Source organism: Thamnophis sirtalis, unplaced genomic scaffold (assembly GCF_051295495.1).
Source record: "Thamnophis sirtalis isolate CommonGarterSnake01/CBP01778 unplaced genomic scaffold, rThaSir2_p1.2 scaffold_6, whole genome shotgun sequence".
NCBI classification, from domain to species: domain Eukaryota; kingdom Metazoa; phylum Chordata; class Lepidosauria; order Squamata; family Natricidae; genus Thamnophis; species Thamnophis sirtalis.
In genome coordinates, this window is record NW_028261386.1 from 130654008 (window position 1) to 130720955 (window position 66948).

The following is a 66948-nucleotide window of genomic DNA, read 5'->3' on the forward strand; positions in this document are numbered from 1 at the left end:
CCCTTTCAACATTTTATCCTCACTTGATCCTGAGAAGCTGAGTGATAATGATCAGCCCAGAGCATCTTGTGAGCTTCACGAGAGCATCAGCACTTTAGCCCACTGCATTAACTCATTGCAACACATTCGTTATTATAATGATCCATTCTTCTTCCAAATTGCTCAGAATAATTTCTAGAATCAGCCAACCTGACTTCATTTCAATGCTAGAAGTAAGTATATTTTGCTGCTTATGGAATGGAAAGATGTACAAGTTCCATTTCCCACATGTGTCTTGCAGCAAAGAAGGCATGTACTATCCACCATGTATGCCAAATCATATACGGTTAGTTTTCCCTCTTCCACACCTCCTAATTATACACAGTCTGAAATCACGTTTAAATTTGGGGAAGGATTGTATCTCAGCACTAGAAATTTGGACTTACATGCAGAACATTCAGTGTCTGGTCTCTAGCATGTTCTGAGAAACTGCCACTCTATGTACATCATTCTGATTAGAGAGTAGATTTTTTTTCAATTAAGTTTTTTTTATTTTTCCATTTTCATAACATACAACCACATGTATACTATTATATAGCCAACAATATATTGTATTATTAAATGTTTACATCAATTCACCTTACCATCGGCTTCCAAAAACAATTATTGGCTCTTCTGCTCTCCATACATCATATTTGTATCTTATCTATCACTTTCTCCTCCCTCTCTCCTCCCCCTCCCTACCTCCTTACTTCCCTCTGTCATCCTTCTCTACTTCTCCTTCCTCTCCCCTTCTCCTCTCTCCCCTTTCCACTCTTCCTTTCTCTCCTCCTCTTCCCCCCACTGCCCTCTCATGATTAAAGAGTAAATTGTCCATGCATAAGGAACTTTCTAAAAATGAATTTGTGCCTCACACTCAAAATCTGTAAGAAGCAGGATGCCGCGTTCTATAGAGGAATGGTGGAAATCATTCCAAAATTTTGCTTTGAGTTTTGAGATGTGATGCAAAGAACTGATTTGAAATTGGTTGTACTTGAGGATCTCCTTCCTACAGTATGGTGTATCACTGGAACTTTTCATTTTTATTAGCTTCACATCTTTTGAAAATTCCCATCTAATTTTCTAGAAAGGACTCTGTGAGAAGAGTGATAGTAAAACTAGTATAAGTTCTCCTCTTCTATGTTTGCATAACAATTGGTAATGTTTTAGTAATTATTTATAAGCATTTTAAAATGTTTTTTTCCTCTAGAACAGTGGTTCCCAAACTTGGCAACTTTAAGACTTGTGGACTTCAACTCCCAGAGTTCTCCAGCCAGAAGAGCTAGCTGGAGAATTCTGGGAGTTGAAGTCCACAAGTCTTAAAGTCGCCAAGTTTGGGAAACACAGCTCTAGGGGACAAAAAATGCAGACTTAAAAAAAAGCATTACGCATTTCTGGAAAAATTTTGAGATTATCAAAAAGAATCTCAAAATCTTATCCAGCCTGGTCTATTTTGACAGACCTGCAACTGATCCAATTGTTACTTTCAAAAATATCTGTCATTGTTGTTACAGTCCATCAAATCAATTCTGACCCTTGGTGACTACAGAAACAAGTCTGTGCAATTTTTTCCTGGCCACATTTTTAAAAATAATATTTGTATTAAAAATTTCAATTACAAAGATTAAAAAAAAACCTAATACAAACTAAGAAGTATGAAAGAATGAAAAGCCAGAAAGTGCAGAAGATAAAATAAAAAAATAGAAAAGAAATAAAACGAATGAATGTAGTAAAGCAAAAGAAAAGAAATATATAAAGAAATAACTTCCTCCTTCATCCCAGCAAGTACAAACATAATAAATAATTTATGACCTTCTATGGAAATGCAACGCTACCGTACCATTACCGCATCTCTTCTCTATAAACAATTTGTGAAAGCCTCTTCATTCAATCCTAGTTAGCATAAGTCCATTAAGGGGTCTCAGAAATAGCGGTGGGTGTGGGTGGTGTGTGCATGGGCACATACACACCAGTGGTGGGATTCACATTTTTTACTACTGGTTCTGTGGGTGTGGCTTGGTGGGCGTGGTGTGACTTGGTGGGCGTGGCAGGGGAAGGTTACTGCAAAATCCCCATTTCCTCCTGGGGGTGGGGCCAGTCAGAGGTGGTATTTACCTGTTCTCCGAACTACTCAAAATTTCCACTGGACCAGTTGTCCAGAATTGGTCAGAACCTGCTGAATGCCACCTCTCTCTCTCTCTCTCTCTCTCTCTCTCTCTCTCTCTCTCTCTCTCTCTCTCTCCCTCCCTCCCTCCCTCCCTCCCTCCCTCCCTCTCTCTCTCTCACACACACACATAAACAAAACCAACGTTGTATTCCTTCCCTTCACTTTGAACACAATACCTTATCACTTACTCTGAAAATAGAAGGGAAAAAAATTATTCTTCCCATATCTCTTCTCTTTTCTATAAACACATCTTTAAAGTCTCATCATTCAGTCCCGGTCAACAACAGTCCATTAAGGGTTACCAGAAACAATAATGTACACATTTTAACCTCAATCAAATAAATCAACTTTATATTTCTTCCCTTTAGTTTGAATAATTTGGACCTTTAAGTAGAATTCCAAAACTTGACTTCTTTTCATTTTCTGCTTCTCTCCCATTTCTTCTACTTCTCCAAGAAAGTCCTAGGAAACTTCAAAAAGGAACTATTTTATAAGACAAAAATAAGATTATCAAAGTCACTCTTCTGATTTGTTATTTGTATATCTCTTTTAATTATTAAGACTAAGTACAGACTTAATAGTCTAAAATGGGCATATAATTAATGCAGTTGTGTGGTATTATAAATACAAATATTCAGTCAAGGGAATCTCACATATATAATATGATAACTCTTACCCTTTAATAATTTTATAAAACCAGTGTCAAATCAGTGTCTGTTACCTTTCTATTTGTGTGATGAATATGTTGAACAATCAAATTTCTTTTCTTTTCTTTGAAGGAGAATTCTTTCAGGTACTCTCTCTTACTTTAGTACCTGTATATTGGTGGTTAAGTGCGCTAGCCAACTCTGCAAAGTTATTGTGGAATTTTATGTTTTTCTCCTTAAAAGATTTTTGATAGTAAAAGAAGAAACTGAAGTGTAATAAATCAGGAGAAGCAACTGGAAAACAAGGAAAGCGTACTCTCAATCTGGGAAAGATTTAAACCTCTTCTAGTCATTCTCAGCTCTTCTTGTCCCTAAAAGTGTTTTTTCCATCAGAGAAGAAACTCTAAAAATGGAGCATGAGATGCCTTAAAGATGATTTCAATTAAGAAAACAGGAGAAAGAGAGATGGAGGAGGGGGATCTAGGACAATTCGCCATGCCCAAGTGTCATGGCCAAGTTGCCCTGGCCAGATTGCTGCCACCCTGGCCAGGTTGCTACTTCTGACTCACCTCAGCAGACTAGATGCAGGACAAGTCACCCCAGCCAAATGGGCATGGGAACAACTTGCCAGTGTGGGACAATTTGAGGATGAAGATGGGAAGGGTAAAGGCACTTCCTTCCCCCACCACCTGAAGAAACATGAACCCTGGCTGATAGGACATGGGAGTGGGGACTACTCATAGGGAAGGGAATAGTACTCTACACAGGATTCCCCTCCACATGGGATTAATTTTTATTCTGGTGGGGGGGGGTGCCTCTTTCCCTCCCCACTTCATCCTCAAATCATCGCACAGTGGCAATTCCCCTCCCTGAATGTTGTCCCCATCCCCGTGTTTCATTGGCTGGAGCTAATGTTTCTTCTGCTGAAGGTGAAAATGCTTCTTCCCTTCCCTACTTTGTCCACAAATTGTCCCATGGCTGTGAGTTGTCCAGTTGGCCAAGGTTGAGTTGAGTAGTTTATTTATATGCCGCCCTTTTCCCTGGGGGGACTCAGGGCGGCTTACAATTCGAAAGGAGGGGAAAACAAACAGATTGACACATAAGACAGTACATCATTAAAAGCACAACATTCATACAGTTCGGGTGGGTTACGGGCTTTAACCCCAGGCCTGATGGGATAGCCAGGTTTTAAGGGCTGTGCAGAAGGTCTGGAGGGTGGTGAGGGTACGAATCTCCACAGGGAGATCGTTCCATAGGGTCGGAGCTGCCACCGAGAAGGCTCTCCTCCACGTGGTTGCCAGTCGACATTGACCGGCAGATGGAACTCGGAGGAGGCCTAATCTATGGGATCTAATTGGTCGAGTGGAGGTAATTGGCAGTAGACGGTCTCTCAAGTACCAGTTGGTGACTTGTCCTGGGTCCAACTGGTCAGGGTAAGTCAGTGGCAGTGACCTGGCCAGGGAGAGATGGCAGTGGTACCCCATCAGGGTGACCCAGCCACGGCAACCTAAACAAGGTGACTACTGAAAGATAAAGCCAGAAAATAAAGTTTCATTGAAAACTGTTTTATTTCATTTTCATTTTATACAATCACTTATATACTGTGCAATTAAGAAAGCAATAAACCAACTCATCTTCTATTCCACCATGGAAAACCAACATAACACTTCAATCCTCCATACACCCTTTCTTCTCCCCCTCCAACTTTCATTTCTCCCCTCCAGCATCCCCCTCTTCTACTTCCCCTCCCCCTCAGACATTCCTTTCTCCCCTTCCCTCCATCTCACCCTCCTTACATTCCCCTCTCACTCCCTCTTTACTCCTCCCTCTTCTTTCCCTCTACTCCTCACTTCGGTGTATTTCTACTATTCATTAATCTATTTGATTTGTATTTTACACTAAAATTGAAAGAAAAGAAAAAAAAAGGAAAATAAAAGGAAAAGAGGAAAAAAAGAAAAAAGAGCAGCAGTATACAAGTGCGTTCTTATTGTTTTGGAAATTGAAACTATATTTCAAGAAAATAAAGTTTCAACAATACAACACCTGTAAATGTAGCTGGCATTCCTGTGGCATTAATACTTCCTTAATTTTTTTTTCCCAGGTACGATCCTCGCTTCAGCACTTGGATACATCTGGCCAATATGAATCAAAGGCGCACTCATTTTAGTCTGAATGTGTTCAATGGCCTCCTTTTCGCAGTCGGGGGTCGCAATTCCGAAGGGTGTCTCTCTTCGGTTGAGTGTTATGTCCCTACGATTAACCAGTGGCAGCTGAAGTCTCCACTGGAGATGCCCAGGTGCTGCCATGCTAGTGCAGTAGTAGATGGCAGGATCTTGGTCACGGGAGGCTACATCAATAATGCTTACTCCCATTCGGTTTGCATGTATGACCCTGCTGGTGACAACTGGCAAGACAAGGCCAGCCTTAGCACCCCGAGAGGATGGCACTGTGCCATTACCCTAGGGGAAAAAGTCTACGTCATGGGAGGATCCCAACTGGGAGGGCGAGGGGAAAGAGTTGATGTGCTTCCCGTTGAGTGCTATAGTCCATATTCTGGCCAGTGGAATTATGTCGCTCCTCTTCCAACTGGCGTCAGCACTGCTGGTGCTTCTACTCTTAATGGAAAAATCTACTTAGCGGGAGGCTGGAATGAAATAGAAAAGAAATACAAGAAATGTATTCAGTGTTACAACCCCAACCTTAATGAATGGACCGATGAAGATGAGCTACCTGAAGCCACTGTAGGAGTGTCATGCTGCACCATTGCCATGCCGAACACTAAAACCAGGGAATCGAGATCTAGCTCGGTATCTTCAGTACCAGTTAGTATATAAGTTCTTTTTTTTTTTAAATTAACCCCCCCTATGGATTTTGAAAAAGCTATACTAAATTTTTAAAACATTTCTTTCCCACTACTGGGTTGTAACCCCTTTTAAGAAGTGTCCCTATCAGAAGGGATTGGGGAGAGAAATATGAAACACTATCGGCATGTATTTCAGTTTTATAAAATGAAAAGTGGCCAATTTTCGTGGAATTGAAAACACATGGTATGACCAAAGAAATTTAAACCTAATGTATTTTCTGCACTACAAATGTGCACTATATAAGACAAAGGCCTCTGATCCATTGATCGTAAGAGCAGTGGTGGGTTTCAAAAAAATTTGGAACCTCTTCTGTAGGTGTGGCCTGCTTTCCGGGTCCACCGGTGGAACCTCTTCTAACCGGTTCGGTAGATTTGACAAACCGGTTCTACCGAACCGGTGCGAACCGGTAGGAACCCACCTCTGCATAACAGCTCCTGTGAGACCTCTTGCTCAGTTTCGGCAACCGATTTGGAAAAACTTGTTTCCAAGCAGATAGCTTGGCTGATCAGAAGGCACCGTTCAGCTAAGTTTCTCTCCATAGAGGTAAAGCTAAAAGATGAAGCAATATATCAGAACTGCAAATGGAAGACTAATATTTCTAAAATCCATGGGCATCTGTAGTTGGGGGCAAATGACATCATACTCATCATAATATCATAGGGCAACGGACATGCATTATATAATTTGCATCAAAGATACAAAGATAGGCCAATTACAGAATTCACATTATTTGCATGTTGACATCAGTGATGTCATCCTGACGTCTTACAGGCATCTCTGTTGGAATCCTCTACAACCTTCTGTGAATGAAACAGAATAATGAGACTTATCTGGAAGCAATTAGTATTTTAAATAAGGATTTATTCCCAGAATGCAGTGTTTTGCTTTAAAATATTGTTTACTGAATAAATCATAATTGGCTGAGCCACACAGTAAGCTAAATCATTGCTTTAAAAGCTTAATAGCTCAATTCCCATGACATGCTAAATCAGAGGCAAATCACATATAGCGAGTTATATGAATCCACCTATAATCTATAAGAAGGCATGATGATAGATCAACTCCATAAAGATGAGAAATATAGATATAAGCAAAATCTAAAATTATGCCATATTTCTGCAGTGCCTGGGACCTTGTCAACATTTCAGTAAAATGTTTACATGGAACAATAAATTTTACCCTGTGGTTAGGCTTATGAAACTTTCGTTATGTTGAGTCAAGGTCTGCAAAAGGTCAGATCAGTGGTGGGATTCAGCCAGTTCGCACCTATTCGGGAGAACCGGTTCTTAACTTTCTAAGAGGTTCAGAGAACTGGTTGTTGGAAGAAATCGCATTTTGGGTTTTTTCCGCTTTACAGGGCTAATCCTGTAAGGAAGGCGGGAAGGAAACATTCTGGTGTTGTTTCTAGCTTAATCTTTATTGCCGTGCTTACAGAAACCGCCTCTCCGGTTAACCCTGATTACATTGTAACAGCTAAGGCGAAGCGTCCATCGACCTGAGTGACGTTGAGTTGGCCACGCCCACACGGTCACATGACCACCGAGCCCCACCTACCCAGATGGTCATTAGGACAGAGAACCGGTTTTTAAATTATTTGAATCCCACCACTGGGTCAGATCACATGTCATCTGAATTTGGAAGGGAGGTAATTTAGCTAACAGAAAGCAAGAATAGATGCACAATGCAGCTGCTTCAACCCGGGACTTCACAGTTTCTGCATGTTGTGTGGAATAAAATAAAGATGCCAGAGAAAAGATGGTGACTTAGCTTTCTTTCACCCTATATAAATGAGTCCAATCCATCGCTTTAAATAAATTAACACAACACACATGCACACACACACACACACACACACACACACACACACACCAGGAAATGTCAGACAGGCAGTTCACAGTTAAGATGGCGGGGATATTTCATCAAGGTTTCTTCATGATACTCAATGTCATCTGGCATAGCATATGTATGATTAGCCCCAGGTGGTTAGAAAGTTACAGTAAAGAAATAGTACATCAGGTCCCATACATTGCACTAAACCATTATGTATATAGTCCTGTCTTATCAAGTACTACAAATCCAGCCAACTGTGCTTTATTCAATAAACCATATATTCCAAAATATATCAGCCATATCTATTAGCCATCTATGCAACACACAGTGTGTGTGAGGACTGTCGTGTAAGCAAGTGCCTCAAGAAGTCTTTCCCTCCACTTTGTTACTTATATATCTTGTACTCCCAGCCCAATTCTCTTCATCTATAACTCTCCAGAAAATAGTCTGAGGATACATTAAAAGGAATGAGTTGCCTCCCACCATTTTACAAAGAAAAGGCCTTTAGCTCATGAAAGGCCATTAAATGTGCCCTATCCAAAATTTAGCAATAGCAATAGCAGTTAGACTTATATACCGCTTCATAGGGCTTTCAGCCCTCTCTAAGCGGTTTACAGAGTCAGCATATTGCCCCCACAGTCTGGGTCCTCATTTCACCCACCTCGGAAGGATGGAAGGCTGAGTCAACCTTGAGCCAGGGAGATTAGAACCGCTGAACTGCAGATAACAGTCAGCTGAAGTGGCCTGCAGTACTGCACCCTAACCACTGCGCCACCTCGGCTCGATTTCTGTTGACCTTAATATTTCTGAATTGTATTCTGATGCCTCTTTTTTTAAAAAAGCAACATTTGGCTTAAGGGAGCTTCTTTTTAAACAAGCCTACATAAAGTTGCAGTTTTGACTGAGTTTAATGGTCTTTACTTCCAGGTAGGTGTGCACTTAACTTTGTCTTGATCATACCATGTAAGCTTTTTAAGATGTCAAACAATTGATTCGTACTTGATCCATAACAAAAAAAAAGTGTTTATATATTGTTTTTTAATCATTATCCTCCCTATCATAGTCTAACGTAGTGGTTCTCAATCTGTGGTCCACGGACCTCGGGGGGGGGGGGGCATGATGTTGTCACAGGGGTCCATGGAGGGTTGGAGAAATTTTATGATTTAAATCTTGAGTTAAGTCTTGGGGGTACGTGGCCATGGTCTGTGGCCCCAAAAGGTATTTCTTCTGGTGAAGAAAAGGTTGAGAATCACGGTCTAATATATTTCTCTAATGATTTACCACAAGTAAGCTGAAATTTGGGAAATTATTTGGTCCAATAAGTTAATAGCATTGTTTAGAACAGTGTTTCTCAACCTTGACAACTTGAAGTCCCCAGAACTTCAAGTTATCAAGGTTGAGAAACACTGGTTTAGAATATCTGACAGGGATCCAAAATCTTCGTGTTAATTTACCAATGCTTTCACTTGAATTGCTGACATAACTTAGTATGAAAGAAGAAGAATGAAGATACAACTAAATTAGACTGAAAGGTGGGCTGTTACTGTTGTTGTTTGATACTTGAATGGCCCTGTCAGTGTGTGTCTGTCAAAGTTTAAACCAACAATGTAAAAATAGGAACAATTTCTATTTCTTTACGAGCTGCAAAAGCAAAATAGCCTAATTTGTTTGGGACTTTATTTATATTGGTGGGCAGGGACTGGGTGGGAAGTAGCAAAGTATACCAGAAGCTCATATACATCTGGGTATGCACAAATGTTATCAGTCCTAAGTAAAGCAAAAAGCCCAGGTGTTGCTAGACTACACACTTTATCTGAACTGATTCCAGCAAGTTACCACTTACCGAAGCAATAATCCCAAAATTAGCTGGTATCTTCTATGGCCCTACCATTCCCTACCAGTTTTTTCAAATTCTAATTAGAGCTGGGGAACACCATATCTTGTGAATAATTGCAATGGCACCTGTCTAGAACTCTCAAGTGATGTACTGCCGATTGACACTACATTATTCAAAGCACCTCCTCTAATATTGCATTGCTTTATGTATCACTTCTGGAACAAGTTCTCAACCAGTGTTTCTCAACCTTGGCAACTTGAAGATGTCCGGACTTCAACTCCCAGAATTCCCCAGCCAGCATTTGCTGGCTGGGGAATTCTGGGAGTTGAAGTCCGGACATCTTCAAGTTGCCAAGGTTGAGAAACACTGTTCTCAACACTTATTACTAGCTCATCTGTGCTACTGCCAGAAACCTGACATATAGAAACTGGGCAAGTTAAGCTTTTCAAGGCATGAAGAATAAGGTTGTCTGTTTAAAGCAGGGTTGCAGGTCAGATGTGTCAACCACTGGTCACGCCGACCCCCTTTAGTGAAGGAGAAAAAAGTTGTGATGCGTCATGTGATAACGACGTGATGATGCGAGTTTGACACCCCTGGTTTAAAGGCAGGGAATGAAAGGGGCTTCTGTCTGTTAGTTTGTACATAATAGGAAGCAGCTAACCAGCATACAGAATATAGTAGGCCTTACACCAGGAATAGATCATATGCTGACTTTAGCTCGCATTTTTTGCTTCCAGTGATAAAAGTGTTCAGGACTGTAACTGCAATTACGTAAATTGCTCATCCCTGTCTTAATAACAGAGAAGCTTCAAAATATTGAAAGAAGGTAATAAATTCTGAACATAAACATGATTTACAAGACAGTGTAATAATATTCACATGGTTACATCCCTCAAGTCTTGAATGAACAAAGAAAAATAAATGTCAGGTAAAGGTACATATTATGTGATAACAGAAAGAGAAAAAAAAATAATTGTTACTCGAAATTGAAAATTATGCCAATAAACTTACTGAGTATTCCCTGATTTGTACTGTATTGGATTGCGGGAAAAGGCTTATATATTTGTTAATGAGAATGTGAATGAGAAAAATACAGTATTGTGTGTAATATTTTCTGGTAATCATCTATTCCACCACATTTACGCAACCAAGTAATTATAACTACCTGTATTAAATATTTCTCTATTTTTTAAGGCACAAAATCTAGCTTAAAGAAGTATGCTTATTAAAAATAAACAGAAAAAAATCTGGAACACAGAATGCAAAAGCTTAAAAGAACTCATTATTTTTTTATAGAATGGAGTATAAATTCAGTATAAGATTCCTGCTTTCTGCTGTATGAAGTAGAGCTGTGGGAATATTTGATGCAGTGATTTGATTCAGAGATTCAGAGGAATCTATGAGCTGAATTGGGTTTTTTTGAATTGAAGCAAACATTTAGTTCAGTCCAAGCAAATCGGGAATCTTTTAATCAATTAATACTAATTTGGATGGTTTTCTATTTTTATTATATATTTTGAAAGACTATAAGAAAGGCTATATACATATACATATACATATACATATACATATACATATACATATACATATACATATACATATACATATACATATACATATACATATACATATACATATACATATACATATACATATACATTTACATATACATATACATATACATATACATATACATATACATATACATATACATATATGTTGTGACTCAGCAGACATCTTCTGTGAGTCTTTTCAGGATGCAAGATTAACACTGCAGCTGGGGCTTGTTAGGAACGTGTTCTGGGGATAAAAGGACGGATGGTGCCACGCCCTGGTTGCAGGAGTCAACGTTCCTTGGTTCGTTCAACATTGATTGATCATCGGTCGTGGTTTATGTAAGATACACTTGGATAAGTGCTTTGTTTTTCTGTAACCCTGATTCGTAGAGACTTTGGAAGAAGTGCTTTGCTTTCGCTTTGTTCAACTTGTGTTGCCGTAAGAAAGATTTGTTTTTAATTCCATTATCTTCAGGCAGAGACTGTAATTAGGTTTATTTTGGGCTCAAAGCCAGTCTGAGCTGAGAACTGATAAAGAGAGTTCCTTTTAAGTTGTTTGCCTGTCGTCTGTTTAACGAGCCGAGAAGGGGGGACAGAACAGATATACATATACATATACATATACATATACATATACATATACATATACATATACATATACATATACATATACATATACATATACATATACATATACATATACATATACATATACATATACATATACATATACATATACATATACATATACATATAATATACATATACATATACATATACATATACATATACATATACATATACATATACATATACATATACATATACATATACATATACATATACATATACATATTCGTAGATTTTCACAGGTGTAGAAATGCTGGTCTTGTTGTATTCGGGTCTTTTCTCGTGTAAGACTGAGATTGTCTTGGCAATGTTTCAGCGAGGTCTCACTATATACATACATACATACATACATACACACACACACACACACACAAACATATACACACATACATACACACACACACAAACATATACACACATACATACATACATTCATACATTCATACATATATATAAGCAATATATTAAAATACTGAAAGTAGATTTTGTTCAATGGCATCCTTTCATATGAAAGTAATGATAAATCACTCCTACACAGATAGTTCTTGACTTATGACCATAATTGAGCCCAATATTTTTGTTGCTAAGACAGACTGTTGTTAAGTGAGTTTTGCCCCATTTTACGACTTTTCTTGCTGCAATTGTTAAGTGAATCCCTGCAGTTCTTAAATTAGTAACACGGTTGTTAAATGAATCTGGTTTCCCCATTGACTCAGTAGGTCGCAAATGGTGATCTCATGACTATGACCAAACACTGCAACAGTCACAACAATCAGTTGCCAAACATCTGAATTTTTATCCCATGACCATGGGGATGCCATAATGGTTTGTGGAAAATGGTCATAAGTCACTTTTTTTCACAGTGGTTGCAACTTTGAACGGTCACTAAATGAATTATTGTAAGTTGGGGACTACCTGTATTTTACCAAAAAAAATACATGAATAGCCAAGATAAAGTGATTGATGATATAGTGTTAGATGATGTGTGATGATGATGATTCCTCATGTGGAATGGCACTTAACAAGCTATAGAGGAAGAATAGAGGATCTTTTAGAGTGTTGACATTTATGATCTACCAGATTACCTGGCAAATTTTTTGGAGAGTCTAGTTGCTGATGTTGCCATGCAGGGAGAGAAAACCAGAAGCTGTAAAAACAGAATCACAAAGGAACAAAGAATGTCAACTCAACACAGCGAGAAATAAATTGTTGGGTTGCACATAGTCTTCCCAGACAATCTTTTAATATTTGTTGTTACCTAACTTCATGCTCCAGCTACTGATGTAGAAAAAGAAGTAATTGATGGACTTCTTGGTCAAATTTAACCTGAAATAGCAATAGCAATAGCAGTTAGACTTATATACCGCTTCATAGGGCTTTCAGCCCTCTCTAAGCGGTTTACAGAGTCAGCATATCGCCCCCACAGTCTGGGTCCTCATTTCACCCACCTCGGAAGGATGGAAGGCTGAGTCAACCTTGAGCCGGTGAGATTAGAACCCGCTGAACTGCAGATAGCAGTCAGCTGAAGTGGCCTGCAGTACCGCACCCCTAACCACTGCGCCACCTCGGCTCTTTGTCAGAACGTGCAAATAAGATGTGCTGTTTATGGTGAGAGACTGGAATGCCAAAGCTGGAAATATCAAGCAGGAAAATGTAATTGGACGGTGTAGCCAAGTTTTTTCCACTTGCTACTTTTTGCTAATCCAACGATTTCTTCATTGCTACCAACGAAGATGTTAGACCACAAGGTAATAGTTTACCTGGACCCATCTTAGGAAAGAAGTCTTTCTCCGTGGCAAATATTAACTGGGATTATATAACCTTTTCCTGCATTGTCAATACAAATTTTCCTATTCTAAAAATCAGGATGCACTAAGATGTCATTATGTAAAGGAGCACCAGATGTCAATAATGAGATTAGAGCAGCCTATTGTGGCCCTCGCCGATTTTGTTCCAGTGGTGTGGCAGGGAATGTTCCGTCACTATCAAATCGAACAAAAGAAAGTTAATCTTCTGTGTGATATTAGACTATCACTGTGGTTATAATTAGAGCCTTTCATAGACATACAGCGGTGAAAATTTCTGTAGAAAGCAGAGAAGCTAGACAAAAAATTCAGGAACGACACATAAAAAGTATTTTTTAAAATGAATGTTAGGTGTAGGTTTGTGCCAGGAGGATGAAAAGAAGAAAAAAAAAGAACCATAGGATTTTAATTGCTTTCATCAAAATGACAAAATTTCCAAGCATTGTAATATATATTCAGACTCCAATGGGCACGTATAGAACCCAGTAATAGCAATAGCAATAGCAGTTAGACTTATATGCCGCTTCTTAGGGCTTTCAGCCCTCTCTAAGTGGTTTACAGAGTCAGCATATCGCCCCCAACAACAATCCGGGTCCTCATTTTACCCACCTCGGAAGGATGGAAGGCTGAGTCAACCCTGAGCCGGTGGGATTTGAACCACCAAAGTGCAGAACTGCAGTCAGCTGAAGTAGCCTGCAGTGCTGCATTTAACCACTGCGCCACGTCGGTAAGACTGACCCTCCTTCCTCTTTACACACAGAGGCCACTGAAATGGCTCTGCAAGTTGCAATAGTACAGGTGGTCCTCGGCTTACGACCACAATTGAGCTCAAAATTTATGTTGTTAAGTGAGACATTTGTTAAGTGAGCTTTGCCCCATTTTACAGTCTTTCTTGCCACAGTCGTTAAATGAAACACTGCTGTGGTTTAGTAACGTGGTTGTTGAGTGGATCCGGTTTTTCCCCATTGAGTTGCTTGTCAGAAGCTCACACAATTTCTTCGTAGCAGTTCATTTCTCTTCCACCCAAATCTCTCTCAGATGCCTTTACAACAGTGGTGGGTTTCAAAAATCGTTCGAACCTACTCTGTGGGTGTGGCCTCCTTTGTGGGAGTGGCTTGCCGCCCATGTGACTGGATGGGAGTGGCTTGCTGCCCATGTGACCGGATATGAAGATGCTGATGACACTTGTCAGAACCACCTTAAATTACCCCACACACAGCACTGGCATGCATAAGAATAGGATGTCAACTTGTTTTTTAAAAGGCATCTTTGGTTTGCGTTAAAACAACTTCAACACACGCAATGTTGTGATTGCACCACAAACGCAGTAGTCATCCTTACCTTCCACAGAGGCCCTGAGTTTTATAAATAGGAGCATGATAGTGTAGAATAATCATATCCAAGGACCAGTGGTGGGTTTCAAAAAAATTTGGAACCTCTTCTGTAGGTGTGGCCTGCTTTCCGGGTCCACTGGTGGAACCTCTTCTAACCGGTTCGGTAGATTTGATGAACCGGTTCTACCAAATAGGTGCAAACTGGTAGGAACCCATCTCTGCTGGAATAGGAGTAGTTTTGATTCAAGATTTATATCTACAAATCCTTGAAGCCATTAAACCTTATTTCATATTTTAATAACTAATTAAGTATGCTTATTTGCTTTCACCCTCAAGCCATGATAAAAGCATTTCATCATATTTGCATGTATTTCGGTCAAACCCATTAAGGACTAAATTTTCTTGATTTTTTTTCCCATGATAATTAAGTTTTATTGAAAACATTTTGTATTAAACTATGTTTTAAGCAAGAGGTTTGAATATTTTCCCCAAGTTTAATAAGGGGATCAATCAAGCACTTTCCAAATCTCCTCCAATACTCTCTTGGGGATAGGTTTGGGGAAACCTAATTTAAACCTACGTATTTGTCCTGCCATTATGATCTTGGAATTAGCAGGAGAGAAATTTATAGGGAAAAATATTCCCTATAAATAACCCTCATATTATTTCTCCATAGCATCCTACAAGGTGAGGACTTTTTTGCTTGCATGCGAGTCTCTCAGTTGCCACCAATTTTTGGTAAGTAAGTTAAAATGAAAATTAGTACCTTCAAAGATGAAAAAGGCGGATAGGAGGATAGAAAAAGAAGAATCAACCTCTAGATAAGATTTAAGAAAAATATGCCTTTTATTCTGAGCCCAAGTGTTCTTTGCACTGATTTCCTCTAACCTGCCTGTCATAGTGCCTCCACTCCACTCCACCGGATTCTTGGTTCAGAGGAAAGAAATACATTAAGATTTTCCTATATACAGCTATAACATAGCCTGTAATTTGATTCTAAACTGCATGTTCAAAAATATGCTAGGCACATTCTCAGACAGTGAACAAATGCAAACAATTTCAAATAATAGGGCAATTATTTCTGTCTTCAAAACTTTCCTAAAGGCATTTGCAATCAGAAGCACAGCACAAGTAAAAGATTAATCCTTAATAACCGTGAACAAAAGTTGCTGCATACCATTTTAGGAAAATTACATACGCATGTACAATTTCCGTGGGGAAATATCAGAAGTGTTTCCTCTCTCAACATTGTTACCTGTCAAGATTCCTGTAGGAAGTGATCCCCATTATCACCTCCAAGCTCTAAGAAATTTTTTTAAAATCTCAACAATCCTGTTTGAGTTGCATAGAAAGTGTCAGGATTGCCAGTCGCAAGGCAACGTCTATTATTTCCGTTTTGCAATTGTTTTTTGCTTCGTCATACTCAATTGGCGCAGGATCATAATTTAATGACTCTGTGTTGCACAATCAAGAGAAAAGATGCCAATCTTTCTCTTCTCAGTGACATATGAGGCAAGAAATATCATGTATTGTTCTGCACAGCATATTTTCTCTGTTCTATTTGAGTTAAGCCATTTTTGCCTAAAGCCATCCAATAGAGCCCAGTTTCAAAGCTCGTGATCGTTTTATGCGGACCTTTCTAAAATAGTTCTGCAAAAGAGAAGCCACTACCAAGAAGTCTCTTAATGTCAGGAGCTGCTTCACTTAGTAACCAAGAAAGAAACCGCTCAACTCCATTTTGCAGAATTAAGAGTACTTTTACTGATTATAAGTAAATAGAAGCTAAGCAAAGCTGGATCTGAGCAAAAGCGCGCAAAAGCATTTGATAGCAATACATGCCCCATTCCCCTCCCCTTGGTAATCCCAGTCCATAGTCCAATCCCATATCTCCACAACTGTCAGGTGGGAGACATCTTCAAAAATCATCATCAGTTGGCCTTGGCGGGAGACTCCCCTCCTTTCCATGCGCAAACGAATGGTGAGACTAATTAACAGTCCTCCTGTACAGAATATTTCCCTCTCCCAAATACCATGCCCTCCCTCCCCGTTTCAATGGCAGCTGAAAAGCAAGCAGCAAAATAGAGGCTGACACTTAATATTGGAGGGGGACCCCATCAGAGGTACAATGCCAGATTTTCAATGACTATGATAGGGAACAGGGTTTTCCTGGTTCCACCACAAAACCGTGTTCGACTAAACCGCGCTCGACTAAACCGCGTAGCTGACGTCATCAACAGGGCGACAACAGCGCAGAGACAGAAGCACGCTGTAAACGCTAAACCTAAAATTAACCCCTAAACCTAAACCTAACCCTCCTAAACCTAACCCTAAACCTAACCCTAAACCTAACCCTTAACCTAACCCTAAACCTAAACCTAACCCTAACCCTTAACCTAACCCTAACCCTAAACCTAAACCTAAACCTAACCCTAACCCTTAACCTAACCCTAACCCTAAACCTAAACCTAAACCTAACCCTAACCCTTAACCTAACCCTTAACCTAACCCTAAACCTAACCCTAAACCTAACCCTTACCTTAAGTTAAATCGGCTTGCTTTCAAAGCGCTATTTAAAGCGCCCTTCTTTCTCCGCGCTGGCTGTTGTCGCCCTGTTGATGACATCAGCGACGCGGTTTAATCGGGCGCGGCTTAGTCGAGGGCGGTTTTGACGGGTCACGGGTTTTCCTTATTCACATGCACTGTTTTCTCCGGAGTCCTTCGGGATTGGGCGGCATAGAAATCAAATAAACTCAACTCAACTCCTTACAAAGTGTCTAATTAGCATCAGTATTGAGACTACTGCCTCAGAATTATATAGTCTTTTATTTACTGATTAGATTGCCAATATTAAGGCGAAAATGCCAATACATAGGTATCTAGTATACTAGATGTAGAATTTGATATTTGGAAAATTTAAAAGAGAGAGAGAGAGACCGCCTGCTGCCAATTACCTCCCACAGACCCATTAGATCTCACAGGGTTGGCCTCCTCCGGGTGCCATCTACCAGCCAATGCCACTTGGCTATTACCCGGGGGAGGGCCTTCTCTGTGGCAGCTCCGGCCCTCTGGAATGAACTCCCCGCAGGGATTCGGACCCTCACCTCTCTCCAGGCCTTCCGAAAAGCCGTCAAAACCTGGCTTTGCCGGCAGGCCTGGGGTTGATGAGTTCCCCTCCCCTCTCGACATGTATGGTTGTGCGACTGTTGCCTACTTTTATTATTTGTATTTTGTCTTTTATGTTCCCCCTTTTTTTCCCCTTTGAATTGTTCGCCGCCCTGAGTCCTCCCGGAGAAGGGCGGCATACAAATAATAAAATACAAATACAAATACAAAAAGAAAACAGGTTTGACAGAAGTCACGGTGAGTAGGCATTGTACAGTATAATTATTAGTGAACATGAATGAACTTTCAGGAACTGAGAAACAGTTACCGATAGTCGTGGCGAAATGATGCACAAAGGTCACACAACGTAAAAAAATGACAAACAACCAAAAAGGCCACAATGAGTTAGAAATCATAAGCGATTAAATAACCACCACTGGTATTTTACTGCATAACTCACAGTAAATAGCATTTCTGCTTCTGTTCTTGTTGAATAATATACTAGCACATTAGTTAACATATTCACATTTAAACAGAATTATTTTTACAGATTTATCCATAACATTAATTTGTTGTGGCCATGCAACATAATGAACCACACATTAGCCATTCATATTATAACCCGATGTGTTCAGTGAATCCAGGCTGCACAGCTATACTTCATAGTGTTGTAATAACCTCAAAAATGGGATTTGATTTTGATTTGATTTTATTATATTTATATGCCGCTCTTTTCCCCCAAAAGGGGACTCAGGGCGGCTCACAATTCAAATCAGGGAAGGGGGGTACAGACAGAAAATAAAAGACGAAACATAACAATACATAATTTAAAAACACACAACAGTCATACCATTCGAGACGGGGGCAACAGCTCTTTAGCCCCAGGCCTGTCAGAACAGCCAGGTTTTAAGGGCTTTGCGGAAGGCCTGGAGGGTGGTGAGGGTTCGAATCTCCACGGGGAGTTCGTTCCAGAGGGTCGGAGCAGCCACAGAGAAGGCTCTTCTCCGGGTAGTCGCCAGTCGGCACTGGCCGGCGGATGGAATTCGGATAAGTAAACTATGTTCAGTTATGTTTCACACGCAAACCTAGAGAATGTAGTTACGGCCCATATCATAAATCCAAGTATTCTACCCATGAATCTATATATATACATTGATTTTAAATAAAATGTTTAGCTATTCCGAGTATTCATTAGCCACGTGAAAGTAATCAGTTACCTTCTACCTACATTCTTAATATCACCTTTGGTCTTACATTTAAATAAGTTGTTCTTTCAACTAAACAAACTCAAACTGTCCTGAAATGACTATCAAGTGGCGTTGCCTAGAAGGTAATATCATTGAGAATATAAACTATTTAACCCAAACCTAAGATTTCAATCGTGGGACATGAAATATAAGTTAGCATTGGATTTCAAAAAGAAATAAACTTTTTTTATATATTTGTCAATAGTGAAGTTTATTGTTGTGCAAGCCAGTTATATTCATTTTAAATCAAAATGTCTGCCAATTCAAATATATACATGTGCGTACACACACACACACACACACACACACACACACACAGAGAGGAATTATCCTTGGTCATTATTAAGAGAAAAATTAAAAATATGTTTCAGAAATAGACGTGAATACATATTGGGTATAAACTTACATTAGCTAATTAGATCTTCTTGTGGATAAATTCTGTTCACTCTTATATACCTTTATTGTAAAAATAAAGATTTTTTAAAAACACATAAAACATTGTAGTATAGAAATAAACTATAACTGCCAAAATGGATAGATATGAACATTAGATATGAATAATACAAATATTTAGCAGGCTAATACTTCTTCAGTCTGAAACAGTTGCTTATATCTAAGTTATATCTACAGAAAATAAACATTTAATTACAGTACTATGTTTTTCATTGGATGTTAGCAGAATTTCTGACAATCTGAGATCTTTCAGTATTTGGTATTAAACAGTGATTTTTTTTCATGAGTTTCAATGGGCAATACAGATTTCTCCCTAGCAGTACATATGGTAATGCAGTTGTTTTAACCACTGAGCATATTTGTAATTTTTAGAAGGCATGAGGCAGACTACCATAACTTCAGAGTATAGGCTTCAGGGGTGGGTTTCTCGCCCCGTTCCAACCGGTTCGGTTGGAACGGGGCCAGCGGCGTCCTCGTGCATGCGCGCAGTGCACACATGCGTACTAGCGTCTGTGCGATGCTCCAGCTGCTCCTGGAGGATCGCGCAGGCGCTGTATGCGTCCTGCGCATGCGTGGAAGCGCAGAACACGTCACAACCGGGTAAGAACGCGGGCGGGTGGGCCCTTCGCCGTTCCTGGAAGTTACTTACTTCTGGGTTCGCCGACCAACCGGTTCGCGGGGACTGCCGTGAACCGGTTGAAACCCACCCCTGATAGGCTTTATACAAAATGACTACCACACAGAGGGTTACTATTTGCAAAGTAAACATGCTATCTTCCCATACAACAAATCTAGTATTTATCTTCCACTTCAACAATTGATTTAAATGAAAAATCCATACGACTTTCATATCATAACTAGAACTGGAAAGGAGAAGAAATCAAGAAAACATTAGTGTTGGAGGTAACACTTCACCTCTGAGGGAGTAAAATAAAAGTTTTGATAGGTAGTGTACATTCTGAGCCACTTATATATAATGGGCTTTTCAGGATCCCATCATGAAATACTACTCCAAGATGTATAAAGCAGTATACATGTTCAATCTTGTTCTCTTCAATTATTCAGCTTTGTTGTTTTTGTTTGGCAAAAACCATGATTTCAGATTTCTGGTAACTGAGTCAGAGGTGGGTTCCTACTGGTTCAGACGGGTTTGGCCGAATAAGTCATAACACAACCGGACACGTGACTGTACCGGTTCTATCCTGGGTGCTATCCTGGGGGAAAGCAAAAGAGCCTCCTTTTGGGGGAAAACAGCCCATCTCTGGGACCTCTCTGGGACTGGCATGCTCATACGGTTTAAAGGGAGAAAAAAATTACAATTTTTCAATGTAGATTATTTGGCCCATGTGCAGAACCGAAAATAAAGGTCGCAGCGCCCGGGATAGAACCGGTACAGTCATGTGTCTGGCTTAGTTACTACCTATTCAGCTGAACCAGTCCGAACCAGTAGGAACCCACCTCTGCTGTGCAAGCTTCAGTAGGGCTGGGGGAAGGAAAGAATGAGTGCTTCTGGAGGCTGAGGGAAGGCAAAAGGCCCCAATTTTTGCAAAAAAATGACCTGTTTTCCGCCCATTTTTCACAAAAATGGGAGCCTTTTTGCCTTCCCCAGCCCTGCTGAAGCCTGCAGAGTGTTCCTGGGGAAAACACACACACACACACCGCCAAAACTTTTTGCCACCATTTCAGTGGGCATGGCTTGGTAAGGGGGGGTCATGTGACTTAAGTGTGCGTGAATGATGTCAAGTTGGCCCTGCCCACTCAAATTTATTTTTGTTACTAGTGGTTGCTCAGAATGGTGTGGCATATAATTAATAATAAATAAATAGAAGTAGAATTTATATATGAACTCTACAGTCCGTATGGTAGCCAGAGAAAGCAATGCACAAGCTGTTTTATGGTAGCACTCCCCACAAACTGTAACCTCATTTAGAACTGTAGTATTATTCTAGTCATGTGAATACCAGACATGTCAGAGAGAATTGCTAACCTAAATACAAGGGAGCTTATCAGCATTAACAGTTCCCAGCGACTACTATTCTAAAATCCAAATCACAGAAAGATCCTCACCGGGAAGGGAAAAGCAGTGCTGGCAAGCTAACAAAAAGCCTGTTATGTAATGAATTTAGCAGACAATCAAAGGCGCAAACAGTGCAAATCCCAGCCTTCAATATGCTCCCTGTATATCAGATGACAGTGAAAACATGCGTTGGGCCCATTTCCTTTTGTTCTTAGATTACTTGTAGCTCACAAGCTGTTGCACTATTCTAGACCACTGAAAGATTAAATTGGCCAAGCGCCATGCCCAGAGAACCTGACTCTTCAAAATTAATCATTTCCTGAAACAGAGAACCCCCCATCTTAGCTGTGAGTACAGAGAGAATATTATCTCTTTCTAAGAGACTAAAAAAATAAAATAAGAGACAGAATATGATGGCCAGAAACATGATGTTAGTTTACTTCCGAATTCAATTTCTCATTGATGGGATATGACAAAAAATTATAATCAAAGTAGCTGGGTTTTCATCGACACAAGGACTGGATTTGTTCTTGATACTAAACCATTAAGGGGTGTGTTTGTCTTTTGGTTTGGAATGTTCCATGAAACTAGGCATGTGGTTTAATAGATTAAATAAACTACAACTTGACAAAATATGTGAATTCAGTCAATGGGTTGAGTTGTACAGCATGTGCTTTTGCTACAGGTTTTATCCGGTTCACCGACAAATGCGCGCACGGCAAAAGCACGCCGACAAAACTGCGGCGAGAAAACCGCGATGTCGAAATCGCACCCACAACAGCATGCCAACAACAGCGCGCCGACAAAAGTGCGCCTTCAACAAACAATGCAAAAACAACGTAATAACCCTAACCCTAACCCTGAACCTAACCCTAACCCTAACCCTAACCCTAACCCTAACCCTAACCCTAACCCTAACCCTGAACCTAACCCTAACCCTAACCCTGAACCTAACCCTAACCCTAACCCTAACCCTAACCCTGAACCTAACCCTAACCCTAACCCTAACCCTTAACCTAACCCTTAACCTAACCCTAACCCTAACCCTCAACCTAACCCTAACCCTAACCCTAACCCTAACCCTAACCCTAACCCTAACCCTGAACCTAACCCTAACCCTAACCCTAACCCTGAACCTAACCCTAACCCTAACCCTAACCCTAACCCTAACCCTGAACCTAACCCTTAACCTAACCCTAACCCTAATCCTAACCCTGAACCTAACCCTAACCCTAACCCTTAACCTAACCCTTAACCTAACCCTAACCCTAACCCTAACCCTGAACCTAACCCTAACCCTAACCCTAACCCTAACCCTAACCCTAACCCTGAACCTAACCCTGACCCTGACCCTGACCCTGACCCTGACCCTAACCCTAACCCTAACCCTAACCCTAACCCTAACCCTAACCCTAACCCTAACCCTAACTCTTACCTTAACATCCAACTGCAGTTTAAAAGACATTAAAATACCCAAACCCAGAATGCAATTCGTATTACTGCCGAACAACTCATTTTCCAGCCTTGCCTAAGGCCATCCGCTGCCCACTTAGGATTCCCGTCAACTGTCTTAAACGACTCAAAAAAAAAAAAATTCTTCCCACTAAAGAGCATCCTCCAAATTTTAGGGTCGACCATGCAAAAATCTGTTTAAATGCAAGTTTGTCTAAAAACATGAGGGGAAACTGAATTACAGGGTTAAGAAACCATTCCAACTAGCAATAGCAATAGCAATAGCAGTAGACTTATATACCGCTTCATAGGCCTTTCAGGCCTCTCTAAGCGGTTTACAGAGAGTCAGCATATTGCCCCCAACAATCTGGGTCCTCATTTTACCCACCTCGGAAGGATGGAAGGCTGAGTCAACCCTGAGCCGGTGAGATTTGAACCGCTGAACTGCTGATCTAGCAGTAGCCTGCAGTGCTGCATTTAACCACTGCGCCACCTTGGCCCCTCTTTTGTTCAGGATAAGAGAATACAGGTAAATTGTTCAGGACCAAAGAGCCACGTACTTTAACATGCCCATAGGTTGTTAAAACAGAAGTAAATTAAATAATTAACCATTTACTTTAAATGGTATCCTAAAAAATACGCTGTCAGAAGCAAATTGTCTCAGTGTTTAAAACAGCGAGTTTGACTCCTGAGTATAGGCAAGTATCTTTCACAATCTGTTTTTATATTAGAATTTAAATTAGGCGGGTTTTTTTTTGAAGGGGGAGGGAAATTGAGGTCGAGTAGGCATAGTATTAAACAATATCACCAGCTGGTTGTTTTGAGATATTGTGATGACATGCATGTCTTGACATATGTTAGCAAGTAACAGATCAAAGCACCGCTCCATTCTACAGCTGAGGAGTCATATTTCTTCAGTCAAGATCTGTTGTAATATAGTTCCTTGTGTAGGTGTGTGTCCCCCATGGCCCAGTTCATACCAGGGCATGCAGAGCCACGCTGAACCACACAGGAGAAAACAAACTCCTAAAACTCCATAACATTCTGATAGTTCATAACATAACATCCTGAGATGTGCCCTACCAATGACGCCCAGGATTTGACCATATATAGACAGAACTTCCCTGAGCAGTAGATTAGAAATTGTAGTTTTACAGGCTGTCTTTAAATCACATGCTGATTACTGATTTGCTCCTCCTGCCTTTGTCCTATCTCAATAAAAGGGGCTCTCAGACCCCCAATCTGGGTCGCTCCATCCCGAGAAAGATTGTGTCCTGTCTTGTCTCCACATTGGCCTCATGGACGACCCACGCCATCGAAATGACATCACAAAGATCAAATGGATTTTTTTGTCCCAGTAAAAATCCTGATCATGAACTATTTTATATATTTAGGAATAAGTTCACCCCACTTTAAATACCAACATTTGATTGCCACTTGTACTGCAATTCACTACTAGTGATGGGGAAACTTTAGGAACACAGGAAAAGCCCACATAGCTTCCTCCAAAATCTCACCGTATCTCCACATCACTCTTTGTTGATTATCTAACAGTATGTCTGATCTCCAGTTTAATCAGGAGAATATGAACTCCTGTGGAGCTATAGAAGCAGCAAGCAACTCTACCATAAGATACTTGGTGTAAATGTGCACCTGCACCTATGCCTTATGCAAACATGAAATGATATTCCCTTCACCCAAGTAGTAAGTAAACTATTTGTTTACAAGCTCCGCATAGACCTGCTGTTTGGCAATCAACCATTATTTTTAATGCATCTGGTTGCATTGCACACAGAAGCGCACTAGCAATTTGCAAGAGTATGAATTTATTCTTGTACAGCATCCTTTATAGTTTAAATTTTTATGTGTTGGTATTCTCAGGTAATGTTGAAGGATTTTTGTGTATTGTCTGTTTTGTAGCATATATTTCCCCGTCCTTTTGCCAGCAATTTGTTGTTTACTTGGATGCATTATTTATTTTGGATCCTCTTAAGGAAATTATTTGAAAAAGACTGTCACAATTTAAACAATTCCTTCACACACACACACACACACACACACACACACACACACACACAAAGAGGATACAAAGAGGATTTCGAGAATACAGGTAATTGGAATTTCCAAGTTCCTAGTTACCATCATTCACAATCTGATCTAGGAGTCAGATCTTGTTCATAATTATACAAAGGGTCATGAAGGTAAAGGGGGGGGGGGGGGCAGAACTACTTTTCCCTGGTTTTGCTTTTTTATTTGAGAAAAAAAGGGGAGATCCTCTCCAAATGGTCTTGTCAAGAGACTTTTTACATTTAAGGGAGGTGGGGGGAAAAGAATATAAAATGAAATCTTTAGAAAGGCTTTATAATGTGGCACCTTTATTGCATATGGCTGTAAAATGTAGCCTCAACTTTTGGGGGTGGGGTTGAATCTAGCCTTACGTAGACTGGGGTCTGTTTGGAACTAAAATCAATCCCTTTGGATTACCTATGTGGATAAATTGGCTGAAGTTAATTTCCTCCCTACCACGAAACAGTTAAGCCTGCCCTGAGAATTGCAAACATACCAGTTTCTAAGTCAACTTGATGTGTGTGTGTGTGTGTGTGTGTGTGTGTGTGTGTGTGTGTGTGTGTGTGTGTGTGTTGTATTTGTGCTGATAAATAACACTAAGCATAGATAGATAGATAGATAGATAGATAGATAGATAGATAGATAGATAGATAGATAGATAGACAGATATAGAGATAGAGATAGAGATAGAGATAGAGATAGAGATAGAGATAGAGATAGAGATAGAGATAGAGATAGAGATAGAGATAGAGATAGAGATAGAGATAGAGATAGAGATAGAGATGATAGAGATAGAGATAGAGATAGAGATAGATAGATAGAGATATAGATAGATATATATAGATATATATATAGAGAGAGAGAAATATAGATATAGAGATAGAGATATAGGTAGGTAGGTAGGTAGGTAGGTAGGTAGGTAGGTAGGTAGGTAGGTAGATAGATAGATAGATGATAGATAGATAGATAGATAGATAGATAGATAGATAGATAGATAGATAGATAGATAGATAGAGATAGAGGTAGGTAGGTAGGTAGGTAGGTAGGTAGGTAGGTAAGTAGATAGATAGATAGATAGATAGATAGATAGATAGATAGATGATAGATAGATAGATAGATAGATAGATAGATAGATAGATAGATAGATAGATATAGATATAGGTATAGGTAGAGATAGACCTAGACATAGAGATTTAGAAATAGATATAGAGATAGATAGATAGATATACATATAGATATAGATATTGTCCATCCATGGGGTTCTTCCCAAGGACCTGGGATTGGCAGATATGAATTTTTTATTATGACTTGTTGCAGTCACCTAAATGTTTATAGTAGGTTTGGCATCTTTGTCCAAATATGTGGATTTCAAATTTTTTTAGAACCTCTTCTGTAGGTGGTAGCCTGCTTTGTGGGAGTGGCTTGCCAGCCATGTGACCAGGTGGGAGTGACTTGCCGGCCATGTGACTGGGTGGGCGTGGCCAACTTGTAAAATGTAGTGAAACTCACTTAACAACGCTCTTGTTTATCAACCAAAATGTTGGCTCAGAAAGTCTGGCATTTGAAACACGCGAGTCTTAAAGCTGTCAAGTTACAAGACCCTTGCACCCCTAACCCTTTAGGGAAAAAAAACCCAGGGGTATTCAAAGTTGACAGCTTTAAGACTTGTGGACTTCAACTCCCAGAATTCCTCCTCTCGTTCTTCATCTTGATGATGTGCGGACGGGCGGGGGGGGGAGGGAGCTGGAACCGGTTCTAAACGGCACTGTAGATTTGTGGAACCTCTTCTATAGAAGAGCTTAGAACTGGCAGGAACCCATCCCTGGATCCTTCCCAAAGACCTGGGATAGGCAGATATGAATTTATTTTTATTATTATGGCTTGTTGCAGCCACCTAGATGTTTATAGTAGGTTTGGCATCTTTGTCCACACATGGGATCCTTCCCAAGGACCTGGGATAGGCAGGTGTGGATGTTTGATGTTTACAGGATGTACCAAGTAAAACCGCCTTTTGCAATTGACGGGTGGGGAATTTGTGGATGCAGGCGGTGCACCAGTTGCTTTGGGATCGCTCCCAAGCCGCCACTGCCTTTCTTTCCCCACACAGCCGCTTCTGTTTCCATTCGCAGAGCTCCAGCGCTGATGCTAATTCTCCACGGTCCACATTCGGAAAGAACAATGGTGCTTATGGACCAGTGTTTCTCAACCTTGGCCACTTGGAAGATGTCCGGACTTCAACTCCCAGAATTCCCCAGCCAGCGAATGCTGGCTGGGGAATTCTGGGAGTTGAAGTCCAGACATCTTCAAGTTGCTAAGGTTGAGAAACACTGTTATGGACCGTCTTTGAAATTGGCCAGCGGAGCGTGTTATGTGTGTGTATGGAGCAAAAAACCCGAGAACAGGTAACCTCAACCTCCCAACGCCGGTGATAAAGAAGAAGGACGCAAACAGGGGAAGGAGGGAGAGGAGCGAGAGCCAGAAAGTGCTGAGTCACCGCATGACGCGACGTCAGTCCCGATCGCCTCCTTCCTTTCCCCCCCACACCCGGCCCCACGGCGCGCGCGAGAGCCAGAAAAACCGACCGTGCGCGTGCGCGCGTGCGCGAGCAAGACAGAGAGCGCTCCCCTAGTCTCCGCCCTCGGGGGTCACGTGCCACGCGGTTCCTCTGCCCTGAGGTGTGGGGGGGGGGGAGGAGACGGTCAGAACCATCGCGGCGGAGAGAGGGCGGCTGCCGGCGCTTTCTTTAAAAAAAAAAAAAAAAAAAAGTAGCCGAGCGTGCGAGAAGCCGAGGCGGCGGAAGAGTCTCCTCATCATCCCTCGTTTAAAGCGGGGAAAGCGGCGGGAGCGCCTTTTTTTCTTTTCCTCCTCTCCCTTTCCTCAGCCACTTCTCCCCCCCACCCTTACGCTTAGTGGATTCTCCCCTTGCCGTCTTTCCCGCCGCCTGAAGTAAGGTGTTTTTTTTGGCGGGGGGGGGAGGAGGGTTGTTTCTGAGGGGAGGGAAGCGGGCGGCGGCGGCGGCGGCCTCTCCGCGGGGTTGTCACGGCAGCGGGCTGCCTCTCTTCGCGCCTCCTCCTCTCCTTCTCCTCCTCCTCCTTCCTCCTGGTCCCCCGCTCGGGCAGAGCCATGGGGCTCCTGTCGCAGGGCTCCCCGCTCAGCTGGGAGAAGACGCAGCGGCACGCGGAGCACGTGCGCCGGCACGGCATCCAGCAGTTCCTGCACATCTACCGGGCCGTCGGAGAGAGGCACAAGGACGTGCTCAAGTGGGGAGACGAGGTGAGCCGGCCGGGCCTTAAAAAAAAAAAAACCCGACAGCCCAAAGAGTTAAGGGGGAAATTGGGGTGAGGGGGGGGGGACGGGGACCCTTCGGTAGATGGGAGGAGGAGGAAGGGGGATCCCTTCGGCTGCGCTTGGGGAAAGTCTCCTGATTGAGAGATAGGCCGACATCCCCCCCCCCCCCGTCTTCTCAGGTAGAAGAAGGTCGGTGCTGGAAGAAAGGAATGGAGGTGACTGGGGAGGGTGTGTGTGTGTGGAGAAGCGATCAGTTTATTTAAATCGGGATTTCCTTAAATTTCCTTAGGTGCGAAGGCTTAGAAATAGCAGTTAAGACTTATATACCGCTTCATAGGGCTTTCAGCCCTCTCTAAGCGGTTTACAGAGTCAGCATATTGCCCCCAACAATCCGATAGATAGATAAATAGATAGGTAGGTAGGTAGGTAGAGGGATAGAGAGAGAAATAGAAAGAGAGAGAAATACAGTAGATAGGGAGAGAGAGAGTAGGTAGGTAGGTAGGTAGATGATAGATAGATAGATAGATAGATAGATAGATAGATAGATAGATAGATAGATAGATAGATAGATAGATAGATAGCAATAGCAGTTAGACTTATATAGCGCTTCATAGGGCTTTCAGCCCTCTCTAAGCGGTTTACAGAGTCAGCATATCGCCCCCAACAATCTGATAGATGATAGGTAGGTAGGTAGGTAGGTAGGTAGGTAGGTAGGTAGGTAGGTAGGGGGATAGAGAGAGAAATAGAAAGAGAGAGAAATACAGTAGATAGGGAGAGAGAGAGTAGGTAGGTAGGTAGGTAGATAGATAGATAGATAGATAGATAGATGATAGATAGATAGATAGATAGATAGATAGATAGATAGATAGCAATAGCAATTAGGCTTATATACCGCTTCATAGGGCTTTCAGTCCTCTCTAAGCGGTTTTACAGAGTCAGCATATATCGCCCCCAACAACAATCCGGGTCCTCATTTCACCCACCTCGGAAGGATGGAAGGCTGAGTCAACCCTGAGCCGGTGAGATTTGAACTGCTGAACTAGCAGTCAGCTGAAGTGGCCTGCAGTACTGCACCCTAACCACTGCGCCACCATGAAGTCCCTTCCCTGTCGCTCAACCTACCTGAGGCTGGGTTCACAAGCCAGCATTTTCCCCCCCTCCTCCCACTCTCCTTTCTGTACCATTAACTGGAATATGTATGTATATGTATATATACACACATGTGTAGATACGTACATATACATACAGACCACCAAGCCACGTCCACCCAGATGGTCATTGGGGGGAGAGAACCGGTTGTTAAATTACTTGAATCCTACAGAGCAGTGGTGGGATTCAAGTAATTTAACAACCGGTTCTCTCCCCCCAATGACCATCTGGGTGGACGTGGCTCGGTGGTCATGTGATTGGATTGGCATGGCCAACTCAACATCACTCAGGTCGATGGACGCTTCGCCTTAGCTGTGACAATGGTAATAAGGGATAAGCGGAGAGGCAGTTTCTGTAAGCAGGTCAATAAAGATGAGGCTAGAAACAACACCAGAATGTTTCCTTCCTGCCTTCCTTACAGGATTAGCCCTGTAAAGTGGAAAGAAACAAAAGGAGATTTCTTCCAACAACCGGTTCTCCCAACTGCTTAGAAAGTTAACAACCGGTTCTCCCGGGTAGGTGCGAACCGGTTGAATCCCACCACTGATACAGACTGTACAATCTGAAGCTGGTGGGAAAGTAAAATGCTATCCACCATTCTGTTCTTGATTGCTTTTGGCCCAGACTTGTTTTGATCTCCAGCACTCTTTGAAAAATTCCTTGCATAGGGGGGGGAAAAAGCAATTAATAATAGCTTATGGATTTCTGTCTTTTAGGACTATTTAACAGTTATAAATTGTTCTTTTACTTTGTTCTTGCCAATATCAGACTGTCTTAAAGCAGAGACCTTGCGTTTTTATGTTAGTAGTATAGTAGTAACTGGAAATTTCACTTTGGATATACAGTATGTTTGGATACCAGAAGGGTCAGATTGCCGATGTGCATGGATGAATGAATCTCTTCATCTGTAAGCAGTTTTATATTTATGTTTCATTGCGCTCCATCCAGAGGTGGGTTCCTACCAGCTCATACCTATTCGGTAGAACCGGTTCGTCAAATCTACCGAACCGGTTAGAAGAGGTTCCACCAGTGGACCTGGAAAGCAGGCCACACCTACAGAAGAGGTTCCAAATTTTTTTGAAACCCACCACTGGCAAGGATCTTGTAACTTGACAGCTTTAAGACTTGCATGCTTCAATGCCAGAGTTTCTGACTAGCTACTTGGACCGCCTAAGTACTAATTCATAATTTCATATCCAGTCACATGGGCAGCAAGCCACTCCCATCTGGTCACATGGGTGGCATGTGGGTGTGACCTCCCACAAAGGAGGTCACACCCACAGAATAGGTTCCAACAATTTTTGAAACCCACTACTGGCTCCATCCTATTAACAATTAATGTCCTGTTAGTATACTGAGTATTACTATAGGAAAGTCAAGCAGTTGTTTGTCTGAGGCCTCTATAATCTAGATTCTGTGTTTGATAGAGATGTGCCTTATAATGAAGTCCCAGTAGTATCTTAACAGATTATTGGGGTATCGGTCTCACTTTTTTAATTTAAAGCATTTACAGTATATACTGCTCAAGAGCTGGGGAAGTTCTCAAGAGCAATTGGCATTACTGTACTTACTTGAGGCATCAAACACTAAAGTTGAGTTGGATCAGGGAAGGATACTATTTGAAAAAAGTGGTATTCAGAATTCTCTTAATCAATTAATTTTCTGGCATTGAATATGTTCATCAATTTTGTTTTATTTATGAAATGTATAAGCCATTTGTTCCCAGACAAATTAGTCTGTGATATAACATAGTTAATCCAGAAAGCAGGATACCAACAACCTGCAAAGCATATTATTTCTTCATGTTTCATATGTTTTAAGGAATTTTCAACCGTTGTTTTTTTTTGCAGTCTGCCCCCAAAAAATTAGTAGGGAATTTATTAATAATTTTGATATTTGCAAAAAAACCCCATAAATAACTATATTTCCCATTGAAAATGACTGAGGTAAATGAAGCTAGAAAAAAATATTTAGTATGAATTGAATTGGTCACTGATTTTATTGCTTGACAATGTAAATGAAGCTAGAAAAAAACATTTAGTATGAATTGAATTGGTCATTGATTTTATTGCTTGACAATGTAATTGAAGCTGAACTGTAAACAATTTGTAAATTCTCTGTATATAATTAGTTCTCTATGTCCAAAGAATTTATTTCATTGTGAAAATGAGGCTTTCTAAGAATGAAAACTTTGTGCTTGAATTACGTTTATGTAATACTCATAATATATGAAAATAACAATTTGGCCCATCAAATTCTCTTAAAGAGGTACTGACTTGAAGAGAAACCTTCAGATGCATTACACTTTGATAGTGACTTTTGAATACAATTTTGGTCAAAGCCTACTTGAATCTTTTATCCAAATTGATACCAAAGAGGAGTTTTGAAACTCTTTTTCTTGAGATCTTTTCTTCTTTCATCCTCAAAGATTCTTAACTGCCAATTTATTGAAATATATGTTGTGTGCTAATACTGAGGAAAGCTTATTTTTTACAGCTCAATCAGTCTGAAAATATTCCAAAATTGTATTACATACAGAAATAAATCATAGAATCATTTCAAAGGATTTAGATTATGCATACTTTAAAAAATAATCCATACAATTTTGTACGTTAGAGCTATGATAATTGCTCTATGCATTGTAATAAACAGATTTCATAAGACAACTCCAGACTTGTGATGCCCAGGGGCATGGTACATCACAAACACTGAAGATGAATATGCCAGTAAAACGTTTTTACATTGAAAAAATAGCTGTAAATATTTTTTTAACAAAGATAAATCAGGTAATTAAACTATAGCTCTCACATTTATAAATATTGATGGGTTCAATTTTAGGTAGATTGCATTCATAGATATGTTGTTATAAAAAGTAGGGGAAAATGCATTATGTTGCATACCGTACATTATTACTATAAACTTACTTGCTAGTAGTTCTTTTAAATATTCTTATTATCTGTACATATCAGGAACAGAATCTCTGACCATCTATTTACAAAGCATAGGCTCTACCAGCCAGCTATAACCTTTCATCAAGATTGATAGCTTTGCATTTGCTGTAGGTATAGAATTATATAACTCTTCTACACTTATTTTCAATTCCAGGAAAATCAAATTGCCAATAAAAAATCTTGAAAAGTTATATATAAAGTGCATAGACATTCATTTCAGAAATTAGCAAATTCTCACCAGGTATAAGAAATAATGACCATATTTTATCGCTTCTCTTGGTTTTCCTGCCTGGGACAAAACAAACTATGAAATACATCTGCAATACATCTGTCTTGTTTCTCTTGTAGCAAACCTGGATTATTAAGGAATGAAGTATCAAGGGAAAAACACCCTCTAGCTTATGACTTTTGTATATTAAGAGAACTAGGAATTCAGATATAATATTAAGCTAGTGTTACCAAATCAGATTTGAAAAACTCTGGTTGACCATTAAATGGTTTATTTATCATTTTGTTTATGTCTAGTGATTATCTAGATTTTTACACATCATGCCTGGTAGTTGTAATTAAATGCCAAGGGAGAGTTCCTGACGTTTGCTGCTCTGGTTGCAGGAGGAGCAATTTTGAAGAGATATGTTTGAACAGATTCCTTATATACATCCTAACTTGCCTCACCAAGAGACAGTTCTTTCAGATGGTTAAAACATGTATTTTAGCCTGGGGACAGAAATTAAAAAAAAATGTTATCAGTTTTTGTAATCAGAGTCAACAGTATTGGATAGGTCTTGGTTAAAACTATCGATACTAACTTGAGCATAATCATATTTTTAGCTTCTGTGATAGAAAAGTGGCCTAGGTCTCCTAATTTCCTATGCTTATTTCTGCCAAATTCTAAATACACTAAATTGAAGGTTAACATTTCTTAGGGATGAATTTGAAGTCTCTACAGGTTATATGTTCATCCTAGTTACTCAGAAACAGGCCCCAGTGTTTTTGGTAGAGCTGGGCCCCAGGAAAGTGCAGACCTAGGTAAACCAGTGAAACTTGTTTTTAATTCTGACAGGATCGAATTTTAATAAAATAAATAGGAAAATTATAAAGACAAATTTTTATCTGTAGGGCAGTATGAGTTAAGTTTCCAAACAAAAATAAACTACTGACACACATTTTGCTTTAAATATAATTTTTACCGTTGATAAATAGTATTGAAGTTGTACTTGGTACAAATTATAACTTTTGTTAAAAGACAGGTGACTTAGGTCCTTCTGATATTAAAATGGGGCTTGCTTGTAAAAAATAGAAGTCGATTCTATAAATGCTTTTTAGTATAACATACCATATATTGTGATTTTAAGATACCAAAACCTCAGTATTTTTGTGTTTTATTTTATTTAAAAGGAAATGCAGATATATACAAAAATCATAAATAGGAAAGAAAGAAACCTGGAGTTAAATGTTAAGATTTATGGAAATTGGTGGACGTACATATACATATTTTTACACTAGTATAAAAGATCATCAGCTTTGATTGTTGAAACTGTATGTAGAGATGTTCTTATTCTGTACATATCCAAGTAAATGACACAGATAATATTTTTATAATACTCTTGTATAATGAAATGGGTTTGCTGGTAGAATAATAATCTGAGTGGTATCATTAGATTCAATCTGTAGTTTAAAAAATTCTTCTTTGTTATGCTTGTAATTTTTGCTTTTGTCAATCCTTAGTTTGCTGTACTTTACTGTGGGAAAATATAACAATGCCATTTCTTGATATTAAGATTACTGATTTCTCTTCCGGTATATAAGCTTTTACTAGATTAGATACATCATGTTTGCTTTTTAATACAAGACAAAATTGTGTTAGAAATCTGAAATTCAAGCTTAATGTGATACCTATTCTAAGTGGTGGGAGGGGAGAGGAGTTTTAGGATCTTTTGCTGGTAGTACTCTCTCTGATCTACAAATTGATACTATATGCAATAAACACATCAAGGACCCCTGATAAACACTCTCTGCATAATCAAACTTTCAGCAAGCTGAAAAGACGAACTAACTGCTTCACCACAATCAAGTTTTGTTCTCATTATCTGCCAATCTGAAGAAAATGTAAGAGCTTTGTTTAACTAGAATTTGTGCTCTGTCTTTTTGAAATTGCCCTAGAGGCAATATGTAGTAGCTGTTGACAAAACATTGCCTATTGACATTGGAATGTTGATTGTGCATCATCTTTGCAGAGATGCTGCCTAAGAAATTGTTTGCTGAAATATTTGTATTTTAAAAAGTCAATAATTAATCTAACGTTACATCATATTGCTCTTCTTTCTATAATCCATTAAAACCCCTAAGTCAAAAATTCCATTTTCATTTTTATGGAAAAAGTCAACAAGACTATTCCAGTCACCAATAAATATAATATGTATTTTCTCCAATCAAAGAAATTTATTTATATTTCATATTTAAAGTTAATTTATCCATTTCAGCAATATTTGTCAATTTCACCAACCATTCTTCTATAGTGAATAGTGTTGAATCTTTCCATCTTTCTGCATATAGTCATCTCACTGCTATGATCATACATTGAAATAAGCTTCCATGAGTTTTTTTTTTTCTGTTTATTCATTAATTCTAAAAGGGAAAGTTCTGGGTTCATTTGAGTCCTCTGTATCAAAGTATATATCTGGATCCTTTTTTTTTTTTAGTGTTTTACATGTCTACCAGGCATGATAAAACATCCGTTCATATTATTCATATTTCCAGCATAGATTTAAGAGTCTCTATACATTCCAGATAATTTTTCTGGCATCATGGGCCAACAGAACATCATTTTATAAAAACATCTCTTTATATCATAACACAGTGTAAAGTTCTACCCTTTTAACCACATGTTTTTCCATTATTCCATCTGTATACATCTATATTATAAACAAACTTCTTGGCCCACTTTATCATACATTCTTTAACTTCCTCCTATGTTTCAAATTTCAGCAAAAGTTTGTACGTTTATAAATTATATATTCATGATCCGTACACAAATGTATTTCAAATTCTGACTTTTCTCCTTTGTTGAATGCCTCCAGCTAAGCACTGATTTCCTGGAAATGCTTTAACTTGGATTCCTGTACTGATCAGGGAATTTGGATTTAATGTCTTACAAAGTTCCTTCCAAGTCAGTGGTTCTGTATTTCAGTATTTTATCCAATAATAAAGTAATGTTGGGTTTCTAAGATCTTTCATTTTATGCTACTTTTGCAGATTTTCAGATATAATGAATTCTGTTTTATGTTTCTGTCTGCACTGATGAAAGTCGGAAGTTACTTGTTTTTTGTAGTCAGTTTCTTTATCGACTGCATCCCCAATTGGCTTTTTCCTCTCTTCCCCCCCCCCAGGTTTTTTCCTTATTCAAATTCAAAATATATGTTATGCATTCTAATGAAACTTAGTGAATGTATCAGTGGTGGGTTCCTACCGGTTTGGCCGGTTCCTACCGGTTTGGCCGAACCAGTAGTGGTTTGGCAGCCTGGGTCGCTGGAACCAGCAGCAACCCAGGCCTGCTACACCTCCGAACCGGTTCTCCAAGCGGCACCATATAGAGCCGACGTGGCGCAGTGGTTAAATGCAGCACTGCAGGCTACTTCAGCTGACTGCAGTTCGGCTGTTCAAATCTCACCGGCTCAGGGTTGACTCAGCCTTCCATCCTTCCGAGGTGGGTAAAATGAGGACCCAGACTGTGGGGGTGATATGCTGACTCTGTAAACTGCTTAGAGAGGGCTGAAAACCCTATGAAGCGGTATATAAGTCTAACTGCTATGCTATTGCTATTGTTTTTTTGCTTCTGTGCATGCGCAGAGCAATTTTTATTGATTTTCCAGAAGTGACGTATACATTTCTGTTTTGAACTTGCGTAAGGTGACTGGACGTGGCTGCTAGAATAGACTTGAATAACAGCTAAATTCTGTTTAGTTCAATTTGGTACAGAATAATGTCCTGTTATTCTGGGCAAGGACCACGTTGTAAATAAATTGCACGTTGTAAAGTTTGATAAAAAATATAGCTTTGTCATTCCCATGAAGTCAGCAAAAAAAAAAACCAGTTTGAGTCAGCTACTTTGATATAAAATTGTACTGAAAGGTACAGAGTTTATATTTCCTAAGACATTTTATATTGGTAAATATAATATACATACCATTGTAATAGCCTCATTTAAACTATTTTGATTCAAAAAGTACTAGGATGGATGTTCATTTGGATGTTTGTAATGCTGGGTGCTAGAGTTTTCTAACATTCTCTTTAGTTGCCTTCTATATTGTGAGTAGCTGTAAGTCTTAAAAGTGAAAATTTGTGACAACAAAATCTTGAGATAAATTTAAGTAGAATGGATTGAAAAAAGCTTAGGCAGGCTTTCATCCTTGATCAAAACATGCTGAGGAGGCTAGAAACCACCGTGCAACTGCTGAGTAAATATTACACTTTACTGATACATTGTGGGCAAAAAAGGGCTTGTAAAATTTGCAGCTTGATGTGCAAAAATTAAAAAAAAGTATGCATTTTTAAATATCCCCATTTAGAAAACGTTACCATGAAATCTGCTTTTAAGAATTATAATTCCTCAGGTCATCAATTTGTGAACTTGGTGTTTTTCTGTTTTGTGAGCTAAAAATTATATTATGAATTTATCTTGGCTTTTTAGGTGGAATATATGTTGGTAGCTTTTGACCATAAAAATAAGAGAGCGCAGTTATCATTAACTGGAGAAGAAGTACTTCATACTTTACAAGAAAAAGGTGAAAGAATAAATCCAAAGTAAGTAATCGGCATGTATTTTAATCTATCTGTCTACTACAAGTCACGTTTGGCTTCTGCCTGGACAGATCCATGAAGTTTTTACAGCAATGTTTTTGGAAATAGTTTGCCATTGCCATGAGTGACTGGGCCCAAAGTTATCCAGCAGTCCCTCAGTTGTAACTAGTTTCTTTAATCACTTCACCAAATTGGCTCTCATTTTTCTAAACAATGGGAAATGCATTTTCATAAATATTTGTTTGCATGTACCCTAAAAAAATCAGTGCTTGTAATTTGCAGCAACAACACAGTGGCATGTTTCTAATTTAATTATTTAATTAATATTTAATTATTAAAATGTTTGATTTTGTATGGGCAAAATACAATTCGCATTGAAGCAGTAGAAGTGATGTGCCAGTGCCTGGAGGCTGTTAGAGTCTGGATGGGAGCAAACAAGTTGGCACTCAATCCAGACAAGACTGAGTGGCTTCTGATGTTCTCTCCCAAAGATTGTCCAACTGTTCCATCTCTCAGGCTGGGGGGTGAAATTATACGCCCCTCAGAGAGGGTTCGCAATTTGGGAGTCCTCCTGGACCCACAGCTGACTCTAGAACACCATCTGTCAGCTGTGACCAGGGGGACCTTTGCCCAGGTCCGCCTGGTGCACCAATTGCGACCCTACCTGGATCGGGAGGCTCTTCAGACAGTCACTCACGCCCTTGTGACCTCAAGACTGGATTATTGTAATGTGCTCTACATGGGGCTGCCCTTGAAGAGTGTTCGAAGACTCCAATTAGTCCAGAATGCAGCCACGCGAGCGATTGTGGGTGCACCAAGGTACACCCACGTTACACCTATCCTCCGCGAGCTGCACTGGCTACCTATTAGTCTCCGAATCCGCTTCAAGGTGCTGGTCGCTACCTATAAAGCCCTACATGGCATCGGACCTGGGTACCTGAGAGACCACCTCCTGCCGATTACCTCTCTCAAACCAATTAGATCGCACAGGTTGGGTCTCCTCCGGATTCCATCTGCCAGCCAATGTCGGCTGGCGACTCCCCGGAGGAGGGCCTTCTCGGTTGCAGCTCCGGCCCTCTGGAACGAGCTCCCTGTTGAGATCCGGACCCTTACTACTCTCCCGGCCTTCCGCAAAGCCACCAAGTCCTGGCTGTTCCAGCAGGCTGGGGGGAGCTGAGAAGCATCTACCTCCACAGAAATTGTGAATGTTGGTTTTGTTTTTAATATGTTGTCTTTGTCTTGTTCCCCCCTTTCCCTTGTCTTTTGTGAGCCGCCCGGAGTCCTCCGGGAGTGGGCGGCACACAAGACAAATAAATAAATAAATAAATTTTATGCCAGCTATGTTTTAAAAATCTTCATTGGTTTTGTTGACCTAAAGATTAATTATGTATGGTGTAGTGCTGATGTACTTATACTATTGCATATTTTCTCCCCAAAAATTTGGAATCCCTAATAATCATAAAACAACATTCTAAGCCAGAGTTCCCCAACATTTCTGGCTTTGCGGGATTGGCGAGGGGAGAGGGGATGTTTCAGCATGTGCACAGCTCCATTTACATAAGTGGCGTGCATGCACACCTGCCACTCAGGCAAATTGAGTGTGCACGCACATGCTTGCTCGTCCACTACTCACACAAATGAGGCTGTGGGGGTGTGTGCTTGGCAGCCTTTCCCACAGCCTAGTTGCAATCCCCTAACGGCCCACAGGTTGGAGACCCCTGTTGTAAGTAAATTAAGGTACTAGATTAATCCATCCCCATCCCAAATCAAGGTTTTTACCTTTGTTTGCCTGGTCCAGAGTTAAAAGCTAAATTACAGTTGCATGCTATGTAAGTATTCTTTGTTGTGGAAAATGCTTTCAGTTCTCATTTGATTTTTCAGCCATCCAACATTATGGAGACCAGAGTATGGGAGCTACATGATCGAAGGGACTCCTGGGCAGCCATATGGAGGAACAATGTCTGAATTTAACACTGTACAGGACAACATGAGGAAGCGGCGCCAGGAAGCTGCTTCAGTACTAAAAAAAGATGAAGCTGTTTGCACTGTCACATCATTTCCAAGGTTAGATTCTGTTTTTTCTAATAGTTTGAAAAGATAGTGGTTTCAAATGGCCGTGACTCAGAAGAAAGTTGTGATATTAAAGCTATTTTAAAAAGAGGAAGATTCGCCATAAAAAAATTTCCCATTTAGAGCCACTGCTACTTAGTTATATCTGCAGCAGCGCTTAAAAGTTTGCGAACCTGTTTGAATTTTCAATATTTCTGCATAAATATAACCTAAAACATGATCTCTTCTCCACACGTCCTGAAATTAGATAAAGAGAATCCAATTAAGCAAATGAATTGGAAGTATTACACTTGTTTATTTATTCCTGAGTAAAATGATCCAAGCAAATCAAAAAGTTATTGGAAGAAATGTTCCGTGGATGGATCTAACCAAAATATTTTTTTTCACCTCCATGAAAACTGTTGTTTGACAAAAGGCAAAGACTGCATTCCAGTGTAAGAACTTTATTTCATCTGAGCAACATGCTGATGACAAAATAAATAGTCCTCAACATATAACTGTAATGGACCCTGGAATTTCTCTGTTTAAAAACCAGACACCAGCAAGGTTGCTGTGGGATACTGGTATGGCCTGGTATTATTAAAGATGAGCTAGTTGGACCTTTTCGGTTTGAAGATAGACTCAAAATCATCTCCCAAAGTTACTGCCAGTTTTTACAAGACACTTCCTTCAAGCAGTGGTACAGGAAAAATTCTGCAACTTTCAAGAAGACCATGATTTTTATGCAATGCTCCATTGCATGCCTCAATGTACTCCACTGTGTGGCTTCCCAGTAAAGGTCTTAAAGATGAAAGAATAATGACATGGGCCCCTTCCTCACCTGATCTAGACCCTATTGAGAACTTGTGGGCCCTTCTTAAAGAGGAGATTTACGCTAATGGAAAACATTTCTCTGAACAGTGGCTGGAAGGCTGTAGTTGCTACTGCACAAAAAGTTGATCGTCAACAGATCAAGAAAGTGACAGACTCCACAAAGGAAAGATTTATGACTATTATTAAAAAGAAGAGTAGTTACATTGGTCATTATTTTTTTTTAAAATATCAGAAATGTTTATTTGTAAATTTTGAGTTTATTTATTTTACTTTAACAGATTAAAATAAATGAGTGAGATGGGGAAATTTTTCTTTTTCATTTGGTTGCGTAATAATTGCACACTAATAGTTGCCCAATTATTGTGCACACACAGATATTCTGCTAAGAAAGCCAAAATCTCACTTTTACTTTCTTAAATATTCAGGTTTGAGGTTTATTAACATTTTGAATTGACCGAGAGCACTGTAGTTGTTCAATAATAAAATTAATCCTCAAAAATATGACGTCTAATTGTGCACACAGGGTACATATTCCAGCATTCCTTGTTGTGTCCAACTAGATGTGTTTAGGAAACTCAGAGATAGGAAGTTGACTTTTTTTCTGCTACTTTTTCCTAGCAGCTAGTAATCAAATCATGCTATCTGTGATTGTAGAGATAGCAAGTAACATCAAGACTAAAAGTCATTCATACTACAATCCTCCATGAGTTTGGTCAGCCTCCTTTTAAATTCATTAAAATTGGGGGTGATCATCATGTGTGATGGTATCAAATTTATTTACAAAAAGTATACTTCAGTGGAGTATTGCGTAAATTTTAATTTTAGCATTTTTTTAAAGATTTGATCTGGAGTTGATTTGATTGAATCAGATGCCAAATGATTTGATGATTTCAATCAATTTGAAAAATGGAATAAACTTGATTCAGTGCTTTGAATATAAATGTCAAATAACTTCCTTTTTTTTTTCAAATTTTATTAGAGTTGATCCATACATCCTAATGTTTAGTTTAGTTTAATGAGTGATGTTTAATACATTAATACATTTAATGCACTAGAACAGTGGTTCTCAAACTGTGGTCCACAAACCCCTGGGGGGGCTGCGACGTCACGGGGTCTGCAAAGGCTTGGAGAAATGTTATGATTTAAATCTTGAGTTAACCCTTAACTACAGACATACTTGTTTGGCTGCGCTATTATAGACATGAGGCCATAATGACCACTCTAGCTGCTGGTCATAGTCCAGGTAATTACACTACAATATTGTGACTAGCGGTTCTGGATCTATTGCTTCCAAAAGGTGCAGAAGACCATTTGAATTTGTTCTTGCCATATAAGTTATTGGACGACATAGATTGTACCTGGTCACCAATTTCACCTGGAGCTTCATCACTGCTGATGTCAGAATCGGCAGCGGCAACAGTTTCATCGTTGTCCATTACAAAAATTTTCGTTGCAATCCAATTCCACTTCAGTCAGATTATTCTCTGCTTCTTCATATCATGTTAGAATAGTTTCTTTGAAGTTTGGATCACCAAATCACACACTATTTGGCAGAAAATGTGGTCCCGACATAAAAAAAAAAATACGTTAACAAAGATCTGCGGTCACAACTCACATTCAAATGCCACTACAGAAAACACCAAATAACTCTACATTCTTATTGGCATGAAAACAAAAGCTATTCGCAACCAGAACAGTCCCATTTCTAAAAATATGGATGTTCCAAACATTTTGGAAAACTGTTGGAGTCACTATGACCATGGATCTGTGGTTATGTGTTAAGTCTTGAGGACTTAACGGTATTTAGAAGGGGTCTGTGGTAAAGAGAAAATTGAGAGCCATTGTACTAGAACATTTCTTTCTACTTAGAAACATATTTGGCAAATTTCTTACCTGTTTCGGATCAGGTTGTTGTTTTTTTGCAGAAACAAAACTAACCTATTTTAATTGATTAGATAAAATGTGCATTTACTGAGTGCCTTTAGCTGTTTTGATTATTGTCTATAGAAGAGTTGTGCCAAGCATATAAGTACTATTCTTAATAAACTTTGGTTTTACTTTCGTTCTGGAATATTTCTAATATACCTTTACTAAACGAATCTTTTGTCAACTAGAGATCTCAATTTGATTGCATTTGTAGATTAGGTTGTCCAGGATTTACGATACCAGAGTATCATCCAACCCCTATCGAGACGGGAGCCTCAAAGTCTCTTTTTTTCCCAGATGAGGCTATAAACAAGCACCCCAGGTTTAGGTAAGTACGTTTTGAATAGGAATACAGATGTGTGCTAATTCATAATAATTTAAATTTGGCATGAGGTTCACCACTCACATTGAATATAGTTACTTTTTCTATAGATAGTATTTTAGTTTTATCAATGCTTTTAATAGGCTGCATTTAACATTTAACATAAAATACATTTAACAAATATTTCACTTAGCAACTGAAGTTTTGGACTCGGTTGTGATCCTAAGTTCAGGACTACATGTAATTGTTATTTTGCAATGTTTACAAATAAGTAGGCTCTTTTCTGACATTATTTCTCATAACTCTCTGTATCAAGATAGTGTTGATATAATTCACTGAATGCAAATAATTTTTAATCCGCGTAGTAAGTTAGGAAGCCCGTAAACCAAATATCAATCTAAAAAGTTATAAAACTGTTGGAAAATGTTTGTTTTGAGAAAACATCTCAGAATTTTTTGTTGTTTTTTTTAGTACTTTAACGAGAAATATTCGACACAGAAGAGGCGAAAAAGTAATTATAAATGTACCAAGTAAGTGAAAAAAAAGCAATTTACTGTTGTTTTTTTGTTGTTGTTTAAAAAAAAAATTAGCCCGGAGCTTAACCTTTTGTCAAATGTCTTATTCAGTATTTAAGGACAAGAATACTCCATCACCGTTTATAGAAATATTTCCTAGTGACGATGGTGAAGCAGCAAGAGCAGCTAAACCCGATCATGTATATATGGATGCCATGGGATTTGGAATGGGCAATTGTTGCCTTCAGGTAAACTCACTGAAATAAGTCCACTGTTAAATATTTTTACTCTTTTCTTTTAGTTTTGTGTTGTTTTCACAACAGTTATTTGAATTTTTCAGTTACATATTCTGTAGCCAGATTTTATATATTACAGGCATGTATTTTTCCCTGCTGTTCATTGCACAACTAGGCATTTTTTTTCCTTCTTTCCAAAAATAATAACTTAATTCAAGCAACATGCCAAGCTGTGGTAATTGTTAATATTTTATAAACAACTGATAGACCAGTAGTAGACAGCAAATAATACAAGGTTAGTAATTTTCTACAAGTTTATCATCTAATAGGCACACAAGGAGGAAAAGTGAGGGCTAACTAAAACAGTCATAACAAAGGAGATGGAAAAATAATAGTGTAGAAGAGAAGATTCAAAAATTGCATTGAATAATGTGAGTGACTGAATTCTTAAAACATCTGAAGGCAGTGAGTTGCAAAAATAAATAAAACAATTAAAGAATTAAATGTTGTAGCATTTTAAAGAGATTGGAATGAAAGAAAAGGAGAGTGTTGTACAATGTAGAGCAAAATAAAAAGTCACGAGGAGCACTGATGTGTTTAAAAGTGCAGATCAAAATTGTAAAATAATTTTTCAAGTGAAAGATTGATACAAAAATGACCCATCCTGGTTTTTATGGTAAGATGTCTGGACTTCAACTCCCAGAATTCCCCAGCCAGCGAATGCTGGCTGGGGAATTCTGGGAGTTGAAGTCCAGACATCTTCAAGTGGCCAAGGTTGAAAAACACTGAGTTAAAGGAAAAGGGAATGACATGTAAGACAGTTAAGTATTGCAAAACACAAGTGAAAATGTTCAATATATGGCTAAAAAAGGCAACATTTTGCTCTTTACATTTGAATACAAGTAGTCCTTGGCCTGCAAGCATTTGTTTAGCCACCATTCAAAGTTACAACAGCACTGAAGAAAAAGTGGTTTACGACCAGTTCTTGCACTTATGTCTGTTGCAGCATCCCCATAGTTAGGTCTTGTGGCCCAGCAGGTGCCGTTGGAGCTGCCACCAGACTCCGACAGCGAGGGGCCCTATGAGTCGGCTCTGGAGGATGTGGAGGACCCTGGACAGGGTTCCGACTCCGAGCAGGGCGCAGAGAGGCTGGTTGGCCACCAGGAGGCACCTGAGCCTTGGACCAGTGGGGAGGAGACAAGGGAGAGTGAGCCGGAGGCCAGTAGTGAGTTGTTCCTTGATGCACGCCATCAAAGAGCTACTAGGCGTCAGGAACAATTACGCAATTACAGGAGGTGATTGTACTCAGCTAGTGGTCATTAGGCTCCTCTCCAAACTATAAAAAGCCACTGGTGCACACGCCCCTCTTTGCAGAAGTCAACGCAGGATTGAATGTCGGAGGACATTACTGTGAGCTTGGCAGGCTGGATTGCTGCCAAGCCTTATCTGTGTTTATTGCTGCCTGAGTTTGTCTGAGTTGCTGCCAAGGTCCTTATCTGTTTGTTATGCTTGGCTTTCAGCCACCGAGGTCTTGGTGTCTTGCTATTAAAGTACATTCCAGTTAAGCTTGTCTCAGCATTCGTTACTGGACGGAGGAAGGGGGTCAGAACAGTTAGGTGATCAAAATTGAGGCGCTTAGCAACTGTCATGTATTTACAAATGTTGCACCACTCCAGAGTGATGTGATCGTCATTTGTGATCTTCCCAGCCAGCAAAATGAATGGGAGAAGCTGGATTTGTTTAATGACCGCATGATTCACTTAACAGCTGTAGTGGTTTGCTTAACAACCATGGTAAAAAAGGTCATTAAATTGGACATGACTCACTTAACCACCTCTTTGCTTAGCAATGGAAATTCTGGTCCCAGTTTTCAAAACTCGAGGATTACCTCCACTCAAATTGTCATAAATCGATTTGTGATTTGGAACTGAACTCTTGAGAGAGTCTGCGCAGATACTTTTCGTTTTGGGGGAAGAAGGAAACGCAGGAGTGGAATTTCTGTGCTTATCTTTGCAAAGAGAAATATGTTACGGAACAATGTTGAAAAGCAAAGAGTGCATATAGTAGTGTTTGTTACGCCTAGTAACAAGAAGATTCTGGAAGGAAGAAAAAGGCAACTTAATTCCCACTGTATGATCTCAGATCTGCAGGGGGGGAAAAAACAGTCTTGCAGTTAAAAATTCAGTGGACCCATTTTTTATACAGTAATTTCTGGAAAGTGCAATAACATTGACATGCACTTTTAACATAAATCATGATACATTTTTATTCATTATACAGGTAACATTCCAGGCCTGCAGCGTTTTTGAAGCAAGATATCTTTATGATCAGCTAGCCACCATCTGTCCCATTGTGGTGAGTGAAATCATTTTATTGTTGTATACATTTTTATTCAGAGACCCACTTTATTGTATTTATATAAAAACTCTTTTTAAAGTGTTTTTTAAAATATTAAAAAGCACGTTCATTGAGGCAACCCTCAAAACAATCAGTATAAGATTTGTAAATTAGGAAGGAGGGAAGGAAGAAGAGAAGGAGGGAAGGAAGGAGGGAATGTAGGAGAGAAAGAAGGGGGAAGGAAGGGGGAAAGGAAGGAGAGAAGGAGAAAAGAAAGGAGGGAAGGGGAAGGAGGGAGGGAGGGAAGGAAGGGGAGTAGGAGAGAAGAAACGAGGGAAGGAAAGAGGGAGGGAGGGAAGAAGAAGTAGGACCGTTGTAAGATAAGATGGATCTATGGGATGTTAAAAAAGCAAACTTCAAGTATATTGTTAACAGTAGGGAAAAATTGTTATAAATACATATTATTAATAACAGTTATGAGATCATATAATTGTGAATGTATATATGAAATTGATAAAATAAAATAAATTTATTAAAAAAAAGATTTGTAAATTAGTGGTGATAGTTTTATGTTCAGTAAGTGAAGCTAAAATTTTCCATACTTGATGAATTGTATGGAAGGAATAAAAGAGACCAGAGAAGTTTGCAAGCTGTTGCTTAGGGGCTGGAGGAGAAAATACATCAAGAGGTAGTGCAATATTTGTTGCCATGACCATGTAGCACATTTTACGTTGACCTAATCTTATATCCTCAAAAGTACTGTCAGCATAAGAATAACAGAGTTGGAGAGGACCATGGAGGTCTTTTAGCCCAACAGCCTGCCCAAGCAGGAGATCCTATACCCGGGATGGCGAACCTATGGAATGCGTGCCACAGGTGGCATGTCTAGCCATTTGTCAGGGCACGTGAGGCGTCGCCCTGTTAGCTGGCCAGCACGCATGTGTGCGCTGGCCAGCTGAGTTCAGCCTTTTTTAAAGACATTTTTTCCCCTCTCTCCGGGCTCCAGAGGCTTTATAGGAGCCTGGGGAGGGCGAAAAGAGCCTGCCCCAGCCCTCCCTTCCCGGAGGCCTTCCGGAGGCTTCCCTGAAGCCTTCAGAGGACTAAAAACGGCCCTACGAGCAAACCAGAAGTCACTTCCGGTTTGCTCATAGGGTCAGTTTAAGCCTTCAGGAGGCTTCCTGTGGAGGACTAAAAACGACCCTATGAGCAAACTGGAAATCACTTCCGGTTTGCTCATAGGGTCAGTTTAAGCCTTCAGGAGGCTTCCTCCGGAGGACTAAAAACGACCCTATGAGCAAACTGGAAATCACTTCCGGTTTGCTCGTAGGGTCATTCTTTGCCCTCCAGAGGTTTCAGGGAAGCCTCCTGAAGGTCCCTGAAGCCTACTGAGGGCCTCCGGGGGGGGAGGCTGTTTTTGCGTTCCCTGGGCTCCTATAAAGCCTCTGGAGCCTGGGGAGGGTGAAAAAAGCATGCAAAAAAATGCATGAGCACCTCTCATGCGCACTGGGGGATCATGCATTGCATTATGGGTGCAGAACACCCGCGCACGACCCCCCTGTGCTCCCCCCCCCTTATGGCACGTGAGCCAAAAAAGGTTCACCATCACTGTCCTATACTATTTCAGATACATGGCTGTCCAGTTTCTTCTCCCTCCAGTGATGGAGCATTCACAACTTCTGGAGGCCAGCCATTCCATTCATTAATTAAGTAATGGTTAATTGTTCTCACTATCAGGAAATTTCTTCTCCATTCTAGATTGGATCTCTTCTTAATAAGTTTCCATCCGTTATTTCTTATCCTATCCTCAGGTGCTTTGGAGAATAGGTTGACCTCTCTGGCAGCCACTTGGATACACTGCTATCATGTCACTCCTAGTCCTTCTCTTTGTTAGATTAGCCTAGACATACCCAGTTCCTGCAACCATTCATCATGTTTTTAGCCTCCAGCTCCCTAATTATTTCTACTGCTCTTCTCTGTAGCCTTCTAGTCTTATCGCCTTGTTTTTATCATGGTGACTAGAAATGGAGACAGTATGCCAAGTGTTATCAAAGCAGTATAAAGTTGTACTAACACTTTGTCTGCCCTTGATACTATTCCTCTGTTGATGGCTTTTTTTTTTTGACACTGCTGGCTCATATTTAAATTGTTGTCCACCATGATTCTTAAATCCCTGTCCCAGTTGCTGCTGTTGAGCCAGGTACTTACCTATTTTGTCCCTGTGCATTTGGTTTTTCTTGTCTAAGTACACCTAACTTTTCATAGTTCTTACAGATTCATAATGTTCACTTCTCAAACTTGAGGTAGGCACCATATTGGGACTGGAGGGAGACATACAGTAGAGTATATTATCCAGTTAGAAAAAGAGACTGTACAGTGGAAGGTTCCACCACAAAACCGCGGTGGACAAAAGCGCGCTCGACGAAAGCGCGTACGTGACGTCATCACAGCGCGACGAAAACATTGCGCTGTGAGCGGTAAATTTAAAATTAAAGCGAAAACCTTACCCTAACCCCCCTAAACCTAACCCTAAACCTAACCCTTAACCTAATGCTAAACCTAATGCTAACCCTTAACCTAACGCTAAACCTAACCCTAACGCTTAACGTAAACCTAACCCTTAACCTAAACCTAACCCTTACCTTTATGTGAATCGGCTTGCTTTAATTTTATTTTAATTTAATTTAATTTTTAATTTTTTTCGTCGCGCTGCTGATGACGTCAGGTACGCGCTTTCGTCGAGCGCGCTTTTGTCGACCGCGGTTTTGACGGGTCACGCAGTGGAAGATGCTGACTGGAGTGCAGATGGGATCTACTTGGCTAGTAAAACAATTCGTAGTTATTGTAAATAATGGCAATTTGAGGAAGACGAGCAGAGCATCATTGTATTCCAGGATCATCCTTGCTTAGGTTTCAATATGGTATTGCATTCGTACTTTGTTACATTACATTCTCCCCAATTATTCTTTTAGATGGCTTTAAGTGCTGCAGCTCCTTTTTACAGAGGCTATGTGACAGATATTGATTGCCGTTGGGGAATTATATCTGCATCGGTAGATGACAGAACAAGAGAGGAGAGGGGTCTCGAGGTATGTGAGACCTTCTCAAATGTAAATCCGTGGTTTCTCTATAGTGTGCATTCTTGATTACAGAGTTGCAAACCCATTGATTAAAAATGCTTTGATCATTTCTCTTAGTATGATCTTCATATAAAATGCCCTGTGTTTTTTACATTTCTCTGGTATTTATTTTAATTTCCCAGGGGCAGAATCACTGAAACAGTTTTTTTTTCTCCCAAATAAGTGTGTGAAAATGTGCATGTGATTAATCTGGTCCTGAAGTTGGATTGAGCAAGAGAAATGAAAAATAGAAATATATATGGCAACTGAAATTATCTAAGCAATAGCACTCTCTTTGCATCAGGGGGTTGTATTTTGCTTTTCTTAAGAAGAGGACATTTAGCAGATGTGAGCAAAGCAGATTAAGGGTTTGCAAGAGTGGTTAGCCTAGGGGAGGGGTGTCAAACTGGCGGCCCATTGGCTGGATGCATCACAGGCAGGCCACACCCACCCCACCTCCGCGAAGGGGAAAAATATGTGTCATGTGTCATGCAATGTGACACAGCGAACTTGACACTCATAGTATTCATGCTCTCACACAAAAATATCTTTCACTCCTTGAAAACTTACCTAATTAATTTTAAGCGTTTTGCTCATTAAGTATTTTTTTTGTTATTTAAGTCTGTTTGAATTAGAAAGCGAAGACATTTTCATATCTACTTTTCTTGGCAATGCTGAATGAAATGGTTTCCCAGTGCTTATTTTTGAAATACGTTTTGGCTTTCCCACCCCAATTGACAGTCCTGGTATTCCTGTAATGAACACCAGGGTCAAAACCTGTTTGCTTTCTAACACAGATAAAGTTAAATCAAATTAAGCCATAAAAAAAATTGAGGAATTGGAATACAGAAGTATGAAACTCGTTCAGCTTTATGCATTCTGATAATATTTTGTTTTAGATTGGATTTTGACATACTCTTTGGTGTACAATTATTCTCATCAGGGTCTGAGTATGAAATAAAAATATTTATTTATATCAATATTCATTATTGCCAATACCAGGAAATAAAGTTAGTAAAATTCACCTGGATTTGGTTGAATTTTAGTACTTGCCTCTTACGTTTTATTATTCTAACTGTATCTCTAACCTTTTCTAGCATGGCGATTGAAGAATGCTTATTGATCCATAGCTCACTTGTTAGATTGATTAAGGTTTTCTTTCATTAAAAAGGTTTATTATCTTCCTCTCTCCTACTTTTTTCTTAGTAGATTTTATTTTTCTTTTCGCATTATGGATTTGTATCATTTAGTCATTTCATAATGTTTGTTAATTATTGTTAAACACTCTTCCACCCTCTCTTTGTATGAATAGTCCATATTACTAAATAGTTAAACTATTGAAAAATATGTTTGCAGTTTTGGTTTCAATGCTACATTGACTCAGTGTTATAGTATCTCTTGCAGATAATGACAATAGGTACTAGACATTTTTCTTCTTAAATTACATAGCCATTGAAGAACAACCGTTTCAGAATCAATAAATCCAGATACGATTCCATAGACAGTTATCTCTCAGAATGCGGTGAAAAGTACAATGACATTGATTTGACAATAGATAAAGAAATCTATGAGCATCTAGTAAAAGAGGGTAAGTATTTAAACCAGTGTGACAACGAGGCTCCATGCCTCTGTCTTGTTTTTTCCCCTCCCTTAATCAGACAAAATCCTTAAAAAGGACTACTTGTGATTAATTTAAACAAGCTGTTCTTGAAGTATAACACAAAAGCAGCATTAGATATGCTAGTTAATTTTCTGCCGTGATCCCTCATCTTGAAAGCAGTTTATTTTTCCTTGATTGAACGAATGAGTCGACTATCACATTTCTTATCAAACTCAAAATATTTCATTCATGTGTTTGTGGTGACTGCTTCATCTCTCCTCAGCTCTATTGAGTTACTGCAAGCAAATAAATGTGCACATTATATTTAATAAACTGGATTGGTTTTTTAACAATGGCTATCTCAATTTCTTGGTTTTGTAGGCATCGATCATCTTTTGGCACAACACATTGCTCACTTATTTATTCGCGACCCTTTGACGCTGTTTGAAGAAAAAATCCATCTGGATGATGCAAATGAATCTGATCATTTTGAGGTTATATTGTTATATTAGTTTATATTAAAAGTTGTACATAGTTTGTTTAATATACCATTTGTTTTCTAATAAACAGGATCAAAACTACAGCAGCCCTTAGTTGTGCCAAATAATTATTTCCTGCATACATGTTTCTTCAGGGTTTCTTAAATGAGAGCTTGCAATTATGCATTTCATTGCATATTTGAACACAGATAAAAATCCCGTGTTTAAATTATTCATATCAGTAATGTGACAAAAACGTTTAATACTTACTCAGTTTTCAGAGCATAGATGAGTGTGTAATTTAGGGAGTGTGATATGAGTTGACTCCATACGAAAATGTAGGAGACAAAAGGATAAAAACTGTATATTTGTTGGAAACATTGGCCTGGCCAAGACTACCAAATTCTAATTCTCAGTTGTGGAAAATCAAAAACAAGTGAATAAGTACAGAACCTTCCTGTTATTTCTGCTCATCCTATGATTGGACAGGGCTGGCATGACCCAATTTCTATCAGTACAGGTAGCATGCATTTATATCTCCTAATAAAAGCAAACGAAATCTGAGAATATATCTACATAAAGCTAGTGCTCACTTACCAACTACTTTTTCAGCAACATTTCAAAGTTGGGACAGTACTGAAGTGATACTTACTTGCATCACCCACGCATGATCATGATTCAGGTGCTTGGCAGCAAGCTTACATTGGTTGTGGCATCCTGCAGTTACATAATCATAGTTTGCAACCTTCCCTATCGGCTTCCCAAGCAAAGATAATGGGGGAAGCCAGCAGGAAGGTTATGAGTTCCTCCAGTAAATCCTCCATGCGCTTGCACGCACCCCACCCCACATCCTCCATCCCTGGACTTCCTGAGCTTGTGCCCCACTGCGGTATCTTCCCCAAATCTGTGTGGCCTACATTGCACCTCTGATGGGACTCCCTCCACTTCCCACTTAACAACCCAGGCATCTTGGGTTACAACAAAAACTAGGTCTGCTTGCTATCCCAGTCCCAATTACCGTCATAACTCAAGGACTACAAGCTGTATAGTATTCTAAATATTTTCAGTCCAAAGTCTCTTTCATGCTTTGTTAGTGCAGTTGATGCAGTTTTGCAGCTTATTGTTTTATCACGAGTTCTCAGAAGTATTAAAGTCTTGCTTGCTATGCTGAACGAGTAAAGTTACAGTTATAGCCTAACAACACCTATTTGGTCTCCTGCAGAATATTCAGTCAACAAATTGGCAGACAATGAGATTTAAGCCTCCTCCTCCAAATTCAGATATTGGATGGAGAGTTGAATTCAGACCAATGGAGGTAAGGACTAAACATGCTCAGTGGCTTACGTTATGAATGAAAACTGTAGCACATACTTTAGTACATTTGCGTCTTTTTGCTCATGCTTTCTATTTTGGCATTTCCATGATACACATTTAAGTATCTTGATAAGTTATGCAGTTTACCACCACTACAAACAGTGATTGCCTGCCATCGATTCTAAGTCTGGGATAGTCTTAATTTCAACTGCAATTATAATCAAATCAGAAAGAATCACAAATTCCATATCATTCCTTAATCATGTTTTCTCTCTGTAATGCTGCAGTGGTTCTGAAATACCTATTTTAAAATATTGATGTGCAAGTGTTATCAGAAGTTAATATTGGTGATAATTGGCAAGAGAACATGTAACAGCAAAATCCTACACAACAGTGATTCTCAATCTTTTCTTCACTATGGACTTGTAAATACCTTTTGTGACCATGGACCATGGCTTTGGCCCCCAAGACTTAACTCAAGATTTAAATCATAACATTTCTTCAAGCCTTTCCTGTGATGACCTCGTAGCCCTTCAGGGGTCCAGGGACCACAGGTTGAGAACCACTGCTATACAAGAATATCTAATCATACCATTAGTTGGTTTCTGGAGTTCTGTTTTGGGAAAACTTGCACAAAAAGGTATAATCTTGATAATATTTAGCAAAAAGTCAGATATCTCAGTCTTTATCAGAATCTATGATGTAATCTTTCTGGGTTATGTACTATAGATATACATCAACAAGTCTAAAAAAACCTTTTCAATTTCTAGGTCCAGTTAACAGACTTTGAAAACTCAGCATATGTTGTGTTTGTTGTATTGTTAACTCGAGTCATTCTCTCATACAAATTGGATTTTCTCATTCCTTTGTCGAAGGTAAGAGTGTTTGTGTAATACTTATTTATTTTTCTTCTGTCCTGCCAAATCAATAGTCTTAAAACATTTTACAACACAATCAACAAAACAATGTATACTGTATTTTTCGGAGTATAAGATGCACCTTTTTTTCGCAAAAAACGGGCCGGTTTTTTGTTTGCCCTCCCCCCGGGAACACTCTACAAGCCTCTTAAGGGCTATTTATGCCCTTAAAAAAAAAACAGGCCCATTTTCGCAAAAAAGGGGGCCATTTTTGGGAGGTTTGCAGAGTGCAAAAACTTTTTAAAATTTGTCTCTTCAAAACCTTGGTGCATCTTATACTCCGGTGCATCTTATGCTCTGAAAAATACGGTATATGAATGAAGGCAAATATGCATGTCCCGGGATAATGTTGCAAGGTCCAGTCTGGGACGGTCACCAGGACTAGAGTTTTAGTCTTCCGAACTTTTGGACTTGGCAACACAAAGAAACAATAGCCAACAGCGTAATAGCCAGCCATCAACACCCCAATTAACTTTAAGTCACACACAACCAGGTACTATGTAAATACTGAGCATATAATACGCAAAGCACACAATCTGGTGAGAGAGAAGTTCCCCGAAGATGAACTCCAGCACGAATCCAAAACTTGGAAGACTAAACATCTAGTCCCAGTGGCCAACCCAGATTGGATCCTGCAAACGCATCTGTAACAGTTAAAAAACTCCTTGGCAAATATCAATACATTAAAGCAACCAAAGTTATAATAACGCAAGGAAGACTTAACAATAGCAATAATGAAAAATAAATCACAACAAATCCAAATAAAATAACACAAATATAATTAAATATAAATACTGCAATTTACAAAATGTTGAACACTGTTCAACTCAAATGTTATTTGGAAACAAATTACGTTCTAGGAAGGTTAGAAGAGAATACTACACAAGGCCACAGCTGCCATTCTTAAGCACTGTCTCCTGTTAAATTGCAATCTTTGGTAGCAAGTAAATTGTTCTTATTCGCTCAATTGTTTATACAAGCAGTCCTTGCTTTATTACAGTGATTAGGATCCGAATTTATGCCACGAAGTGATGATGTTGAAATATTTTTTCTTTGTGATTAATCTAAAATTTACTCTAAATGGGATTTTCTTAATTATCAGCATTTAATTTAGTGAGGGAATTACTGAAAAATTAAGTAAATTATTTCAAGGGTTTAGGTGCATGTTTGAAGATAGATCGGATAGCCATTTCATAAGACAATGTTGGGTTAGAATTCCAGTTGTAATCATAGAATTCTGCTTCATCTTAATTTTGTTTTACATAATCATATTTAGTTAGCTATATATATCTATCCAAAACCAAGGAAAATATGCTCTAAAGTGCAATTTATGAAATCTGACTAGAAAGTTAACTACACTTATTTCCGTTTTAGCAAGAAACCCAGGGTAACATTATCTTCTATTCCCCCTTTCTTAGGTGGATGAAAACATGAAAGTAGCTCAGAAACGGGATGCCGTCCGCCAGGGCATGTTTTATTTTAGAAAAGATATTTCTAAAGGTAAGTGCTGTTTATTTTCTGGTTGGTTTTATTACATTTGAGTATATAAAAGTATAAAATAAACGTAAAACAAATTGGCTTCTTTGGATGCTTCGTTCTTCACTCAATCTGATTTTTTTTTTTGACAGGTGGCAATGCTGTAGTGGATGGATGTGGTGCAACTCAAAATGGTACAGAAACAGACGTAGAAGAATATACGTTAATGAGCATAGATACAATAATTAACGGAAAGGTAAGATCAGCTATTCATGCAGTTTTCCACATTTTATAGATTTGATGAAGAGTTAAGATTAAGAATCAAGGTTGTGGTCTAAAGTAAGCAAGTAAGAAATTACAATCTTGGTCTTTCCTTAGCCGAGGATAGCAATCATAAGAAAATGACTTAGCTTGATTTGGCTTTTAAGAGATCTTGAACTAATTGTTATTTTAATATGTTAATTTCAGAAATGAACTGAGGCAGGGAGGAATAATTTTAAATGACTATCCTGCAACCTAGGGAGTAACAATACAGCTGTATATACTTACAGATTCTTTTAAGCCTATGAAATCTAGATATAAAAAAGGCAATTATTGAGAAAAAAGAACTAGGGGGAAAAACTATACAAAGAAAGAAGAAACAAAATTTGTGAACCCTTTTGAATTTTTGACAATTGCAAATAGTTTTGTAAACTTTTTCAGCCAGGTGATCATACACAAGTATTTTCAGAGGACCTCAAAGATCTCTTTTGTTCCATCCATGCCACACTTCCACATAACCTATGTTGTGAAGATCAGATTTTGGTAGTGAATACCCAAAATTTTAATCTTGAAATAAGGGCTGGACTTCCCACATTCACACCTGATTGAAACACCTGCTCTAATTTTCTCTTCAAATGAAGTGATAATTCTAGAGGCGCTTATACCTTCCCCTCACAAATACGTAGCTTTGGCTCAGAAATAAATGAACACGTATAAAGTTTCTGTTTAACTGGGGGTTTTGTCTAGTTTTAGGACTTTTGTAGGGAACAGAGAACTATTGAAAATCCATAAAGGTTCACAAACGTTTAAGCACCATTGTACAGAGGAAATATTCCAAATAAAACAGTAACATCAGTTTAGTAACCCTCGGTTGTCATCTATGCTGGCCTTCAATAAAGCTTGAGGTGAAATCAAGCGGATAATTTTAGATCTTAATATATAAAAGGACTGGTTTAATATTTCAGACCTGCTACAATAATCTCATTGTTCACCTGTTACCATCCCCTAATATTTTTGTAATATCCAGGCGCTGCCCTAAAAGGCATACCTACCCTAATATTCCACCTTCTTCCTGATAGGGAGATACAATCTGTCCTACCAAGAACACTTGTGCCTATGTTCAGACATTAAAATTGAAACAGTTCAGTAGGAATTCCAGAAATGCTCTTTCTTGGAAGATGGGCCTAATCTCTCCTCCAGTCATAAATTACTGGAATGATCCCAACTGCATTTCCTATTAAATTATCTTCTTTTAGGAAGAAAAGTCTTCCTAAAAGCGGCCAAATTCGATACCAGCAGAAGAGGTTAGAAACAAATGGATCTGAGCATAACTTACGTATGCACAGTTTCTGCTTTAAACAAGACACTTCTGCTGGATATTTCGTATTCTGGCTGCCTTTGGTATACTATTGTGTATAAATGTAAAAGCTACCTAATTATTTGAGTGACTTGTTGCCTACTTGAACAAGGTATATAGGTTTACAGAACATATTCGTACTTCTTTTTTGCAGAGATGATGATTGACAGGGATTATTTGAGCTGCAGCTTAGGTATTGTTATGCAAATGTTCCCTCCTGTACCTGCCGATTAAATACTATTATCACTATTTTACACAATGGGAATAAGTGAAAAGCAGACTCTTTTGAGAGACTTAAGTGTTGCGTTGCTCCTTCTCTGATGCCCAGTAGCCAACCAGAAAATTATCCAGCAGCTGACCTAAGTCTCCCTGGATCCTGCTATTCAGTAATACAGACACTGATTATATGTCAGTTGTCATCATTTTAGCCATTGTCTATCCACTGCAGGATGAAGGCCTCTTCTGCATGTTTCCAACCCATACAGTCTTGAGCTTCCAAAGGCAGCCTGGTTTAACCCGGTGATTAGCAAATACCAATAGCAGTTAGACTTATATACCGCTTCATAGGGCTTTCAGCCCTCTCTAAGCGGTTTACAGAGTCAGCATATCGCCCCCACAGTCTGGGTCCTCATTTCACCCACCTCGGAAGGATGGAAGGCTGAGTCAACCTTGAGCCGGTGAGATTTGAACCACTGAACTGCAGATTGCAGTCAGCTGAAGTGGCCTGCAGTGCTGCACCCTAACCACTGCGCCACCTCGGCTCTCATGATTCTTGGCACCCTCCAGCTGCCATGGGTAGTTGCCCCAGGGCCTTTGGGGAATGAGGGTCGTTTTTGAGGTTGCATTGGCCACGCTGATCTAGTGTGGGTTGGCAGATGTGATTTGGTGTTAGTCTGCAGTATCCATCCGATCTCCCCTATGACATGGGAGACATGCCATAGTATTAAGCATCATGGAAAAGTCTTTATTTAAAATATACATTCAATGAAAAGCATAATCTATTTTGTAGGCCCACCAATGTTAATGTTTTCATATCCTTTAGAGGGCGCTCTTGTACCATATCAAAAGACGAGGGCTTTTTATAATATTGAAATGGAAAAATAAATGTGTTAGCATTTGTATTTCAACACCGGCTTAATTTTCACAGGAAGGGGTATTTCCAGGATTAATTCCAATTTTAAACTCTTACCTTGAAAATATGGAAGTGGATGTGTATACAAGATGCAGCATTCTAAACTATCTGAAACTAATAAAAAAAAGAGCATCAGGTATGAATAAACGTTTGATGTTATTCGCAGTTCCCGATTAATGCTTTTTCGTTTAGTGAAGGTTCAAAGTTACAGCGGCACTGAAAAAAAGGGACTTACGACCATTTTATGACCATTGCAGCATCCCCATGGTCGTGTGATCAAAATTCAGACCCTTGGTAACTGGTTCATATTCTGATTGCTGCAGTGTCCCAGGGTCATGTGATCACTTTTTACCAACTTTTGACACAAAATCAGCGGGAAGCCAGATTCATTTAACAACCGTGTTAGTGTTTCACTTAACAGCTGGGGCAAGAAAGATCATAAAATGGGGCAAAATTCCCTTAACTTTTTCGCTTAGCAACATAATTTTTTGTGTCAACTATGGTCTTAAGTCAAGGATTACATATCTATGGGTTGTCAAGTAGGAAAAAAATGGTGAGATATAATATCTAAAGGCCCAAGTCTGGAATTTACATATTTCTGGTTTAATTTATTCCATCTCTTATATATTAGCTCCTATTTATAAATGAATACTTGATTTCCCCTTAAAAGTCTAATGATAACTTTGTTGTTTTAATTAACATTTTGTCCATTATTTATTTTGTCCATGATTTTATGTACAAAAATAATACCCTTTACAAAAGTATACTCAGAAATTCCTGTTATTGTTGTTTCTTTCATTGGCAGATCTGTGGTGAAAAAACGTATTCAGCTCATTGAGTTTACAATATAGTATAGTAAAACTAATGCTTTACTCTTAGCACCATTGAATACTCTTTGAATGCAATATGGAAATTTAAGGTGGCATTTTAAAAGTAAATGGAAAGTTATATATTCATATGGGGAGATAGTGAAGTTGATTTTAATGCATATTGTATGGCTTCTCCACTAGGTGAATTAATGACAGCTGCTAGATGGATGCGAGAATTTGTTGCAAACCATCCAGAATACAAGCATGATAGTGTGATCTCAGAAGAGATGAATTACAGCCTGTTGTGGAAATGCAACGAAATTGCAGAAGAGCAAGTTGAATGTCCTGAGTTGCTTGGAGTGGGCTTAAATAAACTAAAGTACAGTGGAATTAAATCTACTTCTTAATGAAAAGTTTTAATTTGATATGTAATCTGTAAAATATCTAAAGGAAGACTAGTCACACTACTGCAGTTTCATAATGTGAAGATCAAATGGTTTTATTACACTATTCAATGGCCAATCCCAGCTTTCTCTTAAAACTTCCTACAGTAGGTACATTCTTCTATTTAAGGTTTATACTATGTACATGTAAATAATATATATTTTTGATTTAATACTGGTGTATTTTAGTATCATACTAAAAGCCATTGTGAAACCAGCTTATACCTTTTTACATACTTAATCTGGAAAAATGTGCTGTTTATCAAACAGCTTTGTAAATGTAACATATTGATTCTTGTATATTATCTGCATTCCAGAGCTGAATGTTTACTCTGACCTTTGTTTTCTGGAATGCAGTGAATAACCTACTGTATTTTTTAAAAATCAGAATCTGATTCATACTTTTCTGTTCTGCGGTACAAAAATGGTGCAATCTTAATCTTGCTGAAATTAGTGCTAGAAAACTTAACTGACATCTATAAAACTACATTTGTAGTCATAGCTAAATTCACAGGTTTGGATTTAAGTAGATCTTGGTCCCAGTCCTAGTAGGATTAATAAAAAATACTTCCTCTTAAATAACTGGGTGTAAATTAATATGTTCTTGTTGCTGGAAGCTCCTGGAACGTTTTGCATTATGTGTTCTTAATTTCAGATTTCAAACTCCATGAAAAAGACATGACTGTATAGATTAGTAATCTGAGATGCAAATTTATTTTGAATTGAAATCCACATCCTTTTTGATCAAAGTGTCCTTTAAAAAAACATTATTTTAGCTCCAATGTGTTTTTTTAAATAAAATTCTATTGACATAATGTACAGGAATTGAAACGCACTCGGACTAGACTTCCTTTCCAGTTTTTTTGGTGTGTGAGGTAGTTGGTCCGATATGTGAAGAGGTCAAGTTATTCTTACTTATTTTAAAACAAACATTGCTAAATCTGAAGCCTCAAGGGCAGCAGTTTGGGTTATAAAAAAATAAACCAAATATGGCAAAACAACCAGCAGAATGTGTACAAGCCTTTAACACCTCTTGTGTGATATAGATGTACCCTTCAAATTTTTCCCTGCTATATGGAAAGAGAAATCATGAAAATGTCTGAATGTTTATGAATCAGGAATCTGAAATAATATAGGAACTGTAGAAAAATACAGCCACTTTTTACTGTTGTGCATTTAAAAAAAAAAAGATTTAACCCAAAGGTTTTTAATACTACATTGCCTAAATGATGACAGAGTAGTGAGTAACTTTGCAGCAAATTGTGGAATTGAAATCCGCAGTAAACTATGCTATGTATGAAAGTATTTTTTATTTGATCGTCCTAAACTGCTCATAACCTGATTTCCCAGGATCTGCTTCTTAAAAGAGACAGCAATAAAATTCTTCCCCTCGTGTTTTCTTTATAGTATGCATCATTTAATGTATCCCCATACTAGATATTTTTAATGAGAGTTTTAGTTTAGCATTTGAAGGCGGGGCCTTAGATCTGCCTGTGCCATTCGCCTGCACTAGAAGCCAAAAACTATTTCTGCTCCCAGGTTATAATTCTAACAATCTTTGTACATACAGAGTAAAATGAAGGTTCTGCCAACAAAAAACTCCGAACAATTCAAGTCTTGAGATACTATTCAACTTTTATTAATGTCAGGTAAAAGTCACATATAATTATTCTTCTGTCTAACATTCCAAGGAAGTGTTTTGTTTTAAACAACATACAATACATGGAACTGAATGGAAGAAGTTGCACCCTATAAATGGTGGAACATGATTTGGTGGAAGTATTAGTGTAACATTGCCAGAATAGAGATTTCCTTCACTCCCCTCGTGGTACATATTTTAAGATACGCCAATCACGTGACTGGAAGGTGGTAATAAATTTTCTGGATTCTGATAATTCTGCCATACTTTTTTCCATGCAGATATTCCGAGGTGGCACAGTGGTTAGAGTGCAGTACTGCAGGCCACTTCAGCTGACTGCTAACTGCAGTTCAGCGGTTCAAATCTCACCGGCTCAAGGTTGACTCAGCCTTCCATCCTTCCGAGGTGGGTGAAATGAGGACCCAGACTGGGGGGGCAATTTGCTGACTCTGTAAACCGCTTAGAGAGGGCTGAAAGCCCTATGAAGCGGTATATAAGTCGAACTGCTAATATACCTTTTTTCATTATAAAAATTTGGCTATTCCACCCTAAGAAACCTGTGTTGAGAGCATTTTCCCCCCCAATACAGGCCTTTGAGGAATAGTAGTGATACTAGTATGGTTGCATTTGGGTACAACCAGCCGTATGTCTGAATCTCAAAAGTCACACTGAGTGTCAACTCTACAGTTGACACTCCGCAGGAAAGCTGAACTGGACTGAGATACAGAATCTAGAAAGTCTGGTTGCGTGTTATCTTTGCTCCTCCTGATGCTCCCATTGAGTCAGGAAGGAGTCAGCCTGAGCATCTCTTCCTGATGCAGGTAGTTCTCAACTTGTGACCAATGGCTTAGTGCCCATTCAAAGTTAAGGTGGATCCCAAAAGCTATTTATGATGTCCCAAAGTTACGGTCGTTAACCTGTTGCATCTCCTTTCTAAGCTTTTGAGAAATGCTTGTTTCTTTAAGAGCTGCTGGAGATTTCATTCAAGGCCATCTCTGCTCTGGTGTGAAAGAAATGCTGGTCTAAGGACAAAGTAAGATTTAATGTGTTTTGCTTGAGTTGTAGTTTAGTCAAGAGCCCATCTGGATTAGGTGGAAGCCAGGAGGTTCACACAAACCCTTTTTTAACCTTTTTTTTTTTTTGTAAATGTCTTTTATTTTCATTTTCGTACAGTCACACATATACTGTACAGAACCGGGGCCATATAACATTAAACAATAAACACAGCCATTCCTCTTGTCAATAATACCCCCCAAAATACAAACCCAATGTACCACTTCGACCCTCCATACACCCTTTCTTTCGCCCCCCTCCAACTTTCCATCTTCCCTCCAACATTCCCGTTTACCCTACTTCCCCTCCCCCTCTACCACATCTCTCTCCCGATACACTCCCTCCCTTCCTTCTCACCCTCCCTCCCGTCCTCTCTCCCACCCTCTCTCCCCCTCTTTCTTCTATCCCTCTACTCTTCCCTTCGGTGTATTTCTACTATCTATTAATATATTCAGCTTGTCCTATTTTTACACTGGAATTAAAGAGCAACAGTATACAAGTGCAATCGTGTTACTTTAAAATCTAGCACATACTATATATCCTCCCTCCCCCCTAAGACCCCACCTCCTTTCCCCCCCCCCCACTTCCCAGAGCCCGTACACGGTGTAGCTTTTTAACAAACACAGTCTAAAATATATTAAGACAAAGGAAATTAAAAAAAAGAAAGTCAATAACATCTCTGCGTTGAACTCAGATTCTTCCTGTTGCACAAACTTTGAGCAGTTTAAATTATTCCTAATCTTAAGCATAGGCTATCTGGAATTTCTTAGTCCCGTATTTGTTTTGTGTATAGTCAATCCATTTTTTCCAGTCTCGTTTATATCTCTCATTTGAGTGGTACCTTTTTTTTAACAGAAGGAGGGAGGGAGGTAACGGAGCCCTTTAAAGCAGTGGTTCCCAAACTTGGCAACTTTAAGACTGGTGGACTTCAACTCCCAGAATTCTCCAGCCAGCTCAGCTGGCTGGAGAATTCTGGGAGTTGAAGTCCACAAGTCTTAAAGTTGCCAAATTTGGGAACCACTGCTTTAAAGGTCTGTAGCATTATCAAAATAAGGACTAGGCACCCACTTTGAGCCCCTCGAGCAAAAGGAAGCTGCCCGTTGCTTTAATTGTGATTTAAGCTGTGGTTAAAGAAACTAATGGTATGTGGGAACAACATTGGAAGACGGGAGGAAGACAACAGTCTAATAAATATGACTCTGAAGACGGAGGGGTGGTGAAGAATGTCTCCCCTAGTTTTTGGGGAAAGTAAAAGTCAGGAAAGGTACTTTCAGACTTGCAAAATTAATACAACTGGAAAAAAAGAGCTAATAATCCTGGTTATGGTGATGGTCTGGGCTACCTTGGAAGGCTAACAAAACCCGTAGTTCCATGTGATATGCCAAAATCTGATCTCTTAAAATATTTGACTCAACAGTTTATTCTTTGCTGCAATTTTTTCTCTCAAGTTATAATTACTGTGAAGAGGTGGGATTAGAGAAACGCCGTCCCTAGCATTATGATAAAATGTAATTAATATATTCTAATAATTATTCCTGGAAGTTACCACTTTGCATGAGAGTTACATACAAAGCATTTTTTTATATTTAGGAATTCCACTTTGCAGTAATCGGACCCAACCTAGTTAAAACGATCTGTAACAAACTGATTCCTTATAATAGAGCAAGCATTTTTATGCAATGTATTGAAAATAAACAAGTGAACCCAACAAAAAGTCCTGACAAATAAACTTTTCTTGTTCATCTTGGCCAATGTTAATCTAAACATTTAGAATTAGATTGCCTACTCATCATTGTAAACATATTTCTTTTTCTGGAGCTCTAGGGGGGGAAAAATGCAAGTTAAGGTAATTTCACCTACAGTCTTAAGAAATGGAAATTCAGAGATAGTTCCTGGGGTCATTTGTTTAATGTATGAGGTTTGTTTAATGTGTGGGAGGGAGTGGCATTATACATACTATGAACGAATGACATAAAATTAAAGGAGAGAAGAGAGCAGTTTTGACAGGTCAAAAGAATATCAATGCCTTATCATTTGCAAACCCTAACCATTACATTTTAAATATTTAAATCAAATGAAATTGCTCTGTGATTAGAATTGCTAGAAACCAGGGAGGTATTGATTTCAATTCTCCATCACTTCAGTAGATAAAAGAGTTGACCTGCTCCAGGTCCCATCCATTAAGTAGGGTGATCTGATGCGATCTAGGAAGTGGATCTGTTACAACATCTTCAGTTTTCTTCTGAATGAGCCTCAAAAGGTTCAGCTCCAGGTGGGATGTACATAGACTACCTAGATTCCCACCAATTGGGCTCTGTCGACCCTTGGGACTGGCATCCCCTTGGGTATATCCAGCCGAAACAGCTTCCATGGATCGCCGTACCGAAAACAGTGGCGTCAAATTTCCATGGAAGTCGCCTATACCCACGATTGGTGAAGAGGCGTCAAGTACAAGTACAAGTACAAGACTACCTAGATTAGGGATTTTACAGTTGTGAGTCTACCTGTAGATCACTGCTTTTTCTTTCTAGCTTTATAACCTCGTTTTTTAAAAAAAATAATTTTGAACACTACAGAGTATCAAGAATTGAGTGACCTTAAAAAGGTGAATGGTGTATAAACAAGTGATATCTTCTAATAAATCAGCCAAAACCTTTTCCTGGTTTTCATGACCCCGACTGTTTATTTACAGCTTAATTTGCAGTGACAGTTTAATACATTTGTTTAAATATACGATGGGAGAGGGTTGCTATAACTACAAGAAAGAATTGTTCTGGCAAAGGCAGCTTCACATTGAATGGGGCAACTTAATTTAAAAGGAGAGGGGGAGTCAATCGTTTCCTTAAATTCTTCACTTTAATGGTCTCTTCGAAATAGATTAACCATACCAAATATGCAGCTAAAAGTACCTCAATGGTTGTGTGTAGATGATTAATTTTGGCATCATATTTTTGAAATAGCCCAAGATGATTGTGCCTCGGATGAATCAATACATTCACATGTCGCTAACTGGCAGTTTTCTGGAATAGGGCAAAATGTTTTCCTCCATTAGGTATTCAGGTTTCTAGATCTACGCTGAAAAAAATATAATAATCGGAGTTTTTGGTACAGTATTTCTTCGTTGGCACTTAATGGTGATTTGGGTTCGGTTCCACCACAAATCCGCGAAGCCCTTATCCGCGGAGACATAAGCGCGAAGACTAATTCACGCCGTTCGAAGCGCTAAGGAAAAACGCGACCCTACCGCGATGACATAATCGCGGAGGGCAAATCCGCGCATTCCCAAGCACTCAGTATCCTAAATCTAACCCTAAAACAAACCCTAAAACAAACACCTAAACCTAATCCTAACCCTTACCTTAATTGAAATCGGCTTTCTGCCGTGGTGCCATTTTAAAGCGCCATTCTGTTGCCGCGCTGTTGTCACGGCGGTGATGACGCGCGGTGATGACGTTGCGGCTTTAGCGACGCGATTTTATCACCGCTATTTTGACGAGCGCGGTTTTGTCGTGCCACGTTTGGGTTCTTACAATCCAAATCAAGTTGTCTTAGATATGGTAATATAGTTTTAATGTTAAAGTATTGACTAGTGACAAAATCTGGTAATAAGTGCTAAGGCAAACATATAAAAATTATATACATGGCAAAATCTTATATTTTAATAGGCCACAAGGGGTTTTTGTTGTTGTTTTATTTTGGCCATGTGTGGAAAGCTTTCAACAGGTACCTGAAAGAAAATAATCAATAGACCATAACTTTGCTCCAACATAAATATTAATATGCTCCAAATAAGATTGTTTTCTCCACAGCAGAAAAGGCAGGACGAAAACATGCATAAAGTGGGCATGTTTTTAACGCTGCATCTTTTTGCACCCAAGGCCACCCCTTCCATTAATCAAAAGAGAGAAATCCACCATTGTAGAAGAGTTGACGGGCTTCAAAAGAACACAAAAGACCTCTGGATTCCATCCATTGTGTGAGGTGTTAGTTAGAATACAACTGCACTCATTGGTTTTGAGGTTTATTTAATTTGTATGCCGCCCTATTCCCGAGGGACTCAGGGCGGCTCACAATCTCAAAGGGGAAGGGGGTACAAAATAGAAAGACAAAACAATGTAAAGTATAACAACAATCACAAACTTCGAATGGGGCTGGAACAGCCAGGTCTTAGTTGCTTTGCGGAAGGGTGGTAAGGGTCCGGATCTCAATGGGGAGATCGTCCCAGAGGGCCGGAGCAGCCACAGAGAAGGCTCTCCCCGAGGAGTTGCCAGCCGACATTGGCCGGCAGATGGAATTAGAAGGAGGCCTAATCTGTGGGATCTGATCGGTCTTTGGGAGGTAATCAGCAAGAGGCGATCCCTCAGGTATCCAGATCCGGAGACCGATGGGCAGCCAGTGCAGCTCGCGGAGGATAGGTGTGACGTGGGTGTACCAAGGTGCACCCACAATCGCTCGCGCGGCTGCATTCTGGACAAGCTGAAGTCTTCGAACGCTCTTCAAGGGCAGCCCCATGTAGAGCGTGTTACAGTAGTCCAGTCTGGCAAAAGATATGACCCAGGAGAAACAACTAAAATGCCCACAACATTTTATAAGCCTTTGAGATCATATCTAGGGACTGAGTTGCACTTCAGCGTGACCCGTCAAAACCGCGGAGGACAAAATCGCGCTCGACGAATGCGCGCATTTGACGTCATCACAGCGCGACGAAAAAAATAAAAAATTGAAATAAAATTAAAATTAAAGCAAGCCGATTCACATAAAGGTTAGGGTTAGGGTTAGGGTTAGGTTAAGGGTTAGGGTTAGGTTTAGAGCGTTAGGGTTACGTTTAGTGTTAAGTTAAGGGTTAGCGTTAGGTTTAGCGTTAGGTTAAGGGTTAGGTTTAGGGTTAGATTTAGGGTTAGGTTAAGGGTTAGGGTTAGGTTTAGAGCGTTAGGGTTACGTTTAGTGTTAAGTTAAGGGTTAGCGTTAGGTTTAGCGTTAGGTTAAGGGTTAGGTTTAGGGTTAGATTTAGGGTTAGGTTAAGGGTTAGGGTTAGGTTTAGGGTTAGGTTTGGGGGGGTTAGGGTAAGGTTTTCGCTTTATTTTTACATTTTTCGATCACAGCGCTTTCGTCGAGCGCGATTTTGTCCTCCGCGGTTTTGTGGTGGAACCGCACTTCAGATGTTATTGGACAACTCCTGCCATTAGTGGCCATGGTCCATGGACTCTGTTAGAGGTGATAGTTTCACACTATTTGTGGAACTGCCAGCTCCGCATCTCTATTTTATATAATGATGAGCTCATTAATTTCTTCCCAACCTCTTTCCTAGTCCATTGTTTCAATTCATACATAACTAAACATTATAATTTAACTAACTAACATTATAATTTAAGCAGTAAATAGGAATTCCATAAAACATTTGAAAAATTAAGGACACTAAATTCATGTACATTTTTTGCAAGTAATCTGTATGCATAATTAGAAATCTGTATTACTATTTATTAAATGTATATGCCACCCAATGTAATGATAGAAGCCCAACTCTGGGCTTCTTACATTATATTACATTATGTAATCATGAGTTGATGAATGAAGCGGCATTTCTATCAATAGCATAAATGTTTAAACTTAAATCCAATATGCAGTAGAACAGCAAGCTAGCCCAGTCGAGGTTTTTCCAATCTCTGAATGCAAAACTTTTTTTTTATTAAAGTATTTTTATTAGTAAAAGAAAAATACAACAACCAATAACAAAAGACAATACAACATCCACTGTTTCGCTTTACATTTGACTGCGTTTCAAGACATTCCCATAATATCAAAATCATTATAGTCATCAAAGGTTAGGTATCTTCTCCCCTCCCTCCCTCTTTCCTTCCCTTGTTTCTTCTTTCCCACTCCCCTTCCCTCCCTCCTTCTCTCCTTCCCTCCTTCCTTCCC

General features: G+C 39.3%; 2 protein-coding genes and 2 long non-coding RNA genes across 8 annotated transcripts in view; all 4 read left to right on the forward strand.

Annotated features, from left to right (window-relative positions):
* Window positions 1-6122, forward strand: part of KLHL31 (kelch like family member 31) — a 14964-nt gene extending 8842 nt beyond the window's left edge. For all 4 annotated transcript variants that reach the window (XM_087718958.1, XM_087718960.1, XM_087718959.1 and 1 more), the window contains exon 3: window positions 4934-6122. In XM_087718958.1, the coding sequence (XP_087575084.1) occupies window positions 4934-5666 (733 nt within the window). In that variant the 3' untranslated portion in view covers window positions 5667-6122. The remainder of the gene's footprint in view (window positions 1-4933) is intronic.
* A 940-nt stretch (window positions 6123-7062) lies between these two features.
* On the forward strand, window positions 7063-9183 carry LOC148045224 (uncharacterized). Its single transcript, XR_015697110.1, has 2 exons — window positions 7063-8860; window positions 8922-9183. It is a non-coding gene; the product is annotated as an uncharacterized LOC148045224 (long non-coding RNA).
* A 329-nt stretch (window positions 9184-9512) lies between these two features.
* Window positions 9513-10388, forward strand: LOC148045225 (uncharacterized). Its single transcript, XR_015697111.1, has 2 exons — window positions 9513-9587; window positions 9719-10388. It is a non-coding gene; the product is annotated as an uncharacterized LOC148045225 (long non-coding RNA).
* A 17680-nt stretch (window positions 10389-28068) lies between these two features.
* On the forward strand, window positions 28069-59729 carry GCLC (glutamate-cysteine ligase catalytic subunit). 2 transcript variants are annotated; one of them, XM_087718964.1, is made up of 17 exons: window positions 28229-28299; window positions 34450-34523; window positions 37105-37217; window positions 39096-39278; window positions 42238-42351; window positions 42817-42875; window positions 42972-43108; window positions 45377-45451; window positions 48403-48519; window positions 49999-50137; window positions 50531-50643; window positions 51851-51943; window positions 52713-52817; window positions 54278-54359; window positions 54488-54591; window positions 57101-57221; window positions 58096-59729. In XM_087718964.1, exons 3-17 carry the CDS (start codon window positions 37114-37116, stop codon window positions 58299-58301), a joined length of 1752 nt encoding a protein of 583 aa, XP_087575090.1. In that variant the 5' UTR covers window positions 28229-28299; window positions 34450-34523; window positions 37105-37113; the 3' UTR covers window positions 58302-59729. The 2 variants fall into 2 exon arrangements, with proteins under 2 accessions (XP_087575089.1, XP_087575090.1); XM_087718963.1 differs by lacking the exon at window positions 34450-34523 and having other exon boundaries at window positions 28069-28299.
* The last annotated feature ends 7219 nt before the right edge of the window (window positions 59730-66948 follow it).

Coding starts and splice junctions, on each gene's coding strand:
- GCLC (XM_087718963.1), top strand. CDS start 28,150: ATGGGGCTCCTGTCGCAGGGCTCCCCGCTCAGCTGGGAGAAGACGCAG. Junction 52,818..54,277: donor TTCTCATTCCTTTGTCGAAG/GTAAGAGTGTTT, acceptor CCCCTTTCTTAG/GTGGATGAAAACATGAAAGT. Junction 57,222..58,095: donor AATAAAAAAAAGAGCATCAG/GTATGAATAAAC, acceptor CTTCTCCACTAG/GTGAATTAATGACAGCTGCT.